This window comes from Anguilla rostrata, chromosome 8 (genome assembly GCF_018555375.3).
Source record: "Anguilla rostrata isolate EN2019 chromosome 8, ASM1855537v3, whole genome shotgun sequence".
NCBI lineage: Eukaryota > Metazoa > Chordata > Actinopteri > Anguilliformes > Anguillidae > Anguilla > Anguilla rostrata.
The window spans coordinates 11,217,529-11,289,015 of NC_057940.1; the positions used below are offsets into that span (position 1 = coordinate 11,217,529).

Sequence of the window (71,487 nt, forward strand, 5' to 3'; positions counted from 1 at the left end):
TAATAGGGCTGCAGAAAGCTCATTTTCCTCCCCCAAACAGTAGGGTCCCAGAATCAAGCCTCCCTGGTACCCACTGGCCTATCTGCTTAGACAGGGTAATGGTTCTCATTTGGAGTTACTAAAATAATGCCTGTTAAAAGGGCTTTTTGTGTTGCGGTTTTATTTTTTTTAAATCATACGGACTGTATTTCTGAGAGCGGTTTATGTGTCAGTGTGACCAAACGGTGAGCCCGAACCTGAGGCTGTTATAATGAGAGAGTGCGTGAGCTGATCCCACTCTCTCCCTGTGGGAGGGATGATGCTGGCTTTCTTGCGTCAGTTATGAACTTGGTTTTGTGTCATAAGCGGACAGGTACATAACCAAACTTTACAACGTTTACTTGGGTTGGTGCATTTTACAGTCGTAGTGATGGCTACTTCCTGGTAAGTAGTGTCTAGAGAGGTGCTGGGTGATGGAAATGGATTGAATGAATGGAGTGAGTGAGTGAGTGAGTGAGGTGAGTGAGTGAGTGAGTGAGTGAGTGAGTGAGTGAGTGAGTGAGTGAGTGAGTGAGTGAGTGAGTGAGTGAGTGAGTGAGTGAGTGAGTGAGTGAGTGAGTGAGTGAGTGAGTGAGTGAGTGAGTGAGTGAGTGAGTGAAGTGGTGAATGATGAGGGAGAGTGAATGAGTGAAGTGGTGGTGAGTGTGTTAGTGAGTGAACTGGATGTGAGGATGGAATGAAGGAATGTTTGTGTCCTTGGTAAATGTTGAGACTACTGAAAGTTACTGAGTTATTAAAGTGCATATAAAGTATTTGTCTTTAAAAAACAAAATATGTAGTTGAGATGCATCATTGAAATAGCCGAGAGCTAAGAGCACATTATAAACAGAAAAATATAATCATCTAAAATCCAGATCCAGTTTTCTGACTAGTTTGCGATCTCACTGCAGGGCATTCTGAGGAGGCGTAGCCGCAGTTTAACATTTTATTTAATAAATCGTTAATCGTGTCGGAGGCGGGTGTTCAAAGCGGCTGTCTTCTCTCTTTTAAAAGACGCCCCAGTGGAAAGCAATGGGTGAGTTTACTTTGACTCGGCTCCGTTTGATCAGGAAAGTGTGGAATCTGGCAGCGAGTGGGCCGCAGACGGTCGCCATTTCGTTCCTTATCTGTTTCCATCGTTGTTTACGTCGTCCCCTTTCTCCTTGGGCAAGAAAGGAACAACCGGTGTTTATTTTAAATCACAAGTGAAGCTATATGAAAACTTTACTTTGATTGTAAAGTTCATGCTGATTGCATGGGCCAGGACCTAGTGTTCCAAGGCAGTGGGGGGAAAGCAAGTTGTTTTTCCTTTTCTTTTTCCTTTTAAACATCCCTGCTGGAAATTCCGGTTTAAACCAGCCTAAGCTAGTCAAGCTGGTTTAAGATGTGTTTCCAGCACTTCTAACTGGTTCTAGCCGGTTGAGTAGCTGTTCACCAGCTGACTAGCCTATAGTCGGTTAATCCACCAGTTTGGCCACCAGTTTACTCTACCAGCTTAGCTGGCTTTAACCAACCACAGACCAGCAATGGCCAGCTAAGACCTCAGCAGAGCATCCCAGAAAAATCACCGCCCAATCATGTGGGGTTTTTTCCGCCTGTGATAATATTTACGATGAAATGTATGCAGGCGCAAATAAGTAAGAGGTCAAAGATAAAATTGATATGGTAAAGGGGGAAGTATTGAGAGATGGGAAAGATGAGAAAAAGAAAAGAATGAGGTAAAGAGACAGAAATGATAGAAGGTAAAGCTGGATGGCCCCTGAGAATGCTGGAGGACATCTTTACCATGATGGGGGCTGCTCCTGAGTATGCAGGAGGATATCTTTACCTGTCCATGATGGGGGCTGCTCCTGAGTATGCAGGAGGATATCTTTACCTGTGCATGATGGGGCTGCTCCTGAGTATGCAGGAGGATATCTTTACCTGTCCATGATGGGGCCTGCTCCTGAGTATGCAGGAGGATATCTTTACCTGTCCATGATGGGGGCTGCTCCTGAGTATGCAGGAGGATATCTTTACCTGTCCATGATGGGGGCTGCTCCTGAGTATGCAGGAGGATATCTTTACCTGTGCATGATGGGGCTGCTCCTGAGTATGCAGGAGGATATCTTTACCTGTCCATGATGGGGCCTGCTCCTGAGTATGCAGGAGGATATCTTTACCTGTCCATGATGGGGCCTGCTCCTGAGTATGCAGGAGGATATCTTTACCTGTCCATGATGGGGCCTGCTCCTGAGTATGCAGGAGGATATCTTTACCTGTCCATGATGGGGCCTGCTCCTGAGTATGCAGGAGGATATCTTTACCTGTCCATGATGGGGCTGCTCCTGAGTATGCAGGAGGATATCTTTACCTGTCCATGATGGGGCCTGCTCCTGAGTATGCAGGAGGATATCTTTACCTGTCCATGATGGGGCCTGCTCCTGAGTATGCAGGAGGATATCTTTACCTGTCCATGATGGGGCCTGCTCCTGAGTATGCAGGAGGATATCTTTACCTGTCCATGATGGGGCCTGCTCCTGAGTATGCAGGAGGATATCTTTACCATGATGGGGCCTGCTCCTGAGTATGCAGGAGGATATCTTTACCTGTCCATGATGGGGCCTGCTCCTGAGTATGCAGGAGGATATCTTTACCTGTCCATGATGGGGCCTGCTCCTGAGTATGCAGGAGGATATCTTTACCTGTCCATGATGGGGGCCTGCTCCTGAGTATGCAGGAGGATATCTTTACCTGTCCATGACGGGGGCTGCTCCTGAGTATGCTGGAGGATATCTTTACCTGTCCATGATGGGGGCTGCTCCTGAGCATGCAGGAGGATATCTTTACCCGTCCATGATGGGGGCTGCTCGCACCGAGCGCTCATGCCAGAGGACAGAACATCCACTTTACCAGAGCGCTACCAGAGCCCGTCTGTTAGCCACCACTGCTAGCGCAAGCGAGCCGCTGTGTCAGCTGAGATCTGACAGAGGACGACGCAACAGCTGCACCTGTCCGTCATTTTCAGACGCTCCTGAATCCTTTTTTTTTTTTCTGGGAATCGGCTGAGTTGTCTAAGGCGATCAAAGGAAGTTAGCGGATAGGAAAGACTGGTTTTCCCTCGAATATGGAGGCCGTGCTCTTTTGAACGCTGGATAAACCCTGGGTTGCGGAAGTGATTTCATGGACGACATTGTGCTTTGAGCGCACCCCGAACGCCCTCTCTGCAAACTTCTTCCCCCGCATGTCAGACAGAACTGCATATCTGACCAGAAGCTCCCAGGACTCCACCTTTTTCATTTTTCTCCTGAGGGCAGTAAAAAGCAACAGAGAATGAAAAACAGCTGCCAAACTTGGGCATATTTTATTTTTTTTTTCCCCTCCGGTGTCCCTTGGTTTCCACTCATCAGAAACATGTGGGAGAAAGACCCCCCCCCCCCTCCCTGACATAGGGTGTCCACAACTCCCAAGGGGGTCCACCTCAAAAAAAGGAAGTGCGCGGGTTTCCAAGGAGACCAGTCTTCGCCAGCGCAGGCCAGCGGCCTGGTGCGTGGCTGCGGAACGGCAGCTGCTTCTCCTCCCCGAAGCTGAGCTGGGCCCATCCCATCCCCCGTTCCCTCTTTCCCCTTGGCCTTTGTCCAAATCAGGAAGGAATTACACCCCCGGCTGGCCTGGGCCAGTCCCGGAGTTCTCGTTTAGAAAATGACTTTGGGCTGAGTCAGGCAGGCGTTGCTTCAGACCCGTCTGTCTGTGTAACAAAAAAAAAAGATACTTAAAAAAGTACAGGGAAAAGACTTCTGCTGCTCTGCACTCGGCCTGGTCGCACACACGACACCACAGACATCACACCCCGCCCCGGTCTCTTCTCCCATCTCTTCCCTCATGTGTGATGCCGCAGGCCGAGAGCATGATGGGAAAAAAGCTCTTTCTGGTCACTCCACCCCGCTGCTCAGCAGAGAGAATTCATTCTTGCAACGTAAGACCTGTAACAATGAAAACTAATGTGCTTTATCCACAGCCTCTCCGCTTCCGTTCAGCGAATTAATAATGCACCGTAAATGTGGGTGTATAGGTGTCACCCCGTTTTTTGACCTATGAGGATGCATAGAAAATGTGCATGTATGCCAGATATTACGGTACCTACCACAGTGAGAGGAAATGGGTAAACCACTCCATTTTCACAAGGGAAGAAAAATCTCATTAATACTCACTTAGGCTTGTTTTATGAGAAAAATAAGGCTTGGAGAAAGTGCGTGGAAGGCTTTAGCAAGCATTTATAAACAGGCTTTGTGAGGGCTATCGACCCAGGGTGCACTTGGCACCTCTGTTAAAGCCTCCGTTCCCTGCGGCTCCAATTTTAAATGTTTTTTTTCTCTCGGACCTGGAAAACGTCACAGTTTAAACTTCCAGCTTCTGCTACTCGCGACACAGGCGCGTTCAGCGCCGCAGTAGTTACGGGGTTAAACCTACCGAGCATTTGCATTTCGTCTGCGGAGACCAGACGCTGGTACCCTTGAAAAAGACAGGTGAATTTTTAATAATTAAAAAATAAAAATAAAGGATTAAATAGGGTAGCCAGCGGCGGTGTTGGGGTCGCCGTGGCAGCAGGGCAGGGGCGAGAGCGAGGCGGATCGGAGCGCGGCGCGCCCCTCTCGTCGCACGGCTCTGCAGACGGGCACTCCGTAATTAAGCGCTTCGAGAGGATGAGCGCTTCCTGCGCCGTTTGTAATCAAACAAGCGTCGCGCTTTTCCCCGGCATTGTGCCGCCCGTACGCCTTAATTAAAATCTTGACTGATGACTCTGAATAAATTGCGGAGCCGCCGCGGTCTCCGCGGTACGCTCCGTCGCCGTGCGCGGAATGCTGAGCGGATCCCGCCGCCGCGGCGACGGCGAGCGGCTCTGCCGACGCCCGGCCAGCTGGGGGCCGGGACTGCTGGGAAGGGTACAGAAAACCCCCGGGTCTGTGGATATTTTGGACGAGCTGAACCAGGGGACTCTTCTGTTTCAGCTGTACATAACTGCGTTATTATATACAGCTGAAAAGCAGAAATAATTTGTGCTGTATTTGCCCATATATTTTGAGATGTTGCAATGTCATAAAACACTAGTATTTACATGTCCATAAGGGAAAGCATCAGAATTTCCTTTCCATGCTTTTCCAACTGCTTAGTTACTAATGGCAAACATGTATGGAGATGTGCATTAATCTGGGGCCAAGGGTTTGTGCCGGGTGTCTGTTAACCCTTTGAGCGCAGAAACTATATTTAGATTCCTGAGTCATTCTTGCACGCCCGTGACTAGCACCCAGACGGATATCTTAGCGTTTATAAATTATTCAGAATGGAGATGGGTTTTGATTGGATGAGAAGGCGTGTGTGGGGCCCGCGTCGTTAGATAGACCCTTAATCACGCTTAAAGGGGAATTTGCTTTGCATATGCGAGGAGCTCGGCACGCCAATCACGTACAGAAATCGTAACGCGCGACCGCACAGCAGTCACTGAATAAACGAAGATGAATACGCCCCGAGCCGTCGAACGGCGCTGGCTATTAGCGCTGTGCGGATAACGCCTTCTGCACATATATCTCTTCAAGCAACAAAATGATCTGTATCTGTATTTGTATTCATTGGGGGGGTGGGGTAGGGGTGTTTGTCCTGCACCGTTGTTTAACAGACGCATCCGTCAGTGTCAGGAAAGGCATTAAAACGCGCGTTGCGTCGTGCGTAGCAAATGACCGTTGTTCCGTTTCCCCTTCCTTCTTCACTGTTACTTCTAATCTCGTTTTTCAAGTATCTTACAAACATCATTGATCAACTCTGAGAGGAAAAAAAATGTCTTTATACAACACGTTATCTGTGCATTTCCGAATAGGGTGTTTGGGTTTGGGAACACCCCTACTTGCTATTGTGCACATTCGATATGTTTCTATACTTGTCTACAGTTTCAGATATTCATTTTCGTTGTGTGTACATTGATATATTTCTTTTTTGGATTTTGCTGACAAACAATTTTTCCAGCTAAAAGGAACAAAGATCATTTTCTTTGCGGCTTCCTGTTCAGCTTATTGAAACTACAGTATCCCACAATGCACACAGCAATGTGAAAACCATGCATTACAGCCTAGGGGACCGAGGCAGTCAGGAAACGACTATAACGGATCAGACTCTCAATCTTGAGTAACATTGAGTTCAATATGGATTTTTTTTAAAAGGCATATAATTACCTTGATTTTTTTTTTTTTAAGGTTGTTGATTGAACCTCACTGTCTGTTTCTCCACACTGTGTGTGGGCCACACGCAACCTCCCATTACCACGCCCCGCCCCTCGGCTTGACCGAGCAGAAGGTGGGGGTTAATGCAAGCGCTGAGCCAGGGGCTCCAAGTGCCCAGCAGTCGTTTAGAAGTGCTTAACGCCTCCAAACAAACACCTTCCCCGCCCGCCCAAGGTGCTCTTCTACGGACAGCGTGTGCCAGCTGAGGAAGAGCGCGAAAATAGAGCTGTTTGTCTGAGACCTGTTGCTTTTCACAAAGAAACGCAGAACAAATGTTTGAATCGCTGATTGGACCCGTCCGCAATTCAAACAATCGCTCGTTTGTTTTTTTCCACCCCACGGTTCAGTCTAGTGTTTTTGTTTGGTGTCAGATGAGGATAAATTAGAGGACTTCACTGTCCGCACCGAAGCCTGAGGCTTGTAGAAGCCTCCTCTCTGGCATAAAGACCTGATGCGTGCAGATTGTGTGTCTGCGTTCAGTGCTCACCGGTTTCACAGGACAGATTACAGCTTGAATAATGGTCGTCCTCAGCCGGCTGGACGATCGCACTCTGTAAACCAGAGTCCATCACAGTTCCTCCTGTTTTGTGTAAGATGAGGGGGTGTGCAGCGCCGTGAGATGATCAGGGAGGGGCACGCCCATAGCAGAGGGACAGAGTGGGCGGAGTCTCAGAGCCCGGGACGTGTTTTACAGGACAGATTCGTTAGAGCCACCAGATAGTCGGCTTTTGTGTTCCGTCTGTCCCCTCTGCTTATTAAATACAACAGGGTCTGTTTGGCAAATGGAGCTTCTGGGATGGGATGGGGGGAACCGGAGAAAAGGAGGTGACCCCACCCCCCGCCCCCCCCCCTTTTAATCAATCACCATGAAAGGGAGAGTGCGTGTTCGGGCGGGGCAGGACGAGGGGCTGTGTCTGTGAGCTTCGGGCGCGGGGAGTTATCTTTCCACGCACGCCGCTGCCGCGGAAGACCTGGGACGCCGTCCTTGAGCGCGTCTTCGCCGAGCTCCCGTAACGGTTTGGGGGGTGGGGCGGCGGGGGGGTGGGGGGGGGGACGGTAGCGCGCGCTACGTGTCGCCCGGGCTCCCGGAGGGCTGCATTTTCCGCTCTAACAGCCGTTACGAGGCCCGCATTATATCCGCGGAGCCGCTGTCCTCTGGGGGGCGGCCCCCGCGCCTCCGCGTGTCAATACGCCCCGCCATTTGAAGTGGCGCGCTTTTGGGACCGGCGGCTCGGCGGCGGCAGGAGGCGGGCGCGCCGGCGAGGAGGGCCCGTGATCATTAATAAGGCAGCCGGGCTCCCGGCCCCAAATCCAATCGTCTGCAGCGGGTACGTCTGGGGGGGTCCCGGGGGGACCGCAGCTCCCCCACCCCTCCCCCCCCACACGCGCACACACACACACACATGCACACACACACACGCACACACAGCCTGCACCCAGACACACTTGCAGGAGCTTTATTTTCCGGCGAGCCGGCGGGAGATAAAATGGAGGACTCGCAGGCTCCTCGGGCGGCCACCGCGGGGCGCCAGTTATGCGGGTAACCTCACCGGGGTCCAGAGTCCCTCACTGGGGGGGGGTATTGGGCCAGCTTTGAAGGAGGCACAGAGAAGCGTTTTAATTCTGGCGTGGGCCTGGCCTGTCTTCGGTGTTTTCGGCATTCACCGCGCTCTGATTGGATGGGAGTGGGTGCCGCACACCCTCCTAGCGTGCAGGCGTGGGCTGAACACGCGTGTACGTACAGCACAGTGATGGCTTGAACACGCGTGTACATACAGCACAGTGATGGCTTGACCATGCGTGTACATACAGCACAGTGATGGCTTGAACATGCGTGTACATACAGCACAGTGATGGCTTTAACACGCGTGTACGTGCAGCACAGTGATGGCTTGAACACGCGTGTACATACAGCACAGTGATGGCTTGACCATGCGTTTACGTACAGCACAGAGATGGCTTGAACATGCGTGTACATACAGCACAGTGATGGCTTGAACATGCCTGTACGTACAGCACAGAGACGGCTTGACCATGCGTGTACATACAGCACAGAGATGGCTTGAACACGCGTGTACATACAGCACAGAGACAGCTTGAACACGCGTGTACATACAGCACAGTGATGGCTTGAACACGCGTGTACATACAGCACAGAGACAGCTTGAACACGCGTGTACATACAGCACAGAGACAGCTTGAACACGCGTGTACATACAGCACAGAGACAGCTTGAACACGCGTGTACATACAGCACAGAGACAGCTTGAACACGCGTGTACATACAGCACAGAGACGGCTTGAACACGCGTGTACATACAGCACAGAGACGGCTTGAACACGCGTGTACATACAGCACAGAGATGGCTTGACCATGTGTGTACGTACAGCACAGAGATGGCTTGACCATGTGTGTACGTACAGCACAGAGACAGCTTGAACACGCGTGTACATACAGCACAGAGATGGCTTGAACACACGTGTACGTACAGCACAGAGATGGCTTGACCATGTGTGTACGTACAGCACAGAGATGGCTTGACCATGTGTGTACGTACAGCCCAGTAACTTCTCAGCAAACACTGATACTGCTCACTTCCACAGCCGAGGATGAGTTGAGTGTGGTCACAGCTTGCTTGCTGCTCACCGTTTACTTTGCTGAGTAAATTTTAAACTGGACTTTATTTTTCTGCGAAAGTAGTAAACTAAGGGCTATATTCAGATTTAATTAGGAACTGGTAAAAGTGACGCTTTATTATTATCAACAAATTGCGTGTATTTAAAAGTAAATGGGTAAATAAGAAAGTTCTTAAACTGAATGTGGGCCAGAAGATTTTCAGCACAGTCTGCGTGGATGGGGGTTGGGAACTGGGAGGAGGTGCTGTGGGGAGGATGGGACATGGTGGGGCTGGGTAGGTTAGGCTGGGGTTGATTCTCTTGTCTTGTTGAGCAGAAAGAGGGCAGGGGAAAGGGGACAGAGGCCCATGACAGGTACCTGGGAGTCTGTGCTATTAAGAAGCTCCAAGGCGCCATTTTCACTGAGTGGAGCAAGTGGGGCGTGTGGTTTGCATTAAAGAGATTAGCAGCCACTTCAAACGATGACCTGGATTCTGCCCACCAGGGGCACCAGTCACACACATCCCTCCACAGGACCTCAAACCAACTCCCACCGCACTGCCACTATCATATCTGGGTGTGTGTGTGTGTGTGCGTGTGTGCGTGCGTGGGCGTGTGCGTGCGTGCTTATGTTACGTGTGATTCTTTGTTTATTATGGAACTGTGGTTGTCATTGCTACAGGCATGACTTGTTTACTTGCTTTGAAGTTTGAGACGTGGGGATTTGTTGATATGGGAGTTGTATTATTGTACACGCTGGTAACGATGTCAAGATACTTGTGAAGTGAATCCTAAAATGGATGAACGATTGATCCTATGTAATTTCCATTAATTTCTGTAAGCTTGTATATATGTATCTTGTATCTGTGTGTGTTTGCATATAAGAATGATCCAGATTATATTAACTTTGAGTGATCAGTCCTTTATTCACATATTTGAAGCATGTGTCAGACACTTGTCTCTCAAGCACACTAATTCCAAAACATTTTGTTTGTTTAAAGGGGGATTCATGTCAAACTGTTTTGTGTCTATTGTTGATTTTTTCATTGTTTCGTCAGGCCAATATTCGGCGGTCTTGGTGTTCCATATTTTATCTGCACGTCTGTCTGCCTGGTGGTTCAGAATAGGCTTTTTAGACACTACAGTCACAGGTGCTTTCTGCAGGGGTTCCTAACCCCGGTAGAGATTTGAAATTAACCTCGCTGTTTCTTCTTGGTCTTATTTTTTTACAGAACCACACTCTGAGCCAGCATAACAGCTAACATGGGGGAAGCCTTCACCTCAGATGAGAGGTCTCACAGCGGGAGGAACCATTTCTTTTTTTAAGTCGACACATAAAAAAAAAAACAACAACAAACGCGGTCAATCTCTTACGTACTCTTTGCACGAAACTTTCACTGCGGTTGAACGTGAACCGAAACGATGTGTGGTAAGAAAAATACCTTGTATCATTTTTTTCTTTTTCGGAAAAGACGCAAAATGTCAATGGACAAGTGTGATTTGAATGTTTCGCATCCGGTTGACATGTTGTAAATAATATAATTCACGTGTTGGTTAACTCCATCGAGCATTTCGACAGTCCGTTCCCAGATCCTTCTCCGAAGAACAGTCGTGTAAGGCCGCATGCGTTTGACACGTTCGGGAGGGGCCGGGGTCCGGTGCCCGAATCGGAGGGGAGGACACAAATCCAAACCCGTTCACCGAACACGACCTGTTCAGAGTCCACGTTCAGACGGTCAAAATGGAAACGCGGATCAGTTTAACCTACTCTGCCTTTGGGCAGAAAAAAAAACTAATAATCATATATGCAATACCGGCAACACCGCCAGCGCATCTATCCGTGAAGAGTCCTGGGGCTCTAATTGTTTTTCCGGCAAAGGGAACTCTCTAGCTGGTGAAACACACCTGTTTCTTAATCGTTTTTAAGGTCTACTCTATGGACAGAACCAGGACAGTACTGGAATTGTTTTTGTTTGTTTGGTTAGATGGTTGGTTTGTTTTCGCCTTTGTTTTTTTGTTTTGTTTTTTTCACTGGGAAATAAATCCAATTTAACTTCAGATACTGGAGTGTGCTTTTTCTTCTTGATCTTCATTTTTATTATGTACTTAAGAACGTTTTGTCTTTGACATTCTTGGATTTCATTGAAGATCTTTTGGTGGATTTTGTGGCTATCCGTTGCTCTATAAAAAAACCCATTTGACAATATTGGAGTATTACATGTCATTATTTAAGATTTTAGTATTATTTCAAGTCAAGACGCACTTTTGTATGAAAAAAAAATGTTTGACATTTTGAAATCTGTTCTTACTCAGATAACTGGACATAACTCTCTGGCAGAACTTTGGAATATCAGAGTAAAAAATAATCACTTCTAAACTAAAAGCTGTTGTATATGTTATGTACAAATATGGATGGAGTTCAGGATTTGACTGAACTCATTTTTTGTGTTGCACATGTGAGGAATATTAAATCTGTATGAGAAATAATTTTTCCCCAAGTCATCTTTGTGTTTGTGCCTTTAAGAAATATCTAACAACACCATATTGTTTGTGAGCTACATCATTTATCAGCTGTGATGATTTATATGTCTGTTTTCAGGAGAATTCAGAATTAAATGCCCAGTTTTTTTGGTGCCGTATTGCACTTTCAAAGGTGACACAAGAAACGACACAAGACCGTGTGAAGTATAAGGAAGTGCAAGGAAAGGAATGGTCAATGTACTTCAGTCCAACTGTTGTAAAGGGGGAATGTTGCCTATTGGTGCCCAACAGCCAGGAGAATCTCATACAAAATGAATCCTTACCCAGGTAACCGAAGGCGAACAAGGCAAACCGGAAGAATGAGGAGAGCTGGAACAAACAGAGCTGGATGTGTGTGTGCACCTCTGCATTGCACATTCAGCATTATTCAAATTACTGTTTTCTGTCTAAGATAACGAGAGAAAAGAAAAACTCATTCAATGTGGTCAAGAGGGAAACTGATGGAGACAAATATTGTTCTCAATCAATGTGACTCAGTGTGTGTGTGTCTGTGTGTTTCTACTTATTATTATAAATGTGATATTTTCCAATATTCATTTGCTGTTCTGTCAGGTGGAAATCTCAGCTGCAGTTGATTTAATGTAAACACCAACACCTGGTAGTGATTTTCTATCAGCTCAGGGATCTGCACACGTACACCCACCGATGTGAGTGACAAGCAAAACATGATTGATAGGCTGTTTTTAATTTCTCTTTCATATATCCTTTATTCAGGAGGGGGACAAAACACTGAGATCAGCCTCTTTTTCAAGGGGAACCTGACCAAGAGAACAACATTCATTAATACATGTACCACAAGAAGACAAAGGAAAATATTAAAAACAACAAGAGGATGAAACAGCAAGTGACATTGAAACGCAGTCCTCTGAGGCCGGGCAGTCCTGGTCCGTGTTCCAGAACACTGGGTTCTTTCGGTTCTGGTTAATTCCCCCATGGTCAAGATGAGTGACCTCCACAGGCGGTCAGTGGTGATGCGAGGAGAAGTTTGCAGATTCTACAGACCCACCAGTTATTCAGTTTTGTCCTCTTGACATCTGCAGGTGTATCTTCCTTCTGTTGAAGCCAAAACACTCTAATTTGCGTCCAAGTATATCTTCTAAAAATGCATTTAGGGTTGTGGACAAGAGTATAAGACTGTGGCATTTGTTCTTTACTGTAATATAGCGCCAAGAAACGGGCTATAAATGAAGCAATTACTATTTAAGGAGCAGTTAGAGGTTTGAAGAGTTTTATATTGTGTTATCAGTGGCTCATGGATTTGAACCTGTACTAAAAATGTGGTTTTGTCAGAAGTCTTTTGATTGGTTCATAAGAGTCAGTGATTGACAGTGGTTGGTAGATCCATCTAGTTTGTGAAGCCTCACTGTCTCTTCACAGCAAATAGTATTGCTCCGCCCTCATTTTATACAGCCACTCTGTGTGCTGTGGAGATCCTTAAATTTGACCTGCAAAAATGCTTAAACCAAGGAGGTCTGACTACAATCCTGGAGGGTTGCGGCGTCTGCGGGTTATTGGTGCGTTACAGTGCTTAAGTGGTTAATTTACATAATTGATTAGCTGAACAGTCCATGTAACTTGTTTCTAAGGCCTGAAATCTGGCTGCTGATAGAAAGGAAACTAAAGAAGCCCATGGACACCGTCGGCCTTCAGTGTTCAACACCCCACGCTAAGAAAAAAAAAGTTACATTCACAAAACACAGTTCGGGAAGTTCAGTGAGCTGGGAACTTGCCAAACTTTGTGAAGAATGGTAAAATGAAAGGCTGTCATTCATTCGTTAAGTAAAAGTTAAGGGCAAATGTTCATTGAATTCAGTCAGCGCAGTTTGGCTGGTTTCAGCCCCTTGCCTAAGTTACGGGGCCAGCAAGATGGAGGAACCGAACTGCTGTGTAGTTCCTGCTCCTCACGGAGCATCTGCATCGAGCTCGACTGGCTCACAGATGCTGCTGCTGCTCTTCGCTTAGGCTCCGCCCCCGCAGGCTCTAATTGGGGGAACATCTGAATGTCTCGAGGGAGGCCTCTGTGATTAATGACTCCATTACCCATCACCCCGTGTGGTCCCTGGTATATGATCTCACAACAAGCCTATTAGAGAGCCGCCGTCACTCTGGGGGTTGGGTTGGTGGGGGGGGGATGGGTGGGGGGGGGGTAACGTAGCGGGGAGCCGCCGTCTCCTAGGCCCGCTCTTTCAGTCCCCCCACTGCAACATCTGTGTCTGTAAATGATCTTTCATTCGTTAGATCAAAATAGCATTTTCATCTCCAAGTGTGTGTTTCCATGTTCCTGTCCTGGTCTCAATCACCATTTGAAGCTTCCTTTTTTTCCTGTTGAAATGTACATTGAGGGCTGGAGGTAAGTGAGTGTAAGTGGTGGTTATGTAGTAATGCGTACCTCAGTACTGCTCCATTTTATTTTATGTTTTTACAGGAATAGAAAAATGAAATCATTGGAAGGAAGAATTTTTAATCTAAAATTCCAATGATAAGAATGTTCTGCGACAGCTTTGAGCAGCATGTGTGTTTGCCACAGTGAAAATGAAAAACCGCGCAATTTAATTTCAAGCGGCCATGTTCATGTTTGAATTTGCTTTTCAAAAATAAATAAATCCCCTCTGCCAACGAAGCAGGAGCGGCTTTGTGTCAAACCTTATCCTGGTTTCCATGACATCAAGCAGAACAGCCCCAACACCAGCACCCCCCCATCCCCCTCATGAACAGGATTCTGCTCATCATGCACGGGGCCACTACCCATAGGCCCCCTCTTTCTGAGCCAAAAAAAAAAGACCCAGAGAGGACAGGCACGGAGGAGCGGGACCGGCGAAGACCGGAACTTTCCGCGGTTCCCGGTAAGCGCGGTCTTAATTACAGCATGTTCCCGCTCAGAGGTGAATATTACCTTCTGCTTTTCCCTTCCCCTTGTTTATTAATTTGCACATCAGGACCCTGCCTTCAGACATCTGTCTGATTGCGTAACGGGCTCTTCATCCATCTTGTTTAATGGGCTAAGCAGGGACCTGCCCTTCCCTCTGAAGGAAACCGCGAGCACGTGTTGGGGAGGAGCCCTTCGCTGAGAGGGACTTAGGCCTCGTTTCACGAGCTGCTGTGCCATTTTTTTTTTTACCTGGGCTGAACAGGTATGTGTTGCTATTAAAAAATACGTCAGATTGGTTCCCTGTCATTGGTTCCCTGTCATTTTTCAATGAGAGAAATGAGACGTGTTACTAGTGATGCAAGGCACCGTGCTTATTTATTGTTTGAAGTAAAGCATTACCTGATCAAACATTTAAAAAGGTTTTAATCTCAATGTGATTTACCAGTAGAATACATGTTGGGTTATTTACACGGCTCAGAGGCACCAGAAAGGCTTTAATTTGCATCTGTTGCAAACCCGGATTACAAAGTACTCAAGGTACTGTGGGGCTGTACAAAATTTACTACTGTTACAAAATTCAAGGACTTCATTTTATATATGCAGGTGATGCTACTTCAGGTTTGATTGGATGAGGACTTGGACCTGCGCTGTCCCAAAAGTGGCACTTTATTTTTATTCCGGCCTTGTTTGCCATCAAACAGAATGAAAGCTAAGCAGCGCCAGAACGGCAAACAGACACGCCTGTCGGCTCGTCACTTTTAACGATCTTCAAGGGCATTTAAATCAGCGCGCAACGTTAGCATCGTAGCAGTTGGACCGCTCTGTTCCATCCATTACTTTAAACAGGCCGGTAACTGCTGCTCCTGTTAGCGATTTAATCAAATTCGCCTGGAACGAAATATCGGCCTCGCAGGCTCTCTCCAGCCAATACTGTGGGCAAAGAACCGCTGAATATAAAGCAGTACGTCGCCCGTCCAAGAAAGGAATTTGTAAAAACTTGGCACAGGCGCTCTCAGGGGTCCGTTTAACACACGCACAGACGCACACACACACACACAGGCACGCACACGCACACACTCACACACGCGCCCCTGGTCATCTTTTGACGGCTTCATCGGGCAGCGTATTGCGAGCTGCGTTGACCGCGCCGAGTCTCGACAGTGCCGTAACCCCCCCCGCGCGGCGCGGGGTCGTGCGGCTGTGAGTTCTGGAACGTTCCGCGCGACATGGGGAGGGCCGGGTAGGCCGGCTGTGGGGAGCCAGGTTCTGCTGGTGTACCGCTAACCGTTGACCTTGGAAGTGCGGTGCGTGTGAGAGAGAGAGAGAGAGAGAGAGGGAGAGATATGAAACCACAAATCTGAACACCTGTTCCACCGGTATTGTCCCCAAAGACAATGTCAGCAGTCCCAAAATTTATCAGTTCAATTTGGAATAAGTTACGACCCTGAAAGCCAATGTATAAAAACCAGCTGTTGGTTTCAGAACAAAGCAGACCAGAGAGCTTAATATGCTGTGTGTAGTGGACATTACAGTAGCAGTGTACACTGGCTTCATTGCAGCAACATTGTGCGCTCATAATATAAGTACATTACATTAGATTAGGTGACAATCTCATCCAGAACAACTTATAATGCAGAGAGATGCGTGTGTTTAAAATGGAAGTGTAAAACTCAAGTCCAGATGGGCTGCAGAGTCAGGTTTTTGCATTTCCCTTTCAATGAGCAGCTAATTTAGGCCTTGGAAACTGGCTGTGCAAACTCTTTAGCCAAATTAAATTAGTTCAGTGCTGAAACAGGCCAGAATGTTTATGCTTAAAATTCTCAGCCGATAATGTGGATGACTTAGCCCTGGCTAGTGTTGACATGTAGCAGAAAAAAAGGCTCCAGCCATTGTGATTTGTCTGTTTGTACTGATGGCAACCAGAGATTGTTGTTTATCATCCATCTTCCAAATAAATGCATCTATAAACAACAAAACGGTGAAGGCGTAGGTTGCCTTGCATGTGAAGCCGAAATTCAAAGAGGTCAGCATCCCATCTTGCATATGGAATACGATGCTTGTGTTTGAAATACTGCCCATCCCTGCAGGCCAAGCTGCAGTTTTAACCACAGCATTGTTCTAACAGATGCCATGCGTGCTGCTCTCTCCGTACACCATCGTTCTCTCCCAAATGTGACTTCATTGCCTTTTAATCCGTCTCTAAAATGTGCTTCGCCGTATGTTGCATTGTCCCCCAAGTTGCTTGCTGTCTGTGAGAAGGAATCTCGCCGGGGGGAACTTTAATATCTGCATGGGAGCGCGTGACACGGGGGGGCTTTAGCTGTGCTCTGGCGGGACAATGTGAAACGGACACAGTCATGGTGGGAGAGAGTGAGGCTTTAGGAACCCCATAATGGGTGCAGCTACTTGATAGAACCAATCAAAACTATTTGCTCTCCACAGCAGGATGAGCTGATTGGTTCATATCTGTGAGGATGTAATGCCTCCTCCCAGTTTGGGTTTCATGAAGCCCCACTGTTCTATCACAGAGTCCGTCGGTCAGCAAAGTTCAGTTTGGGGAGGGTTTTGGTTTTCCCAGCTGGATTGCCCACCACCTTCCCTGTGAAAGTGTCACAGGGAAGGAATCTCAGTGGAGGAGAGCTGTCTTTCAACAGATCCCCATTGGCTGACACCGTCCCAGGCTTTAAACTGGGAGGGGCCTATTCACTGTGGGACTCTGGCCATAGAGGACTCTGACCACGGCACTTCCGTTTTGAAAAGTGGGTGGAGAGTTTTATTGTAACACACAAACTGGGTGTAGGTATAAATCTGTGTGTCTGAACCGAAGAAAAATGGGAACTTTCTATGGGTAAAGCAGCGCTATAAAAAATAAATAAAATAAAAATAAAAAACAGCGGTCATTAATCATCTTTGCTGCAATATTCTGCTTCATAGCAGCAAAGTGCCAGGCTACTTTCATGGGAGGATTTCCTGTCCCCTAGCAATTTGTTATTTGTTCACTTTTGGTTTTTTGTACAATATGTTATTACAGTTTATGGTTTTGAAATAAACCTTGACTTTACTGAAGGAGCTTTTTGAGCTGCCGTGGCTCGGTGACACCTCCCCAGGCCTCCCCGTAAGTGTCTGTAGAGGGCGCCCTTCCGTGAACTTTCCTGCAGTTATCTGTCAGGCCTTTTACCGCCCTGCGCCGCGAGGCTAGTCAAACATTTTAGCGTTGAAGGCAAATACCTGCGAGCGTTCCCTTTACTGGCACGAGAGAAAAGAGAAATATGGCACTAAATCACGAAGAATGAAAAAAGAGGAAAACGATGAAAGAAAATATTTAATCTCTCGCTTTCTCTCTCTCTCTCTCTCTCTCTCTCTCTTCCTTATACTCCATCTCCCCTTCTTACTTTCACTCTCTCAACAACCGGAGCACAAAGCAGGTATGAAACATGCAACTGTTTCATATGTAATGTCCTCTCTCCGAATGAACATAACCTGGTAACCTGCTTAAGAAGAAGGTTGGGCACGTGCACTGATTCTAGCCAGTAGATGTCAGTATTCTCCCTCCTATGATTTTTATGACTTATTTGTGATAAAAAACACAATCATCTTATTGAATGATTAAACATCTCTTGTTAATAATGCATCTAGACAATGCATGCATGTTAGATTTAAGAACGGGGTTTGCCTCATGCTGCCTGGGAGGAAAGACCCAGAATTTTCTTCCTAGCCCAGCAGGCCACCAATCGCATGCTGCCGTTTCATATCCCAGGACATGTGACGTGCCCGTGTCCTTAACTCTGCTGCTGAAGTACATTTCGCATGCATCAGCAGCTGTTTTGTTTTAATAAAATGCCATGCCCGCCTCTAGGGAGACAGGGGTTTGGCCAAACAGCTTGCGCAGGGATGTGCTTAAGTGTGCTGGACTATGTTATGGGGGTAGCAGACATGGCTACTGCTTTGATAAGAGTGTCAGATACAGGATTGGACATGAGGCAATAGTCATTTTAGGGTTCACGCCCCTTTTATACTCTAAACACTCATTGGTTTTTGAACTGCCTCTGTAGGCCTAGCTCCTAAAATCCCACCCCCCCCCCCCCTTTTAGCACAACCTTCCTACCCTAAAATTTTCTATATGCAACTGCACAGCACAGCAACGCAATGCACACTTACTAACATGCTAACAGGATTAATTGCCCTGCTGGTGTTCGACATCTTTCAGTGCCAGATTAGCGGGGATCAGTGCTGTTGGAAATAATGAATTCATTAACGTACCAGTGGGGAATAGTTTCGGAGAAATCATAAACAATACCGCTCTGTAACGTATCTCCTCCTTCAGCTCCGCTATGGCCCCACTGCTTCGCTAGGCCTCCCAGTCTGTCCTTTAGCTGAGATTAAACGGACGCCTAAACGCTCACACGATGCACACATCCAGATTTATTTTTGCTTTATAAAGCGCTCTATTCCTCTCCCTTTGCCGTTTGTGCGTGCGTGGAGCCTCATTAATATGCAGATCAGGGTTAGAATGTAAGCAGCGCGATTGGCCTGCTGTGGAATAAAAGGAAATGGTGGGGAGCGTGCTTGCACAGCAGGCTAAGAGAATCGCAGGTATTTGGAGGGGGGGTATGTGCACGGTGTATTTGCTGCAACGACAAAAAAGATAATCAGTTTATTGAGACGTTGAAAAAAGCTAGTGTTTTGGTTGTCAAGCCTTCTTTAAAGGCTTCTGTTTTCATCCAGGCCATGTGTTTTTTTTCATGTGTTTTATTTGCAAATAGCAAAAAATGAATAATTTTTACCCCCACGTTCATTTTAAGATGCACGGGGAGATTCATTAATCAGAATTGATAAAAATTTTAACCCCCCTAAGGTCTGTGCCTATAGAATGGAGGGGGAAAAACAAGCCAGAATGAATGTATGTTCTGTGCCTGCACTGGCTTGTGGTTATACACTGTGTCACATGACTTAACTGGCACTAGAAAGGGGGTTTGGAATAGTTGTTTGTCCCTTTATCTTAAGCGGACAAAAAATGGTTTGGGCATGTGTGTTTCTGTGTGTGTGCACATGTGTGCGCATGCGTGCATGTGTGCATGTGTGTGTGAATGTATTTGTGTGTGTGTGTGCGCGCTTACGTGTGTGTATATGTATGTGCACATGTACGTCTGTGCATTCAAGTGTGTCTTTGCATGTTTCTGTTTGCTTTAGTCTAGTTAGTTATTCTGAATATTTTTATCGGTTTTCAAAATTATTCCACAAATGTTAAAAGTACAATGGAGAAAAATGTATGCATGGGTTAGTCCTTTATAGTCATGGTTTTATTTGCTATGCTTGTTTTCTGTGTGTCTGGTGATTATGTTATGTGAGTTTATAGCTTAGTGCCGTAAGGAAGAACTTCCTTCCTTCCTTCACCGAAGCAGCTTCCTTTACCCCATCAGATACACAACAGAAAAAAATTGCCTACTTACTGAACTGAAGTTCCTTTCACAGCACAATTCATACCAGTGAACTATATTCAGTTTGAGTAAATCAGTTGCCTAGACTCGTGTAAGTAGGGCAATGTAAACCGTTCAAGTATTCCCTGATCCTTAACTTTTAAGTAGAGTTAGTCAAAATAGAGTTAGTCGTTACAACTCAATTAAAGACAAATTATATTTTCCAAGGTTTTACAGTGTACAATGAACTGTGTTTCAAAGAAAAAGTAAACTGCTAGGAGCCTATGTAGCTTTCCCAACCTGCCCCCCCCCCATACCCCCATCCCCACTACCCCACCCCTACCTGCCTAACCCTTCTTTACATAACTGTTACTGTCAATGACTCACAAAATCACGACTCAGTCTTCTTCCTGTCCCCCCCCCCCCCATCTCCCACTCCTTAGTGTCATTAAAAATAACACCTGACCCCCTGAGAGGCTAAAAAGAGAGGAGGGAGAATAACACGTGTCGGATGTAGGTACGTAACCACCCCCCCCCCCCCCCCCGACCCCTTTAAATGCCTGCGTACATTTTTCACGTAATTATCATGTTTGCTTTCTCACCTTTGAGACCTGCTGAATCTGTAAGCTACTGTTGTGAGAAGGAAAAAAATGTCAGCAAAAAAAAATTCTGACAACTATATTTCCGCCTTGAATGGATTCCAGTTAATTAGAGGCACAGACAGAAAAAGCTTGCAGAGGCACATTGCTTAGGAGCAATTTCAGTATCAGAAATGATTCTGTAGAGCATGTCTAATGTAGCATTTTGATAGATTTAGGAGATTAAAATATCTAAGCGAGTGTCACAGCCATCTGTAGCCAGGAGAGCCACAGGTCAGTGCCGTCCTGTCACTCAGGGAGGGAGGGTTTTTAGTTGGCATGGTGCACTAACTTTAACCCTAGCCCATCCCTAACCTACTCAATACTGCATGCCCTGGATGATCAAGTACCTGTGGACTATCTGAGTCATCTCCACAAAGTGGAGGGTGCAAACTAGCATAGAAGAAATGTTTTAAATAATGAAATTAAAGAAGTTAATTGTGCTCTCTGCTTCATTCTTGTTGTGTTTTGATACATGCCCAAGGCGTATGTGTTTCATTGGTCAGGTTATCTTCCCCCAGCACATACTGTAGCCTTCAAAAACTGATGCAAGTTTTCCACAGAGGGACGCAAAAACACACTACCAACCCTCACCTGAGGCCAACTGACATTCACGTCCCCATCGATGAAAACAAACTTCTCTCCTCGACTCAGTCCACTGCCCGGGCTACATTAATTCATTGTATATGCCTCTCTGTTTGGTAAAGTCTCTTTGCTCCAATTTTTATTTTTATATATCCATTAACCTGTCCTCTGGAGCAAATATATCGCTAGACATGCTGTGCAGGTGTTCTTCCTGGCCCTTGCATCCAGTAAAGTTTAACAACCAAAGGTTTCCCAAACTTACCCATAAACCCACTGATGAATTGCTTTTAATCAATGTCTAAAATGAGGGTGACTCTTCTAGTTGCCCTCGCTGATTAAATTTAATTGTTGAGTGTCGGGAATGTACCCTGAGAGGATTGTAAGAAAATTATTTAAACTCTCTGGTCTTGAGACATGCAGGCCCGAAAACAGGAACACATGGTTTCTCCACTGAAGTGTTGAAGAAAGGTGAGAATAAAGCACTGGCACACTAAAACCTTTTTTTGTTGTATGAATAATAATGTTGATGGAGTTTTACAGATCCATTGGTTTATAAGCAAAGAACATCCCCCAGAAGTTTGGGGGACTTATTTTCCATCAGATTGTCAACCTGGTTAGGCTAATAGCCTGATCAGGCTAACATAATTGTTTTTGTGTTGTTTGTTTTTTGTTATTAATGTTGAATTTCTTGTTCTTGTTGGTAGTGGTGGTGGTAGTATTAGCATTAGTATTAGTATTTAAATGAACAAAGCCACAGTTTGAGTCTACCTTCACTGCTTTGGATTACATGCAAAATCTAAATCCTACCAAAGTAGCCAAATGAGTTTTTGGCAGATGATCACAAGTCATTTTGGATCCCACTGTGAACCTGTGGAGTGTGCAGTATGTGTATTTGATGAGTCAAAGTTACAGAAAGATATCCTAAGAATGACATCAAACAGTGGAGTCAAGTGAGAGACACACACCTCCCTGGTTGGTAGAGCTGCCTCACTTCCAAAATGCCACCTGTAAAGTCTGTCCTCACAGGAGGATACAATTATCACATGCCACTTGAAACCACTTTTCAAATGTATTGCAGGTGAACCCGATCTAACCAGTGGCAAGCAGTGAGTGGAAAGTAAGTCTTCATTGTGAACCACAATATGGGTGGAGTCATTTGTGCAACTCATTTGAATCAATCATTGTGTTTTTCTATGGAGAGCAAAGTCTTTTGATTGGTTTACATCAAGTTTCTGATTGACAGTGTAGATGCTGTACTGTAGGTTTAAGTTGTGCGCTCCCATTTATTCTAGCTGCTGTCGTGAATCAAGTGGCTGACCACACAAAAAAAATCAAAGATCTAAATTCACACATAAATGTGCAGTGAAGTACCATCATATAACAGTGCTGCATAACTGCGACATTTCTCAGATTTAATAGTATCACTCCTTTTTCCATTATTTTTCCATTGCTTTTATTCAGATTTCCTCTCAGTCTCATAGGCCTGTACAACTGATGCAAACTTATCCGTGAATTCTAAAAAGGCTGCAGGCAAGCCGGTGCTTTGCTTGGAAATGGGTCTTTTAACTGCAGTCCTAAAAATGAGCCTGCACAGACGTTGTGTCCGCGGAGCACACATCATGCACATTTTCTACAGACAGACTGCGCCCGATTGGCCGGTGTATATCGCTGGTCTGTGATGAGACATATTCATCCTGCAGACCGAATCCCTCCCTGAACAGTGCCACATGTGTGGTCAGATTGCCCAATTATGTGTCAGCCTGTGGCACTGCAGAGTCTTGACACAGTTAATCCACAAAAATATAGTGCGGTTCTCACTGCCAACTGCCTTTACATTGTTCCTCTTGGTTTAAACATTTTTTCCTTCATCAATGACCTTGGATCAGTTTCATCTTGGTGTCATTAACAAGTTGCCAGTCAGGATTTAGATTTAGACTGCATTTCTACTGGTTGAGTGGACACCACAAAATAAACATGACTGCTGAGATTTCCCTTCTACAGAACCCTGCAATTGCATACCCAACAAATAAGAGATAATGTCATAGTATTTCACAGTGTATGTTTCCTTTTATGAAATGATGACTGCAGTGTACTATGCATTCCATATTAATTTATTGTCTGGTCTTGATAATTTATTTCAGTTATGCTGTTTCTCCCTGTCCTGGCCAGGTCTCACTTTATATTTACAGTACTTATCACTACATACTTCTCACATATTAGATTTCGCTATTGCACCATAGTAAAAAAAAAAAAAAAAATGAACAGTAATATTTTAATACTGCCTAACACTGCATGAAGGAAGGACTGAATGACAGTGGCTTTATACTATCAAGGGAACATAGGACTGGCAGAAGTACAGTACACAGGAGACTTCCTTATTGCACTGCTCCTGAGCAGTGGTCATTGTCACCATGGCGTTAATAACGAAACTCTTCTTTGATGCCCTCCTCTTGCCCATAAATCATCCTGGTGGAAATGTTTAACTGTTCTCTGAGGCCCTAACAGGTAGCCTCTCCGTGCTCTGCTGAAAGTCTGCTTTAGGTCATTACCCCCTTGAAAAATGAACTGGCGGCCGAGTTCATTTATATTTCCCCACCTGCGCCGTGTCCCCGGGGAACACGGAGCCGCATGAGAGGTTAGCCATGTGTGCGCGTGCGGTACTATACGCCGGCTGAGCCAGCGACGCCTGCGGGACGCCACAAGGCGCTTGTCCTGTTTCTTCTTCTTTCTTTCTTTTCTTTTTTTTTTTTTTTTTTTTTTTTTTGGATTGCCACGGCGAGTCACGGGAGTCAGGCGAAATAAATGTTTTAACGTGATCAAATTTTCGACGCTAGCTTGCCATTGTACTGCTGAGTTTGCTGCGCGTGAGTTTCAGCCTCTAAACGTCACATTGTTTCATAAATTGCATGACTGAGAATATCGTGTCTTGAGTTTATCATCAGCTATAACCACAGAGTAATCATGATTTGATTTGTGAAGTTTGTCTTTATCTTCCATCCAATTTGATGGGTAGTATTTAAGATATGAATACCCACAGCTTGCAAAATATTTTTCTGTATTAACTAGACTTTCAGTCCATAATCAATTAGCATGGTATAAATATGGCTACAGTGAATACTGAAAATTATTATTATTATTTTATTTTATTTATTATTTTTTGTACATTGAATAAATCCACAACACATCGCCAAAAGTAGTAAAGCTTTTCGAAGATCAACAATGACATCTAGTGGCGTTAGGCTATGTCCTGATACAGTTTTTACCGTTCAATAGACAAAGGGAACTCGTTATTCATCTGAATGAGCGTTCCTCAACCTGGTCCTGGTTCTTTGTCAAAGCCAAGCTCTTGATCAATTACGGTTGTTGAAAATATGTTTACGTTTTAACATAATTGTATGGTTAGACTTGTAACACAATGCAGGTTTGGCTTGTTGCCATTTGCTGTCAGTGAACTCCATTCATTTTACACAGATGGTTTCAAGTTTTTTATACTCTGAGCAAATGGGACCCAAATGATTTTGCTTGTCAGTTTTTACTTTAATCAATTAAAAATGTAACCCCTAACAATTGAAATTGTTTGCCATATAGCACATACAGCACAGTAAAATAAATTTTACCAACACAAAAATTGGTCTTACCGATCAAAATTCCTGGGATGTGAATATGGGACATGTATTTTTTAGGACGTAGATAGCTATTTCTGGTATAATGTGGCTTTAAGAGAGTAAATTGATAGGTATAGGGGTAGGGGACGGGAGTCGTCACCAGAGGCATAAAATGTGGGGTTTTTTTATTTTTATTTTTTTACTTCAGTTGTGTAGCCCAGGGGTAGTTGTGGCCCTAAATGACCGCATAGATTGTTTATGCCAGCAGCAGGCTCTGTTAGTTGTAACTATTCCATATACCTCATATAACCTCAGACCATTATGTTTAATGAAGGAAGCACAAGCATAAGATAAAAAATGGTATTTGTTTATTATTGTAAATACACGCTATTTAATGAACTGTTTTATACATGAACTTTAAATTTATGAGCATTAAGCAATCAATTATTATTATTATTATTATTATTATTATTATTATTATTATTAATAATAATAATAATAAATAATATATGAGAACACAGTTTCTTAAATCATTCAGATTTGACACAGAGCACAGCTGCCATATGTATATATCATATTAATACTTCACTAATCCACAAGAAGCTTAAACTTTGAATAATTGAACCCATTGAATCATTGAATAAATGGTTTCTGCTATGTAATAATAATAATAATAATAATTAGTTGCTCAGGTTTATAGTTTCACGGTGTCAAATATGCTTCCATATTCCTTATTGTTTCATTCCAAAAAGCTGTGAGATGCAGGCCCATTTTGTTTATTTTCCTTATTAGGATGCTGCACCATCTATGACTGTGATGTGCCAGATCTCCTTTGGTTACCGCTAGTTCATAGGTCAGCTGTCAGGATACTGACAGGCTCAACGCGTGTCACTCATGGGAACACCTACCTGTTAAATCCTGCATGCTGTACAGAATGCCAAACTTTTGCAGACATTCAAAGCAACACCACTATTCAATTATTAAGTGACTTGGTGCAGATATCTGCTCTTAGACCAAGGTTTCACGATCTCTGCCTTGGGCTGTACGCTCTGCAATTCTGTCACCTCGTATACCTAGATTTTGAGATGTGTGAGAGCATTTTAGCACTTCCAAATCCTAGGGCTCATTTGTCTGGCCAGGTGTATCGTAACAGTAAAAATTTTACTGATACGTTTCTGCGCTTTTCGCCTTAGGTAATTCTTATTCTAGTCTAAATCCAAATTTATGTTGTAATTTTAATGTCCGACAATCGGTTTTATTGGTCTGTCATTTTTATTATGTCAGACCCCCAGGATTCAAAAAGGCTCCAATCCGCTCTGATTGAACTCGGAAGATTCTGTACCTGGTAAAACGTCTTTTAAAATGACGCTGCAAAGTCTGCATGATAAAACAGGGCATTTTGGTTATGCTCCCTGCCATCTGTACCTTTGCACAGACAGTTCACGCTGTTTTACTGTATCACTGGCAAAAACAGACTTGTGGCATAAGCAATCATCTTCAGCAGGGCTTGACTGGTCATTCCTGCCCAGGCTCGAAAAGAGGCTGAGTAGTCCTATCAGAGAAGACCAAAAGAAAATGTATTTGCAACCACCACGAGATACAAATTAAACGGGTGCGTTTTCAGTACGCAGCAGAAGGTTGACTGTGGCTCTGCTGGCTCGATAACTGTGGGGAGCACATTCCCCCACTAGGGGGCAGAGTGGAAAAATGTTGTGACCAAGGAGTTCAGAAGTGTTTTTATGTATAGTCCAAAATAATCTACTTGAGTGTAGAGTAATCATATTCAAAAACTTTGGAAGCATTGTATTCATATGGATTCTGATCTGACTGTATTAGTTCATGAATAATGCAAATGGAGGTTTCTGACATCTTCGCCATAATCACTTACTGTCCATTATAATTCAGCATTTAGCATATGGTCTTAGCCAGAGTGGTTTTCACTGATTACATTTTCTAGAAACAATCCAGCTGCATATTTTTACTGAAGCGATTCAGATGAATTGCAAATTTGCAACGGCAGTCACAGCTGGGAATTGGATCCACAACCTTTGAGTTATAGTCCTAATTTCCTGACCATTATATGATGATGATGAAGATGAAAATGATAATCATCATCATAATTATAATCATCGACTAAAAAAAGAAAAGTAGGCATACAACTATTATTGTGCAGATATTAAAATGTTATATGTCTTTAACCATTTAGGCTACTGTATGTTTTATTACGTAATTGAGGCAATCTTATTTTGTAATCTACTTGAATAAAAGTTATGAAATGTTAAATTAAACTCTGAAATTGTAATAGTTGAAATTATGTAGGCTACTCATTAATGTCATGTTAAATTAACCTCCGTGTTGCGAATGACTCTGTGGCAGCCATTTTTCCTATCTGCAATTGTGAGTAGTTCATATAGCCTTTGATTGGATCTAACTGCTTTACATTTTTCTGCTGGACTTGGGGCCATCAAAAAGCAAGGTCATGTCCAGATGCCCTTCCAGCTAACGGGTTATCACGCATCTTTCTCATAGTGTCACATTCTGTTGCACCTAGGAATGCTAGTGTGACGCGTACGGTGTTAAGCCGGGCACCCACCGCACGCGTATCGGCCGCGAGCGCACTACGCGCGTATTACGCGCGTAACTGAAGCGTAGTTGAAGTACTGTTATTACAACGGCAGCGGGCGACGTCGTCTCCACCAGATGCGAACGCGTCGCGTACCGGCTGCGAAGCTCGCGCGACACAAGCGACCTGAAGCGTAGTTTTTCGCTTCTGTTCTATTTTTTCGGCTTGTCGCGCGTCACGTTGGCCTGTTTATACACAGAAATATGCTCTAAAATGCTAGGTATACATGCTCTGATTTATATTTCATTCTTATATTACTGGGGGTGTGTCCCTAGTTACCTCCCAGATATTTTTAAGCAGCTAAAAAAAAATACAAGCCTTTTCGTTTTGTAAAAATAAATAAATAACTGGAACCTGGGGAAAGGCAAACTTAGTTTCGCTGTCTTATTTTGCGGAGGGGGTGGGGTAAATTTGAAAATACACCACAGAAAGACGTAGCCTATCGCACTTGTACTTCAAAGCTTCCGGTGTTCATGGCGTTGTGGTGTTCATATCCCGTCAAGATTAAACTGTTACTGTCTTTTTCATGATTAGCTGATTTTACTAAATCTGATCATATAAATGTTTTGACGTGAATGACAAGACAACACAGGAATTCCCAATGGTTAATTACGGATTATTTATTATTATTATGATCATTACATATTCTTCGTGAAATTGGCACGCTTGTTGACCAAGCAAATAAATTAATACAGTTTGAGATTGATTGTTATGCAGGCTACGTTGCGATTTAAGTTTATGGTAATTCTTGAAAGCGTTTGCTTTCTCACGTATTTACGAGGTAACGAAATATTACCAAATTAACAGAATGAAAAAGGTCTCTCGCCAAGTATTCACTTAACCCATAATCAAAAGTCCTGAACAAACGTGAAATACACGATGTAAGCCCACTGCAGACTGCGAGAGCTACTGGGAATATATAGCTTTTACGCAAGCCTTTGCGCGACACAAACGGAACCAGTGGAGACACCCTACGCGTCGCGTCGTGCTGCTTCGCCCTGCTGTTTACGCGACGCTTACGCGACGCGTGCGGTGGGTGCCCGGCGTTAGAGCTATCCAACCTCGCTGATAGCCACCTCTCCCCTATTCTCCTTTTAATTTGAATCTGCGTAACCCGGAACAAGCAGAAAAGTAACTTGTAGCTAACAAAAAAACAGTGTGTTTCTGAGTGCCGACAATGTGCAAAAAAATGCAACGTTAAATTTAACTTTAGAAAAGCTGCAAAGACGTTATTTTATATGCATCATAGATTCGTCACGTGTGTCGGCTCTATTTCGAAATAGCCTAATAGATATGTGCTCGCAACCCATTGGCGACCATATTTGGTAGTTTTATGGTAAAACGTTACCGTCTTTTCTCTTTGCATGTTTGATCTAAACTGGGCTCGAACTGCCGTTACCACATGGCAAAAGGTCGCTTCCCCTAACGAAAAGTAGCATACACAGAAATACAGAAGTACTTGGTGCTTGTTATAGCGACCAAATTCTTGTTTAAAATATTTAGTTAAATTAAATTCTAAATTACAATGCTGACGTTACGTTAGTCATGCAGGTTGCTCAGACCTCTGTCTAAAATATTGACATGAAATGCGCTGCAATTTAATTCAAAAGAAAAACGCGGCCTTCAACTGAAATTGAGGCTGCAGACGCAAATGTACGGGTAAATTTAGATCGCTTTCGTTTTATTGGCTATATTTTGTCTCCGCTGTAGTTCTCATTTTTGGCGTAACAACTGAGGCTGCAATTCGGACGATATTCATCACTTACTGTTCTATTGCTGCCATATGCCACGTTGAACAGGGATTGTTCACTGGTTCAATTCTGACATCAGAATAAGCGTGCGTGACAAGCAGCCTTTGCATGTAGACCATTAAGAATGTAGCAGTGATTAGATTTCTGTGATGGTCGAAGTCGACACTACTGGCTGAAACAAGCAGCGTTCTGTTCGTAATACCGCTTTTGATTTTCCGTCGCCGGAAGCACATCCGATCTGCCTCTTCCATGTCAGCGAGAGCTCCGGGATAATCCAGCAAATCCGAACTGCTCTATCATTTCAGAAACGGCTCCGATTGTGCATGTGGGGTGTAGCATTGCGCCAAGTGTGTGGTGCTATCCATCGCAACGTTAATTCAAATTGGCATTATTGATCCAGGCTGCATTCATGCAGGTTACAGGGTATCATTGATTCCAGAACTCATCTTGAAGCGTACACAGTAACATCATCAGTGTTATTTTTACTCTAACAGTGATTATTTGAGACACTGGGTCGCCGGTGCTCTAGGTACTCAGAGGGAATTGGTTGTGTGGAGGTCTATGCCCAATTGACACATAATATGAGGTAAATTCTCCGTTTTATTGGGAGTAATAATGACTGCTATACCAGAGATCATCAGTCCTGTTGCCATGGATACAGTTCTCAGTTGATACTATGGGCACCGAAATTTAAAAAAAAATAAAAAACAGAGCATCCATTGCTGAACAGAAGACTAAAGTGGGCAGCTAATACACCATTAGGTCGATTAGGATCCTATTGGCATCAAACAACATCTGTTCCAAGATGGAGGACTTCATCGACAACATCTTGGAGGTCTGGTGTTTTAAAGGGGATATTCCGCTAATTACCCTGGCTCAATCAACTAACTGCCTTTGTACATCTAAGGCAATTTGTCAAGGAATGTAGCAATACTTTCAGATTACGTAAATGGCTGTGTTCATTAAACGATTAAGAATAGAAATTGGCATTACAGATACGATACACATAGTAATATGCTTTGAATAGGCCTAAATACATTTGCTAAATTAATGTAATGCGTAGCATGATGTCATGGACGTCCTTGGCCAGTAGGCCTACTAATCAATACCTTTCCGTTGAAGATAAATCAACAGCATGTAGCTACTCATTCTTTGGTGTTCACACAAAAAACAAAGTGCCATCGAACAGTGATTTTCTGTAGTGGGAGCGGGGCATTTGGTTTGTTATGTGAGCCTCGCATTGTCGTCATCAATCATCTTTTTTTTTACTGAAATAAAATAAAACGCATGCACATAATTTAATTGGTGTTGGCTAAATTACCCAAGTAAGTCTGTTTAAAACCCGACTACGTTCAGAAACGGTGATTAAAAAATTGTCAACAGCCGCGTGGGGAGTCGATGGTGTTTCGGTGTGAGGTCCGCTGATTAGTCAGGGTGCTGTCCATGGTTCTGAGGTTTTATCGCAGTGAGTGAGTGGTACTGAACGGATAGCGGTTGTACGTCATTACGTTACATGCCATGTCACGTCATGTCCGGGTTGATGCGGTTGAAGGCTTTTTCATAGTAATTATACTTATAAACAATTATATATTTGAAAAACACAAAAATGGGCAAAACATGGCAAAACATTCAATTGCTGAAAAACATTACCAATAGACTCCATGTATGTGTAGCTCCATATAAGTGGTCAATAATGATGCAACCATTAGGCTAATTGAGTCAACTGGAGCAACACATTTTGTTAAAATATTCTCGGGAGTTCTGCGCGATTGTTGGGAAGACATAGGAAACATTTTACCAGCATTGAATAGAGCATGATTGCTGATTAAAATTTCCTGTATTATACAACTGTTTCTTAAGTCTATTGGTTGTACATTTATTGGTGCCATCATTAAGATTCATCAGGCATGCATCGAATTTGAAATACATCAGAGATGTTGACATATCTCAGAACAGTGGGGAAACTCAGTGGCATTGCCACTGTACTGTTTGTGTGTCATGGCCGTGCTCTTCAACAGGCTTTTAAATGTTACTGTACTGAACATGGCGTCATTTCTGCCAAGATGTTCTCAGAGGGTGAAGAAAACAGGAGATGAAACAGGTGTTTAGGAGAAGGAATCAGGGGAATATTAAGTAAACACTTCGAAATATAGATGCAGTACAGTAAAATGAGTCATGACATAGCTGTGTGATTGGACCTGCTGCCTCTCCTGTTGTGTGAAATTGCTCTGTTATTTTCCTTACCATGATCTGTGAGACTCTCCCAGCTGTGCCTTCCATTTCGGCTCTTTCCTCCTGCATTATCCCTGCTGGTTTCCTTTCTAGTGCAGGATTGAGAGGTCGAGAAGTGTGCTGGAGACATTAACCCTCGCCAGCCATGGCCCGCGAGAGCAGCGTTAAACTGCCAGCCCATCTATAGCATGAAGACAGGCTGTGCTTTCACGGCTGATCTATGCCGTCCCGCTTAAGGGACTAGCGTACGGGAGCTCGAAAGGGCCAGCGGGTGCTGCCGGGATACGACTCCTGTGTGGGTTTAGGAGGTGCTCTTAGCCGTATAACTGGCTGAATAATTCACCCTCTCTCTCCACCTTGGCTTATGTGTGGCGAATGCTCTGTAGTGGAAAAAAGAAAAAAAGGCTACACAGTGCTGCACCAGCCAGTGCTGCACCAGTGGGAGATGCTCATTGGTGGTGGCTGAGGTGAGTTTTCCTCTTTAGAGCACGTTGAGATCATGGCAGTCAAGGCCGTGGATCTCATTTTTGGAACCAAGACCTGTCCTGAATCCAGCAAGAGGCTTGGGAAGAAGAGAGAGAAGGGTCCCTGTTCCAGCTGTAATAACTCCTGTGCAAGGCCACATATGGATACTCTCTTCCACCTGATCGTGTCTGTAAGCAAGTTCCCCTGCCACTGTTGCGCTTCCAATGATTCACCATGTGCTGTGTTGCATTTCCACATTCTCGCCACCAGAGGCTGTCCTTTCTCTATTTCTGCTTATGGTACTATGACGTTCTAAATAAAACAATGTTTAATAAATGGGAAGTTGAGAAAGAGACTTATTATAACCCAAGAAAAATGTGATGGAAGTTAGTATAGTTACAATTATTCTCCTGTTAACAGAGGGCGTACTAATGCCAAGTTAATCTTTTTTCTTTTCCTTTGCCTTTTAGTGAAAGATTTAATCAATGGCCGGATATCAAAGCCTATGATGTTCTCAACATCTTACAAAAAAATATTTTCATGCACAACCATTACAGTTCTAATCAGAAAATGTAAGTTTCCTTTAGCTGTTTTATTGTGTTGCTCATCGCTGTAATACGTTGGTCTCATCATGTGTTACTCATCTGCTTTACCTCATTTCAAAAGGCAATAAGAGAAAAATAAGAGAAAAAAAACAGACTTGAATTGTTAACAACTCTTTATTCAGAAAATATTAAGTTTGCCAGAAGTATTCAGTTACTCGTTTACGGTCCCATTTTCATAAAGAGCTCAAATGTGTCCGCTGAATTCAATATTATTTTTCATAACATGCCAGCTGGTCTGTTATTGGTGGCCTGTTCATTCATTTACTCCAGACTTCACTCCATTACATTGCTAGTGCAAAATACAAAATTCCAGTTATGCTTATTAAAAAATATTTCTGCCCTTTCTGGGAAGATCACCCATTTTTAATTGCTGCCTGCACCCCACCAACGCTCAACAAGCCAAACCAATGAACTTGTTTAATAACATATTCAGGCTAAAGGGTAATAGTAATTACACTGCATACAAATCCCAGAGAGATTCAGGTCAATGCACATCGGTCATGTCGGTAGTTTTCCATGAATGAGAGCACACAGTGATGCTCAACAAATATAAATAATATGTATGATGCTCAGAAATTAACGTAGTATCGATTACGTTTGTTTGTTTTTTATCCTATTCCACAGAGTGGAGATTAAAACATTGCTTAGAATCAGCCAAGAGCAGCAGAAGCTTTGAAAGGTAAGACTGAATGAGTTTGAATGGTGTTACTGTTCTTATAATCTGGTCACTCAGTTGGATAAATAAAATTATATATTCAAAGACAATATCAAAGTAACGCACTGTTTTATTTCATGCGGACATACTGTATCTAACGCGTAAAACTACTGTTGAGTTATAGCAGTAGAATGAAGTGGCAGGAACTGGACTCAGAAGGCTGCAGGTTTAAGCAAGGCCCTAAGCCTTAACTGTCTGTGGAAAGCATCCTGCTAACTTTTAACGTGAGGCCTAAACAAGTATTGTGGAGTTCACTGTGAGTTTTGGCTTTGACTAATGAAAATGTTTGTTAATGTTTTCTCAGTCGCAGAACATAAAATTGTTTTTTTGTAAATTTACCCTCTGTTTCCAGTTTAATGTTCTGAATTAAAAGTCAAACTGTCCTGAATTTGCAAACCCCCTGTCGAGTTTACCCAGCCTTCACCGCCCGTGCTGGGTTACACTACTGAAATGCAGCTCTGACCTGCCTGTCACTCAGAGGCTGAGTTGGACGGAAGTTGTCTCCCAGAATTCCATCGCTGCCATCTGCAGGCTCCGCCCCTTTGACATGTGACCTCAACCTTCGGAATTCCTCAATCTGGCAGGGTCAGGGTGGAAAATAGAGAAATCCTTGTTCACGCTCATCAATGGACTGACTTGCAGGGGAGTTTTCATGAATCCCATGAAGGGCAGAACTACAATGAGCTGTCAATCACTGACTTGTTTGAACCAATAAAAAGTTAAGTTTTTTTGCTTTTTAAAACAAAACACATTTGGTTCAGATCAGTGAGTGGACTGATAGCATATGTTGTTCTCTCGTGTTTGGTTTCATCATGAAACCATATTCTACCATAACCAGGACCACTACCCACCCAAATATAAGCTGGTGTACACTAAAATTAATTTATTAGGTCAATATACTGTACAATGTTCTCTTTGCTTAAATTTGCTTAAATGAAATAAGACCACTGAATAAACACACACATATATACAAGCATGCACTAAACAAAGCATTAAGGATTGTAAAAAGTGGCTTTTGAAATAACAAGGTCATAAACTTATCAATGTAAAACAGGCGGAATGGAAATCACAGCAATACATTGTTTCCTATCCTGGCTGCAGGGAGCGATTTTTACAGCTTCACTATGGGCTGGGACAGGAGGGTGGATGAGACCACCAGCAGATCACATGGTTCACGTGCCTTTCATTGCCACTCAGATATCACTGCGGCCCCACAGTAAAACTTCAATGAGGACAGATTTTCACACTGAAACCTCAACAGCAGCCAGGGACGTATGATAGCCTGCTGACAGCTGTGTCAACAGTAATAAACCTCTGAGCCACTCTCCCAGCAACCTGCACCCACCAATGATTTTCCAATAAAACTATTTTAGGGCCTTTTTATGAAGCTACTCTCAAAATGTCCATAAAAAACATACAGTAGCTATGAATTAATTAAGTAAAGAAGACAGAATAACATCAAAACACCAAGAAACACACAGAATACACTCTGTATCTAAATAAATAAGTGCATAAAATCCACCTCATCCACACGTGGCCTCTGATTGGTGGCAGTTGTGTGGGGGCGGGGTAAGAGCTCATACCTGTATCTGTGAGATGGTTAGAGGGTAGCGGTACAGGATCCAGGTGACCTTCTCACTGCAGGGAGGGGTGGTGAGTGACCCCTCATACACCCAGTAATCACGCAGCAGGGGGTCTGAGAGCAGAAACACAGGATGCGGTCAATAGGGCGGGGTGGGGTGGGGCGGAGTTGGGCAGGAAGGGGAGGGGCTTGGGTCCCAATAAAGGAAAGTCCATTCTGTCCACTTAGGACTCATTGAAACAAAGCTCTTCCATCTTATACCACCTAATCTTTGTGGCATGTGCAAGGCTGATCACGAATAAACCTGATTACAAACAGACAGGGGCAGTATCTTCATGGGGAAAATGGCATACATTTGTTGCCGAATAAAATTATGTTCAATTATAACTTTGGCGTTATGTAGAGTGCTTACCAGGTAGCAGAGTGTTGGGGTTAAAGCATGGTATGATTTTTGTCTTCCCCTGTTGATATTTTTGGGGAGGAAAAACAGAGATTAAAAATATAATTCAGTTTTATTTGTTTCTTTCTTAGAAAAGTACCCAAAACTGAGCAATCTTCTGCTTAGAATTGTTAAATTCCACTGAATTAGTAAAATCTATGCCAACTTGAGCGAGTTGGTATCTATGAGAGAACAAGGCCTTGAGAGAATTTTGATTATAACCACCCTCTGGCATGACAGCAGATCCATCCAGTGTCCTTCAGCAACTGTTTCGCTACATTGGAAAAATCTGAAGCTGTTAACCAGTGTAGCATAAAGAAACTAATACTAGGAGGTAGTTCTGCATTAAGACTGTGTTGAGTGACTTACAAAAATAAGTTTTTATAGGTTTTTATTATTGTTATATTTACTTCTGTTTCGACAGTGGTGCTTTGTTGGATATTGCTGTATAATGAATTGTGCTCTCTGAAATCAGGCATTGTCCTTTTTTCTGCCTGTTATAGGCAACGGCCAATAGTACCCTATAATTAAGCAACAGCTAGTTCTACAGCCAACTTGTAAGTACACAGTCTTTGTAAAAGCTAATAAATGAATACAAATAAAAAGTGTATATTGAAGTTAGTTCTATCAGGAACAGCTCAACTTATAAAAGTGGAACTTCTGAACTTTAAAATCACAAAATATAGTTATTTCCCATGCCACATTTTTGTTTTTGTAAAATATTAAGTGATAAATATTAACTGTCAGCACAGTCTGTTTTTCCCCCCAGCTTCAAAGCCAAAAGTATGCAATAAAATTATCCTGGTTGACTCTTAATGGAGCATTAAAGCTTTTATTTTTCTGGAAAGAAAAAAATGAGCCACTCAACAGTTTTATGTCACCAGCGGTTCAGATCTCTGTCTGCGTTTACCGATTGCCATGGAAAAACACTTATTTTCTAGCAATTAATCAGCTCTTTCCAGCGTGTTTGGCTGCGTTATCACTGAACTCAAACACCCAACACCGGTTTCGTGGTTAATGTGCCGCTTTTAAATCCATCTACGCTGCCATGATACGCCGCGTATGTTTGCCGTGACAACACAAAGAATAAAATCAAGGCTCACCTTGTACTGTAGGTCCTGTAGCACCTCCGTCACTGCTTTCAAAGCCTGGTGTTCCTTTCCTATCTGTGAGAACAGCAGGAGGAGATGGATCGAATCAGAAATGCCAATCAAAAAAAAAAACCTCAAACGGAAAACCTGGATACAATCAATGCTGGACATTAACTACTTCCAATTGATATGTGTCACCCTTCCTTCACAAAAAAAGTTTCTTAATTATGGAAATTAACTTTTCAAACTGTGTTGGTGGAGAATAAAGTACATTTTAATGCATTTAGATTTGCGTGAAAGTTGAGGATAAAAGTTGATTGAATCCAGGCCTAATTTTGAACCTTTGTTCTGAACTTTAACAAGCAAATAGTTTTTGTTTTTGTGTACACATTGAGTGCTGAGTTTTGTATTCATTCCCACTTACTAGGCTACCCATAGTAATCCTTGGTAAGATTCATAACTCATAGTTCTGAATACACTCTGATTAAATGAAAACAAAGCACTATCCATCTTGAAAATCCATCTGGCACAGACAGGATTATCATGGCGTATTTCTATATTCAGCCATAATGAAGTTTGTTTTTAATACTGTAATTATTTTTATTGCCATTTCATGAAATCTGATCAGCTGCTCCAAAATTAGGAAGTCCTTATACACACCAAAAAGATTTTAACACTATAATTTGGAGAGTGGAAGGTAAATGAGCAGGAATTAGTGAAAGCAAGCAGAGTTTCTTCTTAGGGAAATGAAATATACTTGTATGAGTACTACAGTATTGTGTGCTATAGTATTCTTAAAGACACTGGCCTGGATTCAATTAAGATTTGTCTTTTGCTTTCACCTAAAAATAAACGCAAGTGTACTGTGTTTTAAAAAGACTACCAATTACAGGTAAAATGGACTGTAATTTAAGGGCAAATGTGGATTAAACTGTGGCTGTCCTCTGAATGCATGGAAGTAAGGAGAGATACCTGTACAAATAAGGCCACGATGAGGATGCCATTCCTCTTCCCTATGGCATCCTCAATGCTGCTATACAGAGTGCTGTTCCAGTGGATGAGATGGAGCTGGAAAAAGAGCAGTTTCATTTTGAACATTAATGGAGCAGTGCAGAGCATTCATATTCCCAGTGCCACTCACCTTTCGTTAGTTCATTAACTGACTTGTGCAGTTAACAAAGAGTACAGGAATTCTGAGGATAAAGGCTTCATCAGTTTTCGGTGAGAACGGCCTTCCTATTGGAGGCCAAGCCCACCTGACCCCAGGAGAGACCACACCCACTCCCAATCATTTCATCATTGGTGTTATTTATTTGCTTATCTTTACTTGCAGCAACTTATACGGCTTTTTTTATTTTTTTATTTCATACAATCACTTTACACAGCTGGATACTCATGTGAAGCAGTTCAGCTTAAACACCATGCTGAAGGGCACGATGGCTGTGCTCCACCCTGAGATTCGACCCTGCAGCCCACAGTGCAGTTGATATGGCGGTGCGCTCACCTCCATGGGGAAGGCCTTGAAGTTGACAGTGTGCTCGGAGCCACGCTGGTTCTCCTTGCCCCAGTGGAAGCGCACCTCGTGCAGCTCGTACTCGTGGTCGCTGGGCAGGGGGCCACCAGTCACCACTGCAACAGGAAGGAGCAGCGTGGAAACACTGTGTCACCAACAACATGTAGCAACAACAGCGCTAGAGTTAAGAAAACACGCAGAGCTACCGGGGCTGTGGAAAACCCCATATCAATGTGTGCTCTTTTTTCATGAATTTTTATGTTCCACTGAACCGTTATCAGGTTGTTGTATTATTCTCACCAGCAAAACAATAAAAGGACCGCAGCCAAATCGACCCAGCCCAAACCCAATAGGTTTGTATCTGAGATGGACTTCCTGTTTCCTGTTCCCCACAACAAATGACAAAACTGCTGATCTTGCAAAGGGTTAGCTTTTTTGAGATTACCTTATTAATATTTCTCTTTGTAAGGACTTTTTTTTTTATTTATACTTACTAACATGTAATGATCTGCTTTCAGAGTGGTGTGTTGTTGGGAACTGCTGTGCAGTTAAAATTGCATATTACAATTTGTTCTCTCTGGAACAGCTCAACTTACAAAAGTCGAAATTCAGAACTTTAAATTGAAAAAAGTGCAGTTCTTCCCCATAACACAGTTTTATTAGTAAAAACGGGACACGGTGGCAAAAATTCCCTGAAAGGAAAGGCAGTTTGCAGGAGTCCGTACCTGATTTTGACTTGAGCATTACCCTGACCGTGTGTCCATCGTTGATGACCTCACAGTCCCTGCAGACCACGTAGTTGTGCGTGAGCCGCACCTCCAGGAGCTGTGGGTCGTACAGGGCCTCCCTGGAGATAAGGTTGATGGGGGACTGGTTCTGTCCGTTGGCCTCAGGAAAGAGCAAGCCCCACTCCACACCTGTCCCCGTGGACCCCAAAATACTTAAAATATTTAGCAGATGCTCGTATCCATAACAACTGGGGTCAGCATGGTGTCAGGCACACTGGAACAGTGAGACGCATTGGGCCTCATTCACAAAATATTTGTACGGTCACATTTGATTGTAAACTGCTTGTAAACTACGTTTCCAAAAACGTTGTTCATGGCTGTATCCTTATGCAAATCACATGAACAGGACTGCGCATAAAATGTATGAACAGCCAGCATTCATCATCTCATACGCCTGGGATATGCACAAAAACAAAGGTCTGCCCATGTGTCATGAATCTCATATTGTTTTTTCATAGGAACATATTTTAAGAACAAAAGTGAGAACAATTTAAGAAAACTTTTGTGAATGAGGCCCATTGTTTCCCCACAGGTAAACCGACACACTTCCCTAAAGCTCCAGGGACACCTCAAACACTATTTTAACCACTCCTATTAAATAAAATTCTATGTTTAAAACAGTAGTCTTTAAATGTGACCTGGTATTGCAAAGTTTTAAACATATCAATGTGTACAAACTCTGCAAATTTTGTTACAGTTTAGCATAATGAGGCCATTGTCAGATTTATTCCCACAAATAAGTTCCAGGGTGTTTTTTTTTTTTAAAAGAATAAATATTATACAAATGACGCTGTATATCTGTGTGTGTGTGTGTGTGTGGTGTGCATGTGTGTGCGTGTGCGTGCATGCATGCGTGTGTGTGTGTATATGTGCATGAGTGGTTGTGTGTGAGAGATATGGGGGATAGAGTATGTTTACATGTATTTCCTTCTATGTGATATTCACAAATATTTTTAAATATATTATCTTTCAGAGTATATTGTTATGAAATGACAAAATGCATGCACATAATTATGCTGACAGTGTGTGAAAGGGACAATATCTAGTGTTTTTTTTTTACATATTTCTGATTAGTATCATAAGCATTATCATCTTTAGTACTACATTTACCACATAGAGCAATAACTCATGCTCTTAGCTCAAGGGACCATCAGTGAGTGCAAATGAGTGTCAAAACTCATTCTATTTAAGAAGATGACTGTATCCATTATACAACATCCTTTTTTTACAATGTTGATCTAGAGGAACATAATAGGACAAAGTTCCCTCATAAGTAATAAAACTCTAATTGAACGTCAACTGAATGTCACTTTTCTATGAGAGCCAACTGATTATTATTGATTGACATCTTCTGTGCTATTTTCTACCTTCATGGGCAATGCTTACATGTTGGCTGATGAAAATGAGGTCATTGCTTTTTTTTTTTGGAAATCAGGTTACATTTGAGCAGTGTCAGCATGCAGATTATATTAATTTGAAACATATTTCTCATACATAATTTGTGTATAACTGATTTTTTACTCAAACGTTACTTTTATTGACATTTTCCTATTTTACTTATATACCTCATTTAACTCATATGTGTACAATACTTCTATTGCTATTGATAATCTATTGTATGTTGAATAATGAACTGAATACAATGTAAATACGCATTTTTCACCAAATATTATTCTGATATTCTAATGCTCAGGTAAATGTCACATTGCATAAAGCGCCTTCATGATTTGATATTTTACTCATCTCACTAATATAAAACTCATACATAAATCATGTTTTACATCATGTTAGTGACAATTGGGACCCACACTGGATTGTTCTATTATTATCATTATTTGAATGTTATTATATTACACTAATTGGTGATAAATAAAAGGCATACATTACCTTCTTGATATCCCCATAGTAAACTGTCTTTCTCAGGGTAGAAATCGGGTTCCTCTATGACGCTGTCTGCCATTGGGATTGATGTCTAAGAAAGTTTTTAGAGGGTGAAAGAGCACCGTTTCCCTTGCAGAATGTGATATCCTTGCCCTGGTCTTTTCCCCAGATGAGTGAGAAGATTATCTGGCTGTGTAACAGCAGCTGGAGTAACACCGATGAACTCTCTCTCTTTCTCTCTCTCTCTCTCTCTCTCTTTCTCTCTGGAAACTCAGGGTCTGGTGATCTGTGGAACAAGCCGCATGAGTATGATTAGGAATGAGAATAACTTTCTCCTCCCACCTCTCTCTCTCTCTCTCTCTCTCTCTCTCTCTCTGTCCCAGTAAAGTCACACCAGTGCTGCATTTCACACTCGCCTCTGGAGAATGACGACAATTCCATCTACCTGTGCAGGCTGATTCAAACTCTCTGAGGTGGTGACCTGAGGTTTTCCTCCACTGGCTACGGTAATTCAACTCTCTGGTTGGCTAGAATGAACCTGCAGGCAGTAGAAACTGAGATCTTTGATTGGCCAAAAGCAGGTGTTTGTGTCTCCTCGAACAGCAGTGACCTAAAAACAGTTCAGTCCATATTAATACAGTGAAAGGTTACCTCAGAATGCTGGCTTGCACAGTGCACGATGCACTATTTTTCAAAAATGATTCTTTGTAGTGTTGTTGAAATGAAGAACACAACCACATAATATCCCTACATTTCCCTACACTGTCTCTTCAATATGCTATTAAGATATGAAAGGGAAGAGAAAATGTTTTTAAAAGTCTAAAACTGATCAGATAAATGTTTATATAAATGATCGCCAGTTGTCTTTCAGGCTTATTTAGACAAATTATTTACAAGGATCATAATGTACTGCTATTTCAGTATTCTACAGTGGAACATATTATGTAGAATGCAGCAGGGATAGTGGGTTAAATCCAAAGATATCAAATGACTTACCTCAAGTTTTAATTTCTCAAGCCAAACATTCAATCACAACAACAGATTGCTTACCTATCAATACATGTGGATGTTTGCAGATGCTATTCAGGTTAAGGACCTTTTCCAGGGGTACAGAAAAGCAGGAGTGATCCATCTTGAAATTGAACAACCTTCTTCTTGTCATCCCAATTCCTCATCTACCTGGCCACACTGATAGAATACGGCTAAAAATGCACAAGTCTTAAAAATGTAAGATGACATGACATCACTGGCTTTGATGACAAAAATGCATCTTCTGTCCTTAACTGTTTTGACTTCTGCCATTTTGGTTTCTACAGAAGTGTGAATAACAGGCTGCCATACTAAGATGACAATATGTGGAAGCTTGGTATTTTAAAAACTCACATTAATTGGAAGTATTGTCAGCTGAGCGCCACCTGGGAATTAGACAGTTTAATTGACTTTGAGAAGAGCATTTTGAGGGGTGGTGTGTCAAATGTGTAATGGGAAATGGGACCAATCTGTTGTGACCTTCATTTCAGCAAGGTGATTTATCCCTAGTAATCAAGCCTATCCTTAAATCCATCTGTATGGCTGCGTGGTGTTGTCTATGTGATATAAAAGTGAGGAAGCTGGCAAAATCTTTTGATATGCGTTAGTTACGCAAATAAATAGTGGCTCTGGTATACATATTGTTTAAGGCTAATGCTCCCACTATTTGCAATAGGAAGGCTTGTTAATTCTGTTCATTGTTAGTTTAAACAGACAGAGTTATTAAAGCCTGGAGCTGGTAGAATGTAAGAAATCCATGTACACAACCTTAGAACCAGTTTCAATGTGAATACTTTCATAATAATAAAATGTCAAAAGACTTTGGAAGCAATTAATAGCTCGATACTGTGGGATGAGAAATGACTTTGACCTTTATCTCTTAAATTAAGCAGGAAAGAGTTACATAACTCCTTGTCTCTTGATGAAATATTTTCTAATTAGGTCATATTGTCCTCAGCTCTCATTCGAATGAGGTTAAAACAATTGCTATAAAAATTTATTCACCTTTACTGCATTACTCTTCCTCTGTGATATATGATTCTGAATATTTTTGGGCTGAACTACTTTCTCTGATTTATTTCTGAACATGTTGTGCAAAATAGTGTTACTTCAGCACCTGCATGACTAAATCTCGACTGCAAATGAAAATATAACATTTATGTGCTGATCTGCTGCGTATGACAATCAGATCGGTTGAGAGATAACCACTTAGTCTTTCACACAAATGCCAAATGTGACTTAGCATTTGAAATATTCAAGATGTGTTGTTTAGATATGACAATCAAAACCTTTTTAACGAAGTACACACCCTGAGCGTCATTCATTTGCATAGTCAACATAGTCTGCCATCTACTGGGGAATTTGCAAAGTGACAGCACCATACAAAATTATCAAAGAGTTGGATTTTTATTTAAAATACAAACATGACAGATGTTGAGTCTTTTTTTCTTCTAATCAAATAATTTAAATTAATTAATTTAACGTAAAAAATAAAGCATGACAAACATGTCATCATATAATCCACCCATTATCTCTACCTACTTGTCCAATTCAGGATCAAGGGGGGCCCGGGGCCTATCCCAGCATGCATTGGGCGCAAGGCAGGGAGAGGGTGTCAGTCTATTTCAGGGTGAACATACACACAGTCTAACACAGACTTCGGCCAACTTACCATCTTCAGTTCACCTAACCTGCATGTCTTTGGACTGTGGGAGGAAACCGGAGTACCCAGAGGAAACCCACGTGGGGATGGGGAGAACATGCAAACTCCTCGCAGAGAGGATCCAGACTTGTGCTAATCACTATGCCGCTGTACAGCTCACTTGTGAACTAATGCAAATTCAAATTGTATTCTGTGTTATCCGTTTCATTTGAATCTACAATACAAGTATTGACAGAGGCAGAAAGTAAATAGTTTACTGTCTGTATGAAGCCCTAACTCATACACAAAAATATCAAAATGCGCTTCAAGCATAGTTCATCTTGGCTATTGAATCACTGGCAAAAAACACAAACAATTAAATTGGTGGAAGATAGCTGTTTCAATGGTTTTTAGATGCCACAACTTTTTTACACTGTTTATTGATCACACAAAATCACATTGACGCACAGAAATATACTGAGTGAAAAATTGACCCCAAATCATTATTCCCTCAGTTAAGCAGGCATGTATGAGAGAAATCTGTAGACACAAGACAAGTGATCCAGAGAATTCATAAATAACTTATAGACAAGGGACCTCATATGAAACTATTGTCTTAGCAATATTTACACACCCTCTGGAAACATAATGTTTATGCACGTTTTTTCACCCTACTTTATCTTTATGTAATCAGGTCAGTAACTGTGAATGCTCTTAAAAAACACACACAATTTGACGGATAGACGTGATTACTGGCATCAAGAAAGGAATAAATTACCAATAAGATATATATATATATATATATATATATATATATATATATATATATATATATATATATATTATATATATATAATTAATATTTAGATGCTATGTTTTTTCAAACACCAGTAATTTACCCATGGAATTAACTGGTGGGAAAAACAAGCAGGATCTGATCTGCTATTATTACCCATCCCAGTGGGAAGGTTAAGCACAGCAGCTCATGACCTGGTGTACACAAGAGATCTTGAGGTCACTATTTTAGCTACTATAAAGAGAGATACAGTAAAGCTAATTCTTTAATTTATTCAGGCCAATAGGCTGGGCCAATTCCAGCTTGATCGTGAATATTAGTTATTTAGAGATGACAAAACACTTCCCACTGTGGTGGGTGTTGTTTGAGAGAGCAGAGAGGGTCCCTGATAGGAACCCAGCTCTTAAGAGCATTTTACGGATGAATGAATGGTAAATGGATGCATTTAATAGCGCTTATCAAAGCGCTTACAATTGATGCCTCATTCACGACATTAGGATTAGGTGCCTTGCTCAAGGACACTTCGACACGCCTAGGGCAGGGTTTGAACTGGCAACCCTCCGACTGCCAGACAATCGGTCTTACCTCCTGAGCTATGTAATGTTAGGGATCCGTGCTTGAACTCATATGTTGCAGCCAGGTTGCCTTCATTTAAAAAATGTCCACAGCACAGGAGTCACAGCGGCGGAAATGGCCTTCTGAAGACGGCTCTGTTGAAAAGCTGTTTGTGAAGAAATCTAATCGGCAGGAATCGTTAGGCCCAGATATTCCCTGAGGTATGCAAGAAACAGCACCTCAAGCAGGGTTTGAGCACAGGCATTGCTGTGAAAATCATGGAAGAGGGTGTCATTGAGGATGTACTGTGAAGAACAAGCGTGTTTCGGCGTTAAGTATTGGTACCCCACTGCATATCTGTGAATTTAAAAAAGCAAGTGTCTGCCTGTTCATTAAATCAAATTGATGAAGGCCCCAGCCTGTTCCTTTTAATGCCTTTCATTATATGTTCTGGTTCTCGTAGTGAGAGTTCATACGCTTCAGTAAGATGATGTTATATTCTTCAACATTCAGATGACGCAGAAGTCATAATAAAATAATAATAAAAGCTTTGATATAGCCTAACACAAGAAGGCATGGACTAACAGTCCTGGTCAGCAATCAGTAGCCTAATTCTTTTTGTGGAATTTTTCTTCACTTAAGGCCTATTGCCCTGCATAGAATATGATTTACAAAATATTTTCTTTGCATTTGTTATGCAATTTGGATTCAGTTTCATCTCTGATCTTTGATCATGATTTTTTTTTACAGTTGTGAACTTAGCACTGTAATGTCAGCACTTCCGGTCTTTGGAGATACGCGTTCTGCGTGCGTGGCGAAGGCGGACGTATGACGTCACCACCAAAGCTTGAAGGTGTTTATTGTTCCTTCTTGTTGAGCGAGAGAAAGGGGGTGGCAAAAGCGGAGGTAAACGAATATCACGGGCATTTCTCGGAGGGCTGCAAGTAGCACTGTTTAATAGAATTAAACAGAATAAAGGCCAAGACGGTAGACACAGTGTTCATTGGCCATGGCGTACGCGTACCTCTTCAAATACATCATAATCGGAGACACGGGTGAGTGTTCGCTTTGTGTCGGTGTTTGACTCGGGGAAAATACATCCACTTGCTTCCCAGCTAGCTAGCGTTACTAGCAAGTGGTAGCTAGATGTGCACGCTTTATTTCCGCAGTGTTGGAGTGAATGACGTGGTAAAAGCGGAGACACCGAGAGGAGGGAGGGCTGCATGTTTTTACTGATGTGCAGCTAACGTTTGCTAGCTGGCCTAAAATTGCCAGCTAAGCAGAGGCTGGATAATTTGTCATTAGGTGTTTGACAGCAGTCTCGGCGACCTGTGCCACCCCGACTCCCTTACCTTACCCGCCTAAACATAACACTGTCGACGCGGTTAGGGTTGAAAGGAGTAGCATTAGCTGTCTAACGTTGGCTAACATTTTCCGGGCTTGCTAGCCGGTTAGCAATACTTGGTTACAAAATAGGGTATTTTTCAGAAAATGGCTCCTGAGATAATTTTCTACTAGGCCTCCTCGTCCACACATAGGCGCACAGCTGACTTGCCTAGAGGAAACGCTGCGCTGGGTAGATGGCTCGCTACCTCTTGCTATATTATCCATTTCTGAAAATGGCGTTGTCAGTACTTTTCTTGCTAGCCAGCTAGTGCCATTTACCTAGCATACTATCCTGCCTTGCATCTTCTTCTTGTGGTGCTATTTGTATCGATATATTGACAAGGCAGATATTTGAAAGGGCCCAGCTAACATTAGTTAGCTTGCTTGAATAGCATGCAAGGCTAACGATACCTGGCTTGCAAGCTTACATTTCCAAACGCCATGTTACAGTTGCATCGCAGAGTAATTCCATCGCCGAAAATCAGCCACTATGTTTCCAGTCATCCAGCGGCCGTCTCCTCCGGCTGAGGAGTTTGTGTGGTTTCTTTGCGTGTATTCGTATTGCTTCGGGCCTACAACGAATTACTGGCCACACTACAGCTAATTCACTGGCTTGCATCAATGTATAAAATGGGTTTATTGTTAATGATTGACTCGCTTTGTCTGTAGTTTGGGGGTTTTCACACTCTTCTGTTCAACTTGACGCATAATGATTTTCACACGCTGACTGTTTCACACGCTGCGGAACGGATTGTATTTGTTTTTTGTTGATCTTAGTCTCTTCCCCCTTTAAACATACTACCTATGTGTCAGCTAGCTGTCATACAAAGATCAATTTAATGCACTTGTGTTTTGCACCAGCAAATAAATGTCATGTCTTACAGTGCACAGTGTAGTGAGTTCATACCATGTCACGTGAAACGTCTATTTTGGAATTTCAACACAAGCCCTGAAGTAAAAATGTTTGTTCAATGCTTATTTTAGGATTCAGCTGCATGGTTCCTGGGGAATAGCTTATAGATTGTCTTGGTTCAACAGTACACAGGCAGGTGGCATGGGCCTAACTAAAGGTTTGTGCCAGCATGTTTTCCATGAACGAGACTTCATGACCAGTGTTGTGATGTGTTATGCTACAATACCTTGCTTGTAAATCTTCACATAGCCTAGTCTATCGTTCTGTACAGTAATCAGTACATGTATTTACAGACATGCAGTCTCTACTTCTGTGCCTTGACTATAGTAAAAAAAAAAGAAAAAAAAACAATGAAAAATAGTGATCTACAAGCTTGGTCATCTGTTGAACATTGCATTGGCACCTGTGACAAGCTGTTATACTGTCCTGAATGGAGGTATTGAAGCTAATCTGTGTACATCTATTTCAGTAGCTCCACTGTTGATGTGTATACATCATATCTGTGTTCCAGAGCTGTTTTCAGTCTTCTGCTGTTGTGCTGCTCTGTAAACACAAGCCTCCTTTGGCTTTGTATGTGACAGAGACCATGGTCACTCAGAAATGAAAAGCTGTTTTAAAAACCCCACTTCTCCGTTCTTCCTGTCTCTCTACACTGGCCTGTCCAATAAAACTGAAAAGCCCATTAAAATAAATATTTTAAAAGGAAATTTAAAAAACCAAATTATTAGTTTATTAGTACACAGTTAATAATCTTGCATTGCTTCTTGTAATGGATGCATGTAGTAAATAATCTTTCTTGGTCCAGTCCTTTTCCTGGTCCATTGCATTCCACCAGATGGACAAGACCGATGTTTTTCCCCTCTAGCCCGTTTTAAAGCACTTTTTAATGACAGGTTCCTCACATTAAGAACCCGCAGTCCCAGCACAGGGACATGGGTCAGTGAGGGGTCCTTTAGGCGTGCTTTCGGACCTCTTCAGACAGCAGGACGGCAGGACGTCTGTCCCAGCCGCCATTTTAAGAAGGGTGACCGCTGCCTGCGTCGCAGGGGTCTTCACATCTCACGGACACAGCATCGCAGCAAAACTTGTGGCCTGGCTTCTCGTGGCTTGGCTTGGCACCGCAGTGCTCTCAGGTGGACAGGGGTGTTCTTTTCTGAGGAGTGAACACTTTTCTGAACTGATGTTCAGTAACGTTTTCATCTCATTTCTTAAAAGGGCTGCAGTTTTTTCTAATAGGGGTTTAATGCTTGGTTTGGTGTTCAGGTACGAAACAGTGCGGTGATATTTCAACAAATAGCTCTGTCTGCCCTCTAACTCTGAAGTTTTGTTTGACTTATGAATACAGTCATAACATCACATAACATAATGACAAGAACAGGCCATTCAGCCCAACATTGCTCGCCATTCTCCTAACTATAAATTAGTGCTCTGATTACCTACAGACTTGATAAATTATCACGGTTAATGTTATTGGACCATTGAGTTACTACTTCTTCAACAATTATTGCCCATGTGTCACTCTCAAATCACTGGGTTCCTGAGGTTGACTCATGTCCCGGTGTGGTTAGGGCTTCAGGGAGTGGCAAGGATTTTGCGGAGAACCTCCACGTTCTTCATGCAAGGTGACGAAATGCCCTGTGCGTGACTCGCTCAGTCTCACGTGCACCATATATACTGCAAAATTAAATAAAGCAGTTTTTCTCAAATCCGGTTCTAATGTTTTGCCAAATTGCCGTATTGTTTCTGGACAGAGAGGACAGAAAATCACATGCAGACACGTGCTGTTGTGACTTCCTGTCTAATCCTTGTGCACCCCCCCCCCCCCCTTGACCTGAACAGTGGATGACGTGACTCGTCCCTGGTCATTAACGACACAGAGCACCTGTCTCCCCAGGTCTTTTTTAACAAGCTCAGCCAAAAATGCGATTGGTAATATGAGCCAGGTTAGTTCTGAGTGGTCACCATGGCAATTTCTGTGTCCCTGTGGGCTGGTCTCTCCCGCAATCACCAAATCAGCCATTTTGTTTTGTCCTGCAGATTTGTTTCAGTTTCTTTTAATTATTTTATTTCAAGTTCTTTAAGTTTAACACATCTGAATCTGGTTGTGGATAGCTTGTGTTAATGTGCACAGGTGAATAGTGACAACATGGATTCTTCACTGCATTTCCCAGGTTGCACCACGGTTTGGTTAAGAGGCGTTAAAGACACTAATCTTTATTTTAAAAGTGCGTCTGTGTCTGCATCTGGTTTCTGTTCACTTTTTGATGCTGCCTTTTGTTGGTGCTTCGGCTGGCAGCTGGCGCCTTTTGCAGTGACATCTGTGTTCTACCTGCTTCTCGTGACTATTTTAAAAAACCGTATTTCATTCATATCATCCAAATGGAATAATAATTATAGAATGTATTTGGCAATAGATGGACTAACTATTGCATTTCAGCCTGTAAAAGCGTCATTGTCATCGTAGTCCCCTGCTTTTTTTATTTGTTTAAACAGTGATTAGCCAAGTGACACTTCCCAGCCCTGCTCATTGGCTGAGGGGTTGATTGTGTCATCGATCCGTTTCCTCACATCTCATGCACACGAGCTCTGCGTCCGTTCCCCTGCTTAGCAACGGCTGTTGCTCTTGGAAACGCAGATGTTGGCCTCGCTCGGTCCTCCCAGACGCTCTCCGTTCCTGTTATCTACAGATCTCTGAGGCAGCTGGTCTTTACGGCTCGTTTACATTTATTTATTTACTTATCCATTTTAATTACATACCGTGCTAATGCTAATGAGGGCAGTATTCATGATTATCAGGACCTGCTGCTATGAAATATGCAGATTTTTGTCTTGATCAAACTCTCTGAAGATTTGAAGTCAGACCTGTATCAAACATTTTGGCCTCGTTTTGTTGAGATGGAGGCCAGGTACGCAGTGTTCAGTTCATTTATTTGAATGTTCTGCCTCTCCCAAAAAATGCTGAAGTGCTGCTTGTCATTCTCCTCACCTCAGACGGTGTGTGAACCTCCAGTTCTTTCTGTGTAAATAGTGACTCACTGGCAGTGCAGTGTGTCCTCCCACTGTCTCAGACAGGGAAATTAAATGTATTCATTATTAATGAGTTGTTGTTTAATGTGTCTTTGAATACTGAGGAGAGAGGCCAGATGTGTTTTCTGGGAAGTAATGGAGACAATTCCCCTTGTTTCTACACAAAAGGTAAAATGACTACAAAGAAACTGGTGACATGCCTAACTTAGGAAAATGTTGAATTGAAAGCGCTCTTATTTTGTGAGGGACAGCCCAGGAGGAGAGGGGCGTGTGAACACACATCGCTGGCGTCTGAAGGGTGTAGCTGTGTGCACTGCAGCAGATGGCATTACCTTGTGTTTGTCATGGCTTTTCCCGTTGTGATGGTCACACCTCATCTCTTAGACTGGCTCATGCTGTAACCGCTCCATTTTGGCTCTGGTTCCGCACCTGGAGGGCTTTGCTCATATCCCTGTCAGGTGAAAGCCGGCACACCTGGCGGAGTGCGTTGCAGGGAGAGCGAGGCACGCACGACAAGCTTTGCGGGCGAAACTGCCCCGGCCAGCGCGCTATGTCCTGATGTTAATCGCCATGGCGTCAGGAATCCGGCCCGGCCGCCGCCATGAAGCGAAGGAGTCTCCGGCAGACCAGGCCGAATTTCGGCTCAAACGAACGGCTGCGCTCAGAACTGCTGAAGGACGTAGCGCCGCACGGTGTTGATGCTCCAAGCCTGAGAGGCTGACATCCTGGACTTCTCCAGCGTGTACAGCATTTCCTCTCTGAAATATGAGCAGATGACACGCGGGTCCGGGCGGTGATGGATTACTGCTTCTCAGAGGCCTTTATGTATGAGAATAAGCAGCGCTTAACGAGCAGAACGGCCTGTTCAGTCACACTCAGTGCCTTACGATCCAGCAGTGTGCTGTGAACCTGTCAGAGTCTGAACCGCGGCCGGCCCCAGTGTCTGGCTCCGTCTTTTAATAACCCATGAGGAAAACTGGTTTAATGTCAGCGTACAATTCTGGCTGTTTGTAGTGGTTCACTGTTCAGCCAATGAAAGGAAGCTTTGCTGGGGTGCTGATGTGAGAGAGTGGTTCTCATTGGTTGTCCTTCTGCATTGACATGTCCTTTCTTTTGTTTCAGGCGTGGGGAAATCATGTTTACTCCTACAGTTTACAGATAAGCGGTTTCAACCAGTGCACGATCTCACTATTGGTAAGACACGTTTCCTCCTATAGGTTTCCTTTTTGATGACCATTGTATTTTGTATTTAGAGAACATTATGTTGGTGGGAACAATTGTTATTATGCTGACACTGACACATTAAGGAACTCACATGCTGTACCCACAAAGCACTGTATCCACTGGCTCACTTTTATTGGCAGTCCCATATACAAATATATAAAATTAAAAACAAGAGAACTGAGATATGAAGTTCATTAAATAGAAGAGAAAAGAAACAGAATCGAATGTCTGTAGCGACCAGTAGAGCTAATTTAGCACGTTAAATCAATTAAAAACTTTGTGCGCATATTATAAAGATTCATCTGTCATCATCCTGCCGGTGTCATTTGGTCTTCAGTGCAACAAGGCTTCCATTTAATTTAGCCTTTTAGTGTTGGACATTTCAACCATTGAAAAAAAGTGTTTAAATAATTTATTTTTCATTGTTTTTTATTGTTTGAATTCTGACAGGTGTTGAATTTGGTGCGCGGATGATCACTATTGATGGGAAACAGATTAAGCTTCAGATCTGGGACACAGTGAGTATGCTCTCTGTGTGCGTGACTGTGTGACAGTGAGTGTGTTGGTGATCTCTGTATTGCTGCGGTGTTCCCCAGTATGGAGAAGGCTTAGAGCTGGGGTTCCAAAACTGGAGTCTGGGGAGCCCCAGGGGTCCATGAGGTGACCTGGGAATTCTGGGGGTTTTCAGAATAAATGAGCACAGCACAGCACGGTTCAGCACAGTACAGCACGGTTCAACACAGCACGTCACACACAGCACAGCATGCACAGGACAGGACAGCACAGCATGCACAGGACAACACAACAGTACAGCATACGCAGGACAGCACACGTAGCACAGGACGGCACATGACAGGACAGCACGCACAGCACAGCATGCACAGGACAGGACGGCACAGCACAGCACAGCACGCACAGGACAACACAACAGTACAGCATACGCAGCACAGCACATGTAGCACAGCACAGCATGCACAGGACAACACAACAGTACAGCAAACGCAGCACAGCACACGTAGCACAGCACAGCATGCACAGCACAACACAACAGTACAGCATACGCAGCACAGCACACGTAGCACAGGACAGCACACGTAGCACAGGACAGCACACGTAGCACAGGACAGCACACGTAGTACAGGACAGCACACGTAGCACAGGACGGCACATGGCAGGACGGCACATGACAGGGCGGCACACGCAGCTCCTTATCATGTAGGACATAACCTGAGTGCATTTATCTGATTTATCTGAGCTATTTGGCAGGACCTGGATAACAACATTCTCACACCAGCAAGTCTAGATGTAATATCAGTAAAGCACATGTTGGTTTGCTAATCAAGAGCCTAAATACAAATTCTGAATATATAGCTCTAGAAAAAAAGAGATACCCCCCATATAATTAGGACAAGATTCAGGGTTACTCCACCAAATATTGATTGCTGTTCTTCCTAAGCACAGTCATTGTTATTTTTTATTTATTTATGGGCATAAACTTGTTCAGTTTGCATTATTTAATGTATAACAGCACTGTATGTTTTTAGCATTTTGACCAGTTGTCATTTTCTGCAAATAAATATTCTGAATTACAATATTGTTGGTTTGGCATTGGAAATAAAATGTGGCCAGTAGTTCCTGAAGTTGGAAAGTTGGATATTACACTGACTCATAGCCACAAAGTGTGAATCTGAAAATGTGAAGTGGACTCTCATTTTTACCCAGAGCTGTATGCAGTACTCTGTGTGCAGCTGGACCCCCAGTGCATTGGGCTGGATTCAGCTGTGAACAGAATGCCTTTTTTAACCAGCACATAAAAAGTAAATGGGTGGGTCTTGTGTTACAGATATGGGCTGTTGAAAGTGTGTTAGAAGGACACAAGCAAAGGTGTGTCCTAGACCATTCATTCCAGCTCCTTAAGTAAATAACCACACCGGCAGATATTCCTGTTAATGGAAATGAGAGATCCCGTAACAAGTATTTGAACAATGAAACTTCGTTGTGTCAGATTTGTCAGAGGGGGGGCTGTTGGCGATGTGTTGAAATGTATCTGCAAGCAGTGATTGGTGGTCCAGCACGATGTGCAGTTAATACTGGGCAACCCACGATGGGAAACATTTTGTCTTTAAAATAGTTGTGAAGGTATTTGGGGAAGGCTCGTGCAGAACCTGTTTTTAATCAGATTTTTACGCAGGTGAAAGGAATGGGCTTTCGATGGGCTGATGGCAGCCTTGTGTTTTTTTTTAACCATTCATATTAAAATTAGGCTAGATTTGTCTGTGTGTAAGAGTGGGTTTGTACCTGTTTAAACATTGATTAGCTCTCATTTGACTTGTGGAAAAGCAAAAAAAAAAAAAGACAAATTGGTTTGTTTTGGTTTGGCTCCATAAGGACTGTTGAAAACATGCCAAGGTTAAACCATATTTGGAGCGGTTCATAAGGAATTAGATAACCTGAGCTTCTATGCTCATTTTTTTAAATTGTGGGACGTCTGATGTGGAAGAAACAGCCGGTGCATTTTAGGGGACATGTGCTTTAAGACCTGTGCCACAGTCAGTTCATTGGTAGTATTTTATGCAGTGTACAAAATTAGACCAGAAAACTCAATTTTACAGGGTGTCCATGGGATCTGTGCGTGCTCAGATAGAGTCGAGCCGACGGTTGTTTCATAATGCCTGTGCTTCCTCCCTCAGTATTGGCACAAACACACCTCCAACTACACACCTCTTTGGAAAATCATACATAGCAGATTAAATATAGATGTCAAATGAAGGTAAGCATTCATTTAATGGCACATTCAAGCCTAATTAATTGGGCGCCCAGGTGGAATAAAAACTAGAATGGATGGTGTTTTTGCCCCCAGGGCTCAGGGTAGAGAAACACGCAATAGATTAAATTGAAGCCCTGCTATAAAGCGCGGGAATCTGTGCTGACCTCTAGAGGGAGCCAAATCCCCAGAATAGAGATGATTGCAGACTTGTCGGCGCTGTTCTTCTGAGAACTTAATTCGGCCCGGCTTTCATGCTTTTTGTTTGTATGATATTCACGTTAAGATATATTGCATTCTGGAATTTATTTTCTTACCTAACATGTGCTGCTTTTTAACAATAAAGGCTATAAATCCAGCTGTTTGGGACTTACGTGAGATAGCATGCCTTACAGATTGGACATGTTTTTTCAAAGTCTGAGTCCCCAGTTTTTTTGTTTTATTTTTCATTAAAAAAAAAAAAACCTCATAGTTCTGCCTCTTCAAGCCATGACACAAGAACAACAGCCCTCAACTCTTTTTCATCCAGTCTGCTGTCCAGTAGCACATAAACACAAAGCCAGTGCAGAGACAAGGCCATTCATTATTAATGCTGTTGCGGCTTGCTATGCAGCTGCTATACGTGGGCCGCCTTTGTGTTGGATAATGAGGTGAGCATTAATCGCGCATCAATCATTCATGGAACAAACGGTGGCTCTGATAAAAGAATTCTTCCACAAGGCTGAAAGTGAGCGTTCGGTGAGAGGGGTGAGAGGGTGGCCGGTCTTTGGGTGTGTGTTACTGGGATGTGAGGACAGGTTAAGAGTACGGTACACACCAAATTGTGTTTGTGCCATTCTTTTTATTTGTACCCTTTGAAACGATTCAGTGGAGCTCTTGCTGAAACAGTGTCCTTTAATCTCATCTGGGCACCGGGAGGACTGGTTTAACAGGGCTGTGATTGGTGGATTCTGTGCCGGGGTCGAGTGGGAGGAATTTATTCCAATTACCTCCAGTAGGCTGCTCTTAGCTGTCGGTTGCTAGGAGTCCATTGTGAGCCGTGCGCTGCGATTGGCCGAGCCCCTCAGTGCTCTGTGACCTGTGTTCCCAGGCAGGTCAGGAGTCATTTCGGTCCATCACCAGATCCTACTACAGAGGAGCTGCAGGGGCGCTGCTGGTGTATGACATCACAAGGTAAGCCTGACTAGTGCTGTACAGAGGTGTCCTCTGCTGTGCCTGACTCCCACAATGATTCTGAGCCCAATTTAGTTCCAGTGACCTGTACAAGTTGCTGGGATGTTTTGTCTTTATACCATGGTGAAATCATACTGAGCAGTTTAAATCTGACCTTAATTTTCTACATTAAAATGTAGTTTTGTTTTCCACAGACACAGTCTGAGTTTTACTTCCCTTTGTAAGTCAAGGTTAAGGACAAATGTGGAGTTCATGGCTTCTGGTGATTAAGTTATTGTTTTCTTTGCTGTTTGTTTTGGTAACAGAAGGGACACCTTCAACCACTTGACCACTTGGTTAGAAGACGCTCGACAACATTCCAACTCCAACATGGTTATCATGCTCATAGGGAACAAAAGGTTAGTGGGTTTGTTCCTTCTTTCATAACCGTTTTTAAGTACAGTACGACTCAGATGTTATATTGGCTCAAAAGATCACTTTCTGTTTACGTAAATGCACCTACAGGAAGCAGGTTTTTATGGCTATGGTTTTCACCCACATTTGCATGCAGTGTACAGTGGTGTTCTTTTCACAATGGCCACTTCTGCTGTTGGGGGTGCACCTGGCATTCCTACTGATAACTACTGAAGACTGTTGTGCTTCTGGTGCCTGTACATATTTAGTATGGCCTTTATCTAGGCTCAGTTGAGTGAGCACCCAGCACTGTCTCAATCCTGGTCTTGTTCACTCCAGGGATTTCTGTATGCTACCGCATTGAATGAAGATGTTCCACTGAAAACGAATGGCTCTGTGTAAAAGTGTGTGAATATTGTGTCTGTGTCTGTGTGTGTGTGTGTGTCTGTGTGTGCGTGTGTATGTGCCTGCGTATGTACGTATGAGAGAGAGAGGCAGAGAGAGAAGGGGTGTGTGTGTGTGCGTGTGTGCGTGTGTATGTGCCTGCGTATGTACGTATGAGAGAGAGAGGCAGAGAGAGAAGCGGTGTGTGTGTGTGTGTGTGTGTGTGTGTGTGTGGTGTGTGTGTGTGTGTGTGTTGTGTGTGTGTGTGTGTGTGTGTGTGTGTGTGTGTGTGTGTGTGTGTGTGTGTGTGTGTGTGTGTGTGTGTGTGTGCGCGTGTGTATGTGCCTGCGTATGTACGTATGAGAGAGAGAGGCAGAGAGAGAAGCGGTGTGTGCGTGCGTGCGTGCGTGCGTGCGTGCGCGCGTGCGCTGGTGCATGCTCACACACTGTCTGAACGCTGTGGGCTCTTGCAGTGATTTGGAGTCTCGGAGAGAGGTGAAGAAGGAGGAGGGCGAGGCCTTCGCCAGAGAACACGGTCTCATCTTCATGGAGACCTCCGCCAAGACGGCGTCAAACGTAGAAGAGGTGAGGGGCGCCGTGTCTGACCGTTAGCTTACCACACAGAGGGGGAGGCTGAGGGATTTAAAATCACAGTAATGTGCAGGTTAACATAACGGGTTTAAATGGACATTTCATTCTTTTTGCATGGACCCAAATAAACTCAAGAGTTCAGGGTTTGTGTGGGGGTCATTGCAGACAAGCTAGAGGTATAAAGACCATAATCTATCACTAGAGGGTGACAGATGGCCACAAATATGAAATCATCTTGTCATGTGCTTTAATAAATACAGCATCTCTTCAAACTTTAGCATTAAAACAATTTTCCATGCCTAAGAGTTCATTTAGGTCAGTTGAGCCCTGGGGCTAGCGGTTTAGTTTCAGTTTCCATTTGAATGTAGCTGTTTGTATGGCCTGGCTCGCCACCTGTTTGAGCGATGGCTATCAGGTGTTATCGGCCGTTCCGGTGCTGTCTCAGTCAGGGCTGTGTTAGCTCTGCTCTCCGGCTCGCGCTTCCTGCTCTCCTGCAGCCGCGGTCGTTAGGTTCAGCAGCACGGCCTCTCTTCCTGTCGGGGACTCGTGAACTTCCCCTGACGGACTCGGCGTGGAGGCCGCTCTGAACGCCTCGTCTCTCTCGTTTTAGGCGTTCATCAACACGGCCAAGGAGATCTACGAGAAGATTCAGGAAGGGGTCTTCGACATAAACAACGAGGTAGCTAATCTGCGCCCTCCTTCACGCGTTTGCTGATCTGTCCCTTAAAATGAATTCGGTAGAAATGTCTAGTCTTCAAATGTCTTTTTTCCCCCGTGGATGGTGTTCTGTCTGTTAGACTGGCCTAGAGCCAAAAGCATTTTGTTCTTATTATTCAAAGTGGTTGTCGTATTATAAAGAAATATTAATAACAGTACGAGTATTCATATGGGTGACCCAGAAGACCTTTACACGCTGCCCATGTACACTGCTAGATATTCTCCTTGCTGAGGGGCTTGTGGCTAGTTTGGGATTGGAACATGAACACCCCCCTGTTTACATGTCCAGTTCCCTAACCACTAAATTACTGTTACAGGGAACAAGGTTTTTACTTCCTGCCGTATCAAAGTTGTAGTTTATTTTATAAGAGTAGGAGGTGCAGAGAGTGAAAATCACATCACCTGCTTTTGAGAGAGATACGGTTGTAATCTCTGGAACCCTGCCAAAAGCTGTGAACCTCATGTTTCCTCCAGAGGATGTCAGTGGTACTCTGAGACTTCTTATTTCACCCTTATGGCCTTCCTACTGATTTACATCACACATCTGTGTTACCTGCACACTCAAAAGGAACAAAGTCTTTCCGGAACTGAGTGGAGATTTTCTTAGCTTGTGTTGATTCTGTTTGTGTCTCTCTTCTGACCCTCTTCTTTCTCCCTCTCTCTTTCTGCCATCCGTGTCTCATCCTCTTTTCTCTCTATCCTTCCTTTATTTCCCTTCTATCTTTTCCTGACCTCCCATCTCTCTCTCCCCCCTCTCTCTGTCTCTCTCCCTCCCTCCTGCTGCTCTCTCTCCCTCTTGCTTCTCCCTGTCTCCCTCTCTTCCCCCCTCCCTCCCTCTTGCTGCTCTCTCTCTCTCTCTCTCTCTCGCTCTCTCCAGGCGAACGGCATTAAAATTGGCCCTCAGCACGCTACCACCAACGCCACGCTGTCAGGCAGTCAGGGGGGACAGCAGGCTGGGGGGGGCTGCTGCTGAGTCCTTCTGTCTGCCTGTACTCCCCCCCCCCCCCCCCCACCCCCCGGCTGGGCTCACCCCCCCCCCTCCCCCAACCCCTCTCCCCCGCCACCTTACCCCAACCTTCCCCTAACTGCCCCCCCGACCCACCCACCCCCCCCCCCCCGCGACCGCCCGGCCTGCGGAGACCACTCGCCGTACCAGATGGCTGTCCGTCAACAAGCCCCCGGTCCTACGCCGCGCTCGCACCGCTGCGGGTCTGTTTCGGGCCCCCGCCGCAGCCACGGCCCCCGCTCACACGACACCAGTCTGAGGACCCACAGCCGCTCCCGTCCGACCTCTCAGTCAGAACCCCCACCCATCATGTCTCTTATCCCCCCCCCCCCCCCCCCCGTTATTTTGTGCCCTCTTTTGACTTCAAAACTGAATTGTATTAAACACTAAAAGGTCATCTGAGTATTTTAATGGGTTCATGTGAGTGAAGTCTTTCAGGCTGAAATAATTCCGGGCAGGGGGGGGGGCGACGTCAGAAGCTGCAGCCATTTTCAAAAATGAAGAAGAGGAAAGGAAAAAAAAAAAAAAAAAAAAAGCAGGGCTATTTTAATTCTGTATTTATCATTTACCTTCTGTATATATAGTCATCATTTCTTGCTTTGGTGTATATTGACCAAGCTAGAGTTCTTTAATGAATTTGCTGAAATTCTATACTGTACAATTAGAGCTTGAAACTGCAACAGTATTGCTGTAGTCCCCAAACCTGCTTTTGACAGAATTTTTTTTTAAATCCTGTTTTACATTACGGTCTTTTACTTTGTTCTGACACCTACTTTTTTTCCCCGTCACCCCCCCCCCCCCCCTCGCCTCGCCCCCCACCTCCTGAACCCCGCTCTGTGTGTTGTGACGACGGCTCAATATTCTATCTATTTTAATGCCAAATTTTTTGTGTTTACCTGTGTTCTGTAATCACACCTACAGAAGTGGACCGCCTCCCTGCAGTGAAGAATCAGCTGATTGCCTTAAAAAAAGCAGATCTTTTTAGTGGTACATTAAAAAACAAAAAAAACAAAAACAAATTTCAAACGCAAAATTATGTCACGACGGATTCATACTAAGGACGGGATATGGAAACGTGGCGTTTCGGTATCGGAACTCGAGTTTCTGGTTGCTCCGGGATGGGACGCAGGCGCAGGTGATCATGTGACTGTAGTGGTGTGAGCGGGACCGTGCCGAGGTGGGATTTATTCGGCCGCACGCGGCCCGCTCAGAGATGTGTGGTGAACACCTAGTCTGAAGTGAAAAGGTAGTGTATGTAAGAGCCAAACCTGGACCATCTTTGTGACCTCTCCCAACTTTATTTGCTGTGTTGGTTCTTCTTAAGATGACATGTTAAAACAATAAAAAATCCTGTGGTTTAAATGATTCTGAACTCTAAATCTTTTTTTTTTTTTGCATGAAAAATCTCAAATATATGATAATTATTTTTTGTTTTATTTATGAATTGTTGACATTTTCAGAGTTGGCCATTTGATATGAGGCATTACTCTGCTTGCATTGACAGTTTTAATAAGTAAATCCAGACCTTCAACTGAAGAAACTGTCATGGCATCATCTTCCAGACTTCCGGAAGCCTTTCTGAAGGGTTTTGTTTTTCCATTTTTTACACACTGTATGGACTCAGTGGATTTTAGTTGTGTTATTTAATTTATACGTTTCTTTTATGAAGTGGGGGGGGGGGGCAGCGGGCAGCATCTGTGGGTGTTGTGAACTTTAGAAATGTATAATTTCATGCGTGTCTAATGGGGTCATAAATGTATCTTTCACTGGGTCACTGGTAGCCTAAGGACTGCTTCAAATATATCACAAAAAATAGTCCTGAAAATGTTCCTGACGTAAATGTTCATGTGCGACATGTACAAGACCAACCCGGACTAGCCGCATGCTGTCTTGGAACTCTTCATTCTGGCCAAACCTTTATTACATGTTTAATGCATCTTTATACACTTCAATAACTGTAGTGTGGATATGGAAAATAAAATGCATTTAGTACTGGTTTTAACCTCATACCTGTGTGAAAGGTGCAATAACACACACTCCCTGGGGGTGGTAAGGTTTTTTTTTTTCTTTTGCATGTAGTCACATGTGTATGTTTTATGAATAATTATATTGGGGCAGCACTGGAGTCCCACCATAGAATTGTCCCTGGCATATTTAACAGTAGCCCACTCTGATAATGGCTTCTGCAAGCTTCCATCATTCAGTCATTCACTCAATGACCTACAAAGACTTGTGCACTACAGCCGTTCACCACTAGGGGGTAGCAGCCACTGAACGGGCTTTGTTATACTGTTAGGTATTTTATTTTCGGTATTTTAGACATCGTGAAATATTTTGTATCAAATATCTCGTTGAAGCCAGTGCTATAAAAAAAACATTTAAACCTTCATCAAAGTTTGTTTTACTTACTTATTTTATTTCATTTTTTACTTCATTTATGTTTATAGTTTAGAAAGGAAAATCTGCCAATCTGTCATGTTACAAGTTGTTGAGTTCATATATGGAGCAGGGACCAGTGACACAAATATGACACTGAAAGATCGACTCTTAAGGATTTCCAATAGAAGTGCCTACAATGAGCACAGACTTTGTTCATTATGGCTGCTAATTTCATGTGATGGTCTTCATTTTAAAGGCCTTGTCCTAAGACAGGCACGCACAGTTCTGTAAACTGTGCTGGTTCACTCCTGTATTTGAGCTCAGTAAAATCTTTCAGTAACAAGCAGTCTGTGGATGTAGCAGCTGGTGCTAAATACAAATGTCACATATAGATATGATTGAGATATTTTAACTATTAAGAGCAGAAGTTGGCACTAAATTCAGAAATGGATTTGCGTTTCGACCCAATCAACCCCTGATTTAAGAGATGAAATGCTGGCTTCCAGGGCCAGAAATAGAGTTGCTTTTAAACAACAGCTATATTCTGAATTATTGCATAATGAAAAATTAAATATTTTTTGGATCCTTTATTTATCCAGATGACTTCACAAAGAAATGGAGAGAGGAATTCCTTCATTCATTTTGGAACCATGAAACACATTTGCATACATATTTATAACACGAGATATATGGTACAAAGGTTGCCCAAATGAAAATGTGGTTCAATAATGCAAATTCTGGAAGGTTGAAAATGCCAGGAAAGCCAATTATCAGTTTTAAAAAAAGGTATTTTGCAGTACTTAATAATCTTAATTTTCTAGAATAGATAACTGACCCTGAACGTTCTTGCTGTTGTCTGGTGATAACTTTAGTTCGCACAAGATAGGTTTCCATAAGAGGCGTGCCTGTTGGCTGGTGCAAACGTTCTCCTGGGGATCATCTTCATGGGTTTGAGAATAATTTACGAAACACAGCACCATTCAAACAGTGGTAACTTTAAAATGTCAGTTTGTCAGTTGGTCTGACCTTGTCCCGATATCCTGCTCACTTACAGTATAGAAAGGCACGGTTAAGTAAAGCTGAATAGTCGGCGACAAGTAGCCTACTTTTATGCTATGCAGACATGGGGACGCAGGTTTTCCTGCATACAAAATTACGGTGACAATAACAACAAACGCATGTGCGTAAGCGCTTGGAGGGGTCATTCACGCGCACGCACGTGAGTAAGCGGTGAACGCGCCCCTTGCTTGTGGAAGGTGAGCGGGCGGGTGTCTCGAGCAGAGGGCTCGAGAGCGCGACCGCCGGGGTCCGATCGGATTAAACTCGAATCGAGTGAAATGAGCACAAAGGCGAGATAGTGCGCGAGGACGGGACACGGAGAAGCCAAAAGTACGGGCACCAACTGGTATTGGATTTATAACAGAAGACTATCCGGCTTTATTAACTAACAAAAAGAATATATCGCTGGAAATATATTACTTTAATTGAGACAGTCCCTAAACTGACCTAGCCAACTACTCGGGGTGAGTTTTTTATATAATCATTTGGTTGTGTGGGCTGGCTAGCTAGGACAATGTGCTTGCCGAGTAATTTGTTTTAAGTTTACTCGCTAGCTTTTTAACGTTAATCCCAAGTGTAGCTAGCTAACCTGTTATGTATGTATCTGGTTTATTTTGGAGGTTAGTTGTTCGCTGGTCAGTTGAGTGAGTGCGGGAGGTGGGGTTGAGGCTAGTGATGATTACAAGGCAATAGCAAGCTAGTTAGCCAACTCTTCTTGCAACTAGCTAACGTTGGCTTACTAGTTGTTACTTGGATGTTGCAGTTAACTGGGTAGTGGACGATAGCTAGCCAACTAGGCTAGCTAGAATTTTAAGTGTAGACTTGGTTAATGCTGGCTTATCTTTTGAGTTTTCATTGTGCGAATCATTCGTTAGAATCTACAAAGTGCATCTTTTTGTTTATATACGGCCAATTTTTATTCAGTTTGTAACAGTTATAATATGGATAGTAAGAAGGTAAACCTGCGAATGCTGTTGGCAGTCTACTAGCTTGGTAGCTAACCTTAGCTCACAGTTTTTGTAATACTAGACAAGGGAACTCCCCGAAAATGCTGCCTACCTTTATCCGTTTTCTTTCGGCAACTAACGTTATGCAAGGTGAGAAAGGTACTCCGTGCGACACGGGCGATTTTTTATAGAATTTACTTAACTTGGAAGGGAAAATGTGTTAATGTTTCGCCCACAATCAAAATCGATAAGTTGCCTTTCTGGCTAGGAGGACTTCGCTGGATAGTCTGAATGAACCGCACACGAGGTGAATCTGAGTGTTGTGTGGAGGTGCGCTGGAGAGTTGAGGGAGATTCCCTTTCTGCTTAAATGAGAAAAACTGTTAAAAATAGAACCAACCAACTCAACATTACAAGTGAATCTGTACATATTTAAGTAATGATAGCAACCACATTGGTTTTGAAATGTATATGGTTAATATTGGCTAGCTGAAATAAGCTAAGCGTTGGCTAACTCGCGATAGAAGTCCTGAGAACCGAATATGGGGACATTTTCTGTGGTCAGGCGACCGAGCGGTGTTTCTTGCATTTCAATCCAGATTGTCGTGCAAATTATATTTGAAATGTTGGGTACTCTTGGGGCAATACGAAAACGCTCTTTTTATATTTATTTTGGAAAATTACCGCGGGAGTGAGAAATAGTAAGCTTGGTAAGGTGCTTCTCGGACTGCAACGTGCGACGGGCTAATGTTAGCTAGGGGGGCAGGGTGAGGTGCAGTGGTCGTTTGTGGACTGGACAAGCATGAAGGGAGCTGCCATCATTATTCAATTTCCCATTTGTCTTGCTTTGGTTTGGTTGGGTGATCTCGCTAAAGTTAGACGAAGAAAGAGTCTAACTTATGTTAGCTACGTCGGACAACTGTTTTTTTTTTCCTTTTTCATATTTCGAGCAAGGCATTGGTTACTTTGTTTTAGGCATTTGCACCGACTTAACTTTAAAAACGGATCTAGTAGGTCATTAGAAACTAGCTAGCTACAGTTGGTTCGCTTGCAAGATACCTTGAATAGATTCCCAACTAAATCGAAAACTAGTCTAAACCTAACCAGCTGGCAGCGTTGCATTGCCCGATTATGTAGATGGCTACATGTGATGGTTTTATCTGTCATAATATTGGAGTATTTAGAGTCACGTAGCTAGCGCTTGGCCGACTCTTCCAATTGTTCAGGTGTCCTGTGTTGTGGCGGATTCAACACGTGTAACTCCACACAGTGCTAACCTTAGTCTACGAGCAGTAAAGAAAGTAAACTTATGATTTATTGCTGGGAGAGCAAGTTTGAATTAGCTCGCGCTCACTGCTCGGGGCAATATTAAGCATGACGTTTTTTGATTTGTGGTCACTGTTCTTCCGATAATAGAAAGGATCTCGTCTTTAACCCAAAATGGCAGCTTTCGTTCACTCGACTCGGGGGACACGCAGTGGACAGAACTGTTGGAGGCCCCAGGCGAAGTCGACAGATGGTCGGTCGTCGTCATATCCAGTCTTCACATAAATGTGCTTTGCTGTACTGCTCTGTCATCGGTCCCTGCTCCATCAAGTGTATCGCAAAAAGCTAGATCTAGATTTATCTGAAGTGCCAGTGGTAGGTTATAATTAATGTATTGGTATGGAGTATGGCCCGTCAACCCGTAATTGGGCATAGTTTTGATAGTGAAATATAGGTGGGGATTAGGAACATTATGGAGTCGTTTAGGTAATGCTCAAAGGTGGTGGTTGCATTGTAATGGGCTCGTAACCCTTTTTTTGTTTGTTTGTTTTGTTTTTTGGCCCAGAACATTTAGGCATACGTTACTCGCATCCCATCGCTATGGTACCTCTCCAGGGGTGACTGGTGGTCCCACAACATAAGTTGTTTTTGGTGTATTTTGATCAGGTGAAGGTTTTGGCTGTAAATATACTGAGAATTAACTATAAAAGTCTAACTAAACTGCTGGCGTGAACAAAATAATAGTAATAAAATAAGATTAGCTCACTGTTAAAGTCTGGTTTACGCTGAATATTTTCCTTCTGCGTTTTTAGTAGTCCTACCTGCATCCGATTTTTTTTCATCTGGAAATTAGTCCATGAACGGTGTAAACCAATGGGGAGGCAGGTTTTTGCCACGTGGATTTACATTTGAATTGTGAGTGTGTTGCTTGGAGGTTGACGCCATGTTGAGGTGATATGTACCACGGTTTGGTGAATTGCATACAACCAGTTGTTTTTTTCAGTCTTAACAGCAGTGAACAGGTGTGGAAACCACTAGTTTCACACTGATCAGAACTAGGTACAATCATGAGGCCAAGACCTGGCTTCCTTTTTAAAGTTCATTTCCTGGTGTTAGTTAGAAAAGTTACTCTCTATTGCCAATGCAGTTGGTTCCAATATAGGTCTTTCAGCCACCCATTTCAAGTCAGTCCTACAAGAATGCATTTGCATTAGGGGTTCTTTCTTGTCTAATGCAGGGCTACTGAGCTCCAGGTCTTGCAAGCTGCAGCGTCTGCAGGTATCCACACCAACCATGCAGTTAGGGTTGCCAGATATATAAATTTGGCAAAACCAGACAACAGCTGGAAGCTTAATCACGAACGGGTGAGGGGGTGCTATCGGAACCGATCACAAACTGAGGGGAAGGGGGGGTTGAGACGTAATGGCAAATTTTTTTATTAGGCTTTATTGTCCTCAACAAATACTTAGAAAACTGGATATTCCGGTCAAAAACCAGGCATCTTGCAACCCTACATGCAGTACACGACCACCGCGTTTCACTAATTATTTTACCTCCTTGGTCCAGAGAGTAAGTTCATTAGTGAAACTAATTGTGTGGTGCATGGCTAGGGCAAATACCTGCAGACATTGTGACCCGCAGGACCTGGAGGTGAGTAGCGCTGGTCCAGTGTCTCCCCTTGTGCTGATTTAAGTGATTGTGACATTTGGACAATATTTTAATATTTTGTGGACAGTTCAGGAACAGTTTGGTTCACTGCCTAGTCACTGCGTGTCACTCGGACAGGATCTTACACTCTTGGCAAAAAAACTTGAAAATTCCAACACATCCTCCTCTTCCTCCTCTCAACTGTGTGAAGTTGGCTAATGCATCTAGTCTGCCGTCACACACACCATGCATGTTGCATCACTATTAAGTCAGTCGTGTTGAATTTATGGCGTGCCTGCTTACAACTGTACTAGTCAGCCCTCTTTCTCTTCAGTTCTTTCTGCGAGTCATTTTTGCTATTTTATTTACTTTTTTGACTGACAAATTAGTTAGCGGCAACCAAGTATAGCCTACCTGCCGCAACCTGCTTATTTGCTATATTAGCTAGTCCAAGGTGCTATTAGACTTGGCAACTTGAGATCCCAAACCGTTTGGCTGGCTGGCTAGTTTTAGCTGCAGTTGTAGACCTGTCAGACGTGGTTAATGGCTTGTCAGTTGTGTACATTCTGTAAGCCTTGACCTGATGTGAGCCGTATGATCTGAAGAGCGTTTGCCCTGGACTTCCCGGACTTCATGACCATATACGGGTCCCCCCTTTTCCCTACTGCCTCCAACATGGCGTCACAGAAACTGCACTTCGGCAGCTTCAGTGTGCTGTTCACAGGCCCGTGCTAAGTCAGCGGGTGCCTAGCCAGATGGTAAAAAAACGGTCATCTTAGATAAAGGATGCATCGTTGTATCCTTTGCCGACAGGCGAGAATGAGGAAGTTACTTTCCTTTGTTTATTAAACAGTTCAGAAGTTCCCTGCCATGGCCACCAGTTGGCCCATTGCAGGTCACAGTGAGCTGAGGAGGGAGACAGGAAGGGAAGAAATAGTGTATTTTTGTAAGTATTGAAAAGCAGATGTGATCTTTTTGCCCTCCTGCCGACTCTGTCCTCTGAAGAGTCCATGAAGGGCTGTGCTGGGCTATTTATGAGTCATTCGGCAGGTGTGCCCTTTCTTTCTTCCATCTTGTATTGGTTGCTGGTGGGAAGGAACACGATGCTAAAATGACTCCCTCTGAACCTGCGTAATGTTTTGAAGCTAAAGCAAAATGATGGATCTGGCTCTTTTCTGCGCTGTGGGGTCCAGGGGCCCCGCGTGTAAACGAAGAGGCTCTGAGCCGGGGTTGTGGGTTTCGGGCGATGTCAGCAGGGGGCGTGGTTAAGGCAGAGGTGGGGGCGGGGCTGAGTTGTGTCACTGCTGGTCCTGGGCCCACACGCGTCTGAAAGTTTTGTGATTTTTTTTTCCTGCTGCACGGTGTCTGCTGCTCATCCGTTCTTGCCTATGCGTCGGTGTAAGACTGCAGTCTGTTTAGTTTAGATTCTGAAATCACCTGTCAGTACCGGTTAGCAACACTTAGGCTATTTCATTTCAGTAATGAAAGAATGTTGCGTTTGAAGTAGATCCGTCGCACAGTGGAGGAACTGGTTTTTGTTTGTTTTGTGTACTTGGTGAGGTTTAGTGAGGGATTTGTTTTTCTTTTTTTTTTGCTTTTTTCCAATGTGTGAGAAACAGGGAAGTACAATGTAAAGATCAGAGCAGTCTGCTGAATGTTTTTGGGAAGTAGTTTGTATGGTTCTTCTCATGGTTCTTCACCTGAACTCTTAAGTTTTAGGTTGTTTGTTTTTATTAAGCAGTTTTCAAACTAATACTAGAGCATCTTGTCAGAAACCACCCACACTAAGCTCTTTACTGTTTTTTTTTTTAACTTTTGTTGTTGTTATTATTTTTTTTAATGAAGCCTCAGAGCTTCCAGAGTTAGGCCTAAGAGATAGACATAAGCACTTTGAAGGAACATGTTGATCAGTTGTCTGTTCACCTGTACAACATGAGGATTGCACTGACTTTGGCTGAGTCACTCAATTGACTCATGGCAGTCCAAGTTGAAATCATTCCTGTTCTTTTACATTCAAACAAAATCCTGATATTTTCCCCCACTATGTGCGCCATAGCTTTAGCTGTACCCGCGGTTTCAGTGATGTTACCCACCTCCACTCTGCTCCCCTCTGCTCTCCTGCTCTGGGGCTCTGTGGCCCTCCTCCTGCAGTCCAGACAGGGCCTAATGGGACAGGATGCCGCTTCTCCTCTCTGAATTTACAGCTGCCATTTTATTCTGTTTTCTGGAAATGTGCTTTCAGCTGAAGCCAAGCATGGTGATTTCCCCCCTCCCCCTTCCCTCCTCTGACTGTGGCCTGTTGAGCACAAAAGCAAGCAGGACTTCCCAAACACCCCTCCCCCTCCCCCTCCTTCTCCTCTTCCCCTCCCCTCCCCCTCCCTCTCCATCCCCCCATACAGTGCATCGCTAATGAGAAAACGCTTCGGATAGCAGAGAAACAAGAAACAGCCTGCCTGATGTCATTATTTTGCATCTTTGTGTGTGCAAGGGTGTGTTTGGCTTTGTGTTTGTGTGTAAGGTTGTTTGTGTTCTTGTGCATGCTTGAGTGTGCGTGCGTGTGTTTGTGTGCACATTCATGCGTTGTGTTATTGGGCATGCATTAGGTTGTTTGTGTGTGGGTTGTGCGTGTGTGCATGTATTAGGTTGTGTGTGTGTGTTGGTTTTGTGTCTATGTATGTAGGTTGTGTGTGTGTGTGGGTTGTGTGTGCATGATGCGTGTATTAGGTTGTGTGTGTGTGTGTGTATGTATGTAGGTTATGTGTAGTAGGTTGTGTGTGTAGATTTGTGTGTGTGTGTGTGTGTGTGTGTATGTAGGTTGTGTGTGTAGATTTGTGTGTGTGTGTGTGTGTGTGTGTGTGTGTGTAGGTTGTGTATGTAGATTCGTGTGTGCACATGAGTGAGTAAAGCAGTGACCTGGGTGTGCAGGTTTGAATACCGAGCCTAATGAGGCTTTATGATGAGCTGTGCTGGTGCTGCAGACTGCATGTTTTTCTCCACACCTTTAGAGTAAATAACGGGGCGAACGTCTGCAGTCACGTGACCACAGGAAGCAGTTTAGGTTCAAACTCCTTTCCCAGCGCCTGAGACGGCCTCGGCTGGTCGTCTGTGCGTGGGACCTGTCACGTGGCAGTCTTCCGCACGCGCCTGTCCAGTGTTTGAAATGGCTGACGCTCCGGTCGCTTGAGCAAAGTGATGGACGTGTGGCGTTTATTCTGAGCGCGCCGGGGTGGCCGCTGGCTTTTGGCAGGACTCCTGACGCAGGAGTTCCCAGGAGAGCCTCCTGCCTCTGCGCACGCTCCGCTGTGCTAATATTTACCTGCTGGCAGCCCATGAATTATTCAGCCATGTCAGAACAGGCATCTCCTGGTCCAGGCCCTAGATCTGTCTCTCTCTCTCTCTCTCTCACTCTCTCACTCACTGTTTCTCTCACTCGCTCTTACTTGCTCTCTCTCTCTCTCTCTCTCACTGTTTCTCTCTCTCTCTCTCTCTCACTGTTTCTCTCACTCGCTCTCTCTCTCCGTCCCTCCCTCCCTCCTGCTCTCTCTTTCTCTCTCTCTCCCTCCCTCTCTCTCTCGCTTGCTCTCTGTCTGTCTCTATCTCTGTCTTTCTCTCTTTCAATTCAATAATTCTTTATTGGTATGGTTGTATTTAAACAATATGTCCGAAGCAGTTCACAATTAAACAATTTAGAATGACACAGACATATAATTAATTAACTGGAATAAAACGTATAAATAAAAAAGTTAATTCATAAATAACCAAAGCCAAACCCATAGGCAACCTTGTTGAATGACAGGTTGCGTTTCTCTCTGTTTCTCAGTGGGGAGTGCATTGAGCCGCCTGGTTCCTGTTTTAAGGGACAACAGGCAGGGTATCGGAGCAGGTGTATAGCCTTGCTGTTGACCCGCTCCTGATGGGGCAAGAAGTAGGATATCCACATATGCAGATGATGTAACGGTTTCTATTACAGGGCAGGAGGACATAGTGACTTTGGGAAAGAATTTGAGCTTATATGAGCAAGCCTCCTCAGGCAAAGTGAATCAAACCTGTGACATTTTGGTTACAAGACCAGTTCCTTACCCATTATACTACACTGCCCGGCAACTTTCTGTACTGAACCTTCAGGGGATTGAGCTAACAGGCCTCAGTCCTTGTTACTGTTCTGTGCTGCTGGCTCAGCAGTGTGGGTCTTCGTTGTGGGAAAGGAACATCTCACAGGCAGGGGAATGGATCTGGGAAAAACCGTAGGTGCGTAATCCAGGCCTTTATGGTGAAGAAAGGATGTACAAAGCTGGACAACCTGAGAGACAGGGGGAGGGGTGGAGGTCAGCAGGAGCCCTTCAGGGGCTGGCAGGCACGCGGTCCTCTCGGCTGGCGCATGGAGCAGCGGAGGAGGTCGGAGCGGCTCTGCCTGGCAGCTTCTGAGAGGCTCAGAGGGCTGGCAGAGGCAGTGCCCGAGGACCAGCTGTTCAGTGGTACCGCTGCCGTGAGGGACGCACAGCAGGATGACGTCACGAAAATCCTTTCTTTCTGCACCCCAGAGACGGGGAGCTTTGAGGATGTCAAAAAGCAGGCTGTATACCTCACTTGTGTTAGGATGGCAAACCTGGAGTCTTTGAAGGACCTGAAAGCCTTGAGGTGGTCAGAGTCGTTGGGGCCAGATTTCTCTCTGAGGGGACGCTGTGTGAACCTCCCTTAGAGAAGCGTGCAGCTGCGCTACGGTGCAGGATCGTTCACGGGACCACAGCTGCAAACAGACACACCTGAACCCACCACTTTCTGTGGTCACAAGGAGACTTTAATCTCTTCCTGGTCTGCGACCAGTTGAAGGGTCTTTTTCTAACTTTGTAGCTTCTCGTCAGTTGGTTTGTGGGGTTGGGTGAGGGTTTTTCTTTTACACCCGTCATCGGGGGCTGAAGGACTGTCTTTTGATTTATGTGTCTGGCTTGGCTAAGTTGTGTATTTGGAAGACCAGGAAGAACAATATACCAGGATTCTATGCAACATGGTGTGATGGCCAGCTGACTTGTAATATTTAAGTCATTTTTTATTTGTACTGGTCACGCAATGCTTATGATTTTTATTTGTTGTGGCATCAAAAAGAAAAATGGCTGAGATTTGACTTTGTATTCCAATTGAGGTTAAATGGAATAAATGGAACAAAAAAGGTTTTATTAAACTCTCTATCTCTCTTTGTATCTCTCTCCCTCTCTCTCTGTCTGTCTGTCTCATCAAAGAGCTCTGTCACCTGCCTTTTTATTTATTTATTTATTGCCTTCTGGCTGCTGCTCAAACGTTTAGTCCCATAACCATAGTAACGGCTGTGGGACGTGCTCGGGGGAGGGCGTGGCCGCGTGTGTCAGCATCCCCGAGCTCACGTGCGTGTCGGGTCCCAGAGCGGAAGGGCGCGAGCGAGCCGGGACAAGTCTGCGCAGAGCGGCGAACTGCAGCCCAGCGCTCGGAGGGTCCTGAGCAGGCTCAGTGAGTCACTGAGGGCCCAGTGCTGGGATGGGTTTGGCGGGCGCTTCACTGACCTAGAATCTCCTCCCGCTGATGTCACCAGCGACCGTGTCTGAGGTGATGTCAGCGGGGGGGGCGGGGCATCTGCAGCGCAGGGCAGCGGTGTGTGGAGATTCATATCTCAGGCCTCGGTCCGTGTGTTGCTAATGTTTGTGTTTTAATTTGAGGTGCAGAGCACAATGGGCAGGCAATTATGCAGACGAGCTGAACGCAGAATCAACCGAGAGCCACAAAATCAAGAATTGTGGCGGCCCAACACCCATTAAACTGATTTTGTGTTGGTTTTTACCTTTTATTTTTGCTCATTAGCTGAATATACCGTACTCATAGCTACCAGGACACAGCTGTGTGGACACTTAACCCCAATGAGATTTCCTGAGGCAAATTAATTCGCGAATGTCTGAACCTGCAGCCTGAGCTGACGAGTGAACACTCGGCTAAAAGAAGGTAACTGTGAGGGTCATTACGGTAGCACTGATTTTAAACTGCAGAGCTGCAGAGAAGTGTGCAGGGGGGTTGAGCAAAATAAAACGCAGAGAAAATGAGGCACTCGTTTATGCAAAGCGGTGGCTGCCCATGATGTGACTCATCCCCTAATTAAGCGGTTAACTCCAGTCTCCTATAGCACAGGACATGACCTGCAGGCTCTTGAGTTACACGCTGCACTGAGAGTGAGTGAGTGAGTGAATGAATGAAAGCTTTGTGGCCCTGAAATGGAGTTTGTTTTGCGCAGAGAACCTGAGCGTATGCATGTAGGCAGTGCAGCCCTGTAGGACTGTGCTGGTTTCTCTTATACGCACCCGCCCGTGTCTCTCCTGTGTCTCTCACACATTCACACACTGTAA

General features: G+C 43.7%; 4 protein-coding genes across 9 annotated transcripts in view; 3 read left to right on the forward strand and 1 right to left on the reverse strand.

Annotated features, from left to right (window-relative positions):
* The window catches only part of LOC135260793 (zinc finger protein 521-like), a 135,371-nt gene extending 123,999 nt beyond the window's left edge, over positions 1-11,372 (forward strand). For all 6 annotated transcript variants that reach the window (XM_064346339.1, XM_064346340.1, XM_064346341.1 and 3 more), the window contains one exon: positions 10,118-11,372. In XM_064346339.1, coding sequence (XP_064202409.1) covers positions 10,118-10,147 — 30 coding nt within the window. In that variant the 3' untranslated portion in view covers positions 10,148-11,372. The remainder of the gene's footprint in view (positions 1-10,117) is intronic.
* A 20,963-nt stretch (positions 11,373-32,335) lies between these two features.
* LOC135260795 (carbonic anhydrase-related protein-like) lies at positions 32,336-40,690 on the reverse strand. Its single transcript, XM_064346342.1, has 8 exons — positions 40,232-40,690; positions 38,282-38,473; positions 37,548-37,672; positions 37,016-37,111; positions 36,056-36,118; positions 34,926-34,974; positions 34,515-34,627; positions 32,336-33,508 (listed from the first exon to the last, which is right to left on the reverse strand). The coding sequence occupies exons 1-8, from the start codon at positions 40,302-40,304 to the stop codon at positions 33,374-33,376; spliced, it is 846 nt and encodes a 281-aa protein (XP_064202412.1). The 5' UTR covers positions 40,305-40,690; the 3' UTR covers positions 32,336-33,373.
* Positions 40,691-45,071: 4,381 nt separating this feature from the next.
* On the forward strand, positions 45,072-59,190 carry LOC135260796 (ras-related protein Rab-2A-like). Its single transcript, XM_064346343.1, has 8 exons — positions 45,072-45,302; positions 50,696-50,767; positions 51,248-51,315; positions 54,652-54,734; positions 55,040-55,132; positions 55,985-56,096; positions 56,713-56,781; positions 57,697-59,190. The coding sequence occupies exons 1-8, from the start codon at positions 45,257-45,259 to the stop codon at positions 57,790-57,792; spliced, it is 639 nt and encodes a 212-aa protein (XP_064202413.1). The 5' UTR covers positions 45,072-45,256; the 3' UTR covers positions 57,793-59,190.
* Positions 59,191-61,382: 2,192 nt separating this feature from the next.
* The window catches only part of LOC135260797 (chromodomain-helicase-DNA-binding protein 7-like), a 56,397-nt gene continuing 46,292 nt past the window's right edge, over positions 61,383-71,487 (forward strand). Inside the window, exon 1 of the mRNA XM_064346345.1 lies at positions 61,383-61,727. The gene's annotated coding sequence lies outside the window, so the exon portion shown is untranslated. The remainder of the gene's footprint in view (positions 61,728-71,487) is intronic.

Excerpts from the sequence above, each read along its gene's own strand:
- LOC135260796 (XM_064346343.1), top strand. The coding sequence starts at position 45,257 with ATGGCGTACGCGTACCTCTTCAAATACATCATAATCGGAGACACGG. Across the intron at positions 56,097-56,712 it reads CGGCGTCAAACGTAGAAGAG|GCGTTCATCAACACGGCCAA; the intron begins GTGAGGGGCGCC and ends CTCTCGTTTTAG. Across the intron at positions 56,782-57,696 it reads TCTTCGACATAAACAACGAG|GCGAACGGCATTAAAATTGG; the intron begins GTAGCTAATCTG and ends CGCTCTCTCCAG.
- LOC135260795 (XM_064346342.1), bottom strand. The coding sequence starts at position 40,304 with ATGGCAGACAGCGTCATAGAGGAACCCGATTTCTACCCTGAGAAAGAC. Across the intron at positions 34,975-36,055 it reads TACAGGACCTACAGTACAAG|GGGAAGACAAAAATCATACC; the intron begins GTGAGCCTTGAT and ends AAATATCAACAG. Across the intron at positions 34,628-34,925 it reads CCCCAACACTCTGCTACCTG|ACCCCCTGCTGCGTGATTAC; the intron begins GTAAGCACTCTA and ends TTCTGCTCTCAG.